This window comes from Prosopis cineraria, unplaced genomic scaffold (genome assembly GCF_029017545.1).
Source record: "Prosopis cineraria cultivar Desert tree isolate PC_DT_omini unplaced genomic scaffold, ASM2901754v1 PC10, whole genome shotgun sequence".
NCBI lineage: Eukaryota > Viridiplantae > Streptophyta > Magnoliopsida > Fabales > Fabaceae > Prosopis > Prosopis cineraria.
The window spans coordinates 12,800,739-12,872,827 of NW_026555341.1; the positions used below are offsets into that span (position 1 = coordinate 12,800,739).

The following is a 72,089-nucleotide window of genomic DNA, read 5'->3' on the forward strand; positions in this document are numbered from 1 at the left end:
TAATTTTTTTACCAATAAACTACTTTTTTTATTCTTATAAATTTAATTAAAATGTCTTATATTTTAAATTGTAAAGAATAAAGTTTATTGTTTTGATCAATTACATTAACGGGAGGTCAATTTAATTTTTGTCAGAACATTTTTAGAATAGGCATATCAATTACTATTACATTAATGGGAGGTCAATTAATTTTTGTCAGGATAATTTTAGAATAGGCATGTTAATTACTCTTAACATTATGAAAAATACTTTAAAACATAAAATTTTAAAAACATGTTTTATAATAATAAACAGATGGAGTATATGTGATTCCAAACTGTGGTTTTGTCTAGAAGTGGCAATTACTAGTTAGCGTGATTTCAGGATATTCTCATCACTGTCAAACCAAATTCGTACTAAAATTGAGACTTTTAAACATTATGTAGTGTGAACTTGGATTTAACAAGGTCAACCAGTCTTTTAAATTGAAAAAAAAAGTAAAAATATGAATTAGATTTAAATAATTAGACATTATATGAATGTATATGTGAAAATGATGTTTGTCAGGAATGAGGAACGTATGGTTAGTTGACTTGAGTCAAATTCCAATTAAAGCCTACGCGTTTTCAACAGATTCGGATGCTGCCAGGTGGTTTGTTTCATCAAATCTTCTTTCCCATAAAAAAGACCTGGTATCTTAAGCCATGCTCACCTTAAGGACGGACAGAAATATTTAGATAGAGAAGATGTATTTTATCATTTATAATTTATTTAATTAAAATATTTTAAGTAATTTAAATATAATTTTATGTGACATTTTTTAACTGATTTTATTCTTATAATAGAATATAAATTTAATTTCTTACTTTCTCTATCTACTATTATTAATATAAAAATCAATTTACATTTAATATAATTTAAATATTATATTTTTATTGGACAGACCATAAATAATGTGGTGCACTCGATTTACTTAAGAATTTTTCAAGGATGAAAGATTTTTAGTGGGGTCCAAATTAATTTGGATATAACCAGATCAGATCTCTTAGTTGAAAGCTTCACCACTAATATATTTTTAGAGTTCAAACTCAAGATTTTAAATTAAAATAGTGCAATGCTATTGCTCATAAGTACTTTTTACAAGCATTTTTTATTGGAGGTACGATTGAACATTTAACGTGGGCACTTTCTCATCAGAATTCAAATTTTAGTTTATTACGTTGTTAAAAGCTAGTCTCTTTTATTAGATTCAATCTTCATTAATCATTTAAGAAAATTTTTTTTATATTTAATATAATATACTTTGAAAAAGTTTTTGTAGCATTAAATATTGTATTCCAAATATGCCCTTCTTCTCAACTTTCAATGAGGAGATAAAATTAGTTTGCTTTTAAAATTTATGGTAGTTATTAAGAATGAAAATAAAAATCAAAACAATTTTTAGATAATTTTAATAATATAACTTTATGAGTTAATTGTAGGAATAATAACAATTATATCCCAAAGATTGAATTAATGATAATTAGATTTTGACAAAATTATCTAAAAAATAAATTAAAAACATCAATTCAAACAATTACAAATAAAAATTTCTGTTACAACTTAAAAGTTATATATGATTTTTAAATTCTTATTTGTAATGAAAATTCTTAAATTTATAAAGTTGAAATATACGTTTAGTCTTTTAACTTTATATAAGATTTTAATTTGAGAATTTGGTGTCTTTTTGGTCAATAATGGAAGCAATCATCCCTAGCATCGTAAATAAGGTTCTTTAATTTTATAAAATTCTTTTTAATCCTTTAACCTTAACATTGTTAGTTTCAAATGATTATTTTTTATATTAATTATTTTTATTTTAAAAAAATTTGTTGAAATAAAATTAGCAGTGTTAAGGTTAAATAATTAAAAAGATACTTTATAAAGTTAAAGGATTAAAATGAAATGTTATATAAAATTAAAGAATTAAATGTATACTTTAATTAATTTATAATTATTAAAATAGATATTTTTAATTTATTTTTAAAAAAATTTATTGAAAACTAAATTATTATTTATTAAATATTATGAGGCTTAACTATTATTTTTTTTTAAGTGACTTACTAGAACACTTGGTGCAGATACAATTTAGTGTGAACGATAAGATATTTCAGCTGAGATTTCCCATCAAGGTCCTCAACCATAAACCATTATGTCCTTTTCACGCTCCCTAACTTTTTAATGCACTCCAACTAATTCTTCCAATCTCATGAAATCGGCTTTGGATTCAATCTACTTGTAAGTTTTTAATGCTATGTGAAAAAGATCTTTATTTTGATTCATCATTCATCATTGTACTACTCAACTTTTTCTTTACAAGAAGAAAAAATTGATGTCTCTCAATTTAATGCATTAGATGTTATCATAAGGTAATTAATAAGAGATATATTAAAATAAGCAGTTAAAATACTTCTAGAAGTCGCTTTTCTTTCATATAATATATGGGACTTGCATTTACTTCAATTAAAAACTCATGCACAATTTTACACTTTCAAAAAGTTTAAAAAGTATCCTTTTTCTTTCTTTATATAAAAAGTTTTTTAAATTTTTTTATCTTTAAATATAAAGAGTTGTTAGTATTTTTTAATGAATGAACTATTATACCCTTATTAAATTAAAAAGAGAAAAAAATAAATACACTCATTAATTTACTTTAAAAAAGGAGATTCATTTTTTATTTATAATAATTAGGAATAAAATTAAAATGTTGTTATGCTTTTAATTAGATAATAAATTGTTATTAATTTATGTGTTGATTAAAAATATCTTATATATAAAGATGGAGGGAATAAAAAAAAAGATTGAAATCATGTAAACTGGTTTTTTGATGTAATGAAAATAAATTCATTGTAAAAGGTAACTCCACTTAAATGCCTTAAAACCTGCCTTAGGCAAACCAGGCTTCATCGAAGACAAAATTTAAGTCTAGGATATTTTTGTTTTTTAATACCATAAAAATTCAATCCCATCATCAATCTAATACATATAGTGTGTAAAATTATTACAATTATTTTATTATTCTTATATATATATATATATATATGTATATATCAAACATATTTTTTTAAGAAGTGGAGCTCCATTCATTTTCCTATTTCTATTTCCATTCATTTTTTTTTCCTTTCATTTCTTAAAACAAAGTATTTCATTGTGTCAAAAGGGACATTAATATGGGATTGTACTGAATCTGTTCAATACAGTATTTTTTGTTCAAGTGTAAATGACATGCCTAACATTTTAAAGTACTAAAAAAAGATCCTTAAGCTCAAAGGACCATATTCTTCAATGAAGTTTCAATGCTTAAGGTCAAAAAATAATTTTACCCTTAAATTATAGGTTTAGAAATATTTAAAATCCTAGCCTCTTTTTTAGATGTATTTTTGTTCAACAATATTTAAAAACATTGCCATCTACCCCCTCATATTAAATACAAGAATGTTGACTAGTCTTATAAAAGAAAATATGGTTTGACTTAATAGTCAGTGTGAGAAGACATATTTCGATGCTTTTAAATGTTGAGAAACAACAATGCACCAAAAAAGAAAAAATTAGGATTTTAAATACTTTTAGGTCTATAATTCAAGAATAAAATTATCCTTTTAGACTTTTACGCTAAAAAAAAAAAAAGAAATCAAAGTCCTAATTCCTGACCTTAGTTCTTTTAACTACTACTTGAGTTTACTTGGTTGGACATGCATTTAATCCAACTTGTCTTTATTATTACCAATAATCACAATCATCAACTTCATACAAAAGAATGTAGAACAGTGTTGACCCAACTTCCTTCTATCATTTCATCAGTTAGAACCAACACAGTACACACAGACACATGCGTTGCCTACTTGGTCCTACTGCGAAACAACTACCCCAAATAAGACACTAAGGAAAAGATAGCCAGCTAGTGAACAACTAAGCAGAGATTAGGATCCTCCCTAATCCTCTTCCAATAAATATCCCTAACATGCCATATTTTTCTCTTCATCACTGCACTAAAACATGGCAGTTTGGCGACAAAAGCAATTTCTCTCTGTTCTTCTGATATTCTTTTGCTTAGCACTTCGTGTTTCTTCTCATGACAGACATTATACAGCTCCGAGTGTCACTCCTTTAACTGATTCTTTTCCACATGTTCAAGTTGATCGTGGGTTTTCTAAATCTTTTGGTGCCTCAAATATTCAGTTTCTGAGCAATGGGTCCATGGCCACTCTGGCTCTGGACAAAACTTCAGGTTACAATGATGCTTACTTAAATCAATGTGTAAAGTTTTGATCTTTGAGAGCTTTTTGTGAAACCTTTTTTAATTCTTTTTGCTCCACAGGCTCTGGTTTGGTCTCGCGAAGCAGATACTACTATGGATTCTTCAGTGCTGCAATCAAGTTACCTACTGGTCTGTCATCTGGAGTTGTTGTAGCCTTCTATGTAAGAATTTTCTCTAATCTCTCTGGCAATTTTATCTCTGAATTTTTCAGTACATTTAAATTTACACCCAGATTAGTAAAGTGTACCTGTTAGTCTCCATTAATTTTCTGCCAACTAATCAGCGATGTAGAGCGGACTAACATGCAACAAGCTTGTTACTCTCAGGGTCAAACTTGCTTACTCATTAAAATTTAGGGCTAAAGCTAGATATAACTAATAATTTTTTTTTTTACCCAATTGTTAATTTATTCCTAGAGTTTTGAACAAGTATGATATGTCCAACACTAACACTCTTTAAACCAAAAACACTCATTTCAGTGAGTTTTCATTGATTCCTTGAATAGATAGTTACAATGTATATCCATAAGAATTTTCTTAATTTAACAAGTACTTCTCCGATCCTGAATATTAATCACCTTTTAGAAATATAATTTGACCCACTTTATAAGTCATTAGTTGATGGAATTGTTTTGTTTTAAATTAAAATTCCCAAACTACCCTTAAAAAGTAAGAGAGAGATAGAAAAAATAATATTATATGATTAGCTTACTTTTTGTTTTTTACTTAAGGGTTATGTTTGAAATTTCACTTACTTTTATTTCTTGTATTTTTATTGTATTGGTATTGATGAGATTGGTAAAAATAACTTATAAATATGATCGGAGAGAGTATACTACAATACAAAATATATATATATATATATTTGCATTGAAACGTCTATGAGGCTATTGCTACTCAAGAAATTAACAAGAGGAAATGTCAGCTGTCTAATGCAGATGCATTCCCTCACAACCACGATGAGATAGATATTGAGCTGCTTGGTCATGATAAGAGAAACGATTGGATCGTTCAGACAAATATATATGCCAATGGAAGTGTCAGCACAGGAAGAGAAGAGAAGTTCTATCTCTGGTTTGACCCAACAGAGCAGCATCACCATTACAGCATCCTTTGGAACAACTATCACACAGTGTAAGGAAAACCATGTTTCAACCTTAAAAAAGACAGGGATAATGTTAAACTACTCTATTAATCCCTAGATTGTCACTTAAGTTTTCTTTAAATTTGGCTATATTGTACTGCTAGATTTTGCTGGCATGAACAACCATGTTCCAGTTAAGCACTAAATAATCAGATACCACTTTATCGACATGCTGGCTTGAATCATCCATATTTAGAGCAATGTAGTAAATGACTAGATCAATAGGCATTGGTCCTAATGGAAAGGGCCATGGCCACTTAAGTAGATGGTTTGAGTTAGTGTGAATGCCAAAAACTCCTTTGAGAGATGTATTTCTAATTAAGCCAGACAATGTTCAAATTTAACCCAGTCAGATAGTTATATCAAAAAAATATAGTAAATGACTAGACAAGTTAACACTTAATAGAATTTAAGAGTGCATAGACATAAGTTTGATAACAATGCCAAGCTGAATTTTCTTGAAAACAACAGAGATTCAAGTACAAGCTTTTAAGCTTCAGAGACAGAACTAACTCTAACAAAATGATGAGATGAGAATGGTTTTTGATATAAGCAGAACTAGGCACATCTCCCTATGTATTTCACTAAGTTTGAAGAATGAGCCATGCTATATTTGGCTTGCAAATAGTACAACTCAGCTGTAGATTTTATGTGCTTGTTATTGTTGTATCTGAATCTTGCAGGTTCTTAGTGGACAACATACCAGTGAGGGAGTTCACACACAGTAATAAATATCCTTCTATTTACCCATCAAAGCCAATGTCCGTACATGCCACAATATGGGATGGTTCAGAATGGGCCACTCACGGAGGAAAGTACCCAGTTAATTATAAGTATGCACCATTTGTTGTTTCATTCACTAACATGGAACTCAGCGGCTGCATATCCAATCCCACAGAATTGGCCACAGTGTCTTCTTGTGTGAAGGCCATTTCTTCAAGCTTATTAGACCCAGTTAATGGACCAGAGTTCATAAAGCTGTCTCAGCAGCAGATAGAAGCCATGGACTGGGCAAGAAGGAAATTGATGTTTTACTCATACTGTAATGACAGACCCAGGTTCAAAGTTCTACCACCAGAATGTCACTAAGGTGTACAAGCTATTTTGATATGTTTGCTTTTTTCTTTTCTGTTATTTTTTCCTCCCTCTACAATGGGGAGGCATAATGATTGTAAGTTCTATTCTTTGGATCAAGCATGAGTATGAAACCAGTACTACAATAAAAAGTTTAAAAGAAAGTATTTTTATTCATGTATCTGCTATAGTTCATCAGTATAATGTGGATGCTAAGTGTTTAGCATTCAATGGCCTACACGTTTATGATGAAAAATGCTGTGTTATGAATGAAAGCGTCCCATTGAAGCATATCATCAGTGATATATGTCTCCTAAGAAATATAAAAGTACTGCTTTTTTCATGCCTTTCACACTCAATTTTCTAAGTTTTCAAGTAGTTAGGAAATTAAAGAGCTTGAGGAGTCAGCAAAGTTGCAAGAACTATTCAATTTATCATCACTTTGGCTTTAAAGAGAAAGTGGTGAATTTTCTGTCAGCCAAGAGAAAAGGGGAACAGAATATAAAGAGGATAGAATTTTGTAATACTTTCATTGAGAATTATGAACAATTGAAAGAATTGATGGTCTTTTTCACAAGTTATTTTGCATAAAAAGACAGACTATGAATTACTTTCTCTCAGTTTTACTTCTCCGCAATTTTCTACGAGTAGATTAAGATGATGCATTTACTAAAGATAAATCGAAAAATTTCTTTCTTTTTTAGACAATATCAATAATTTAAATACCTCTCATTAATTTTGGTAAGGTTGTCAACAATGATTTATATATAAGATTGAAAGAAATATTGATATATTGATGAGATTTACTATTCATGACTAAGAATTCCAAATTGAGAAAAGAATATTCTATTAGACCATAATAAGATTAAATTGTGAAGCTTGTTACAAGTTTTATACCATAGATTGATGATTTTCTATGAAGGATTCCACACACAATTGTCTGTTTATCTTCTCCATTCATTTGGTTTTGTATGAAACTGATTAGAAAATAATGAAAAGGGAAACATGATATTTTATTAAAATTAAAAAAGGATAAATGACAAATTTATCCATAAACTATATGTCTTGGAGTGTTTGAAATTTTAAATTTATTTATTTACAATATTCCTCTTTAACTTTTAAAAATAGTTCAATATTGCCCTTATTGTTAACAAATGTTAACCTTGACTGTTAGTAGATTAAAAAATTATAGAAAATAATTTAAAAATTATAAAAAAGGATCAAGAAAATTTTCATGGTTTTTTTTGCAATTTTTTGTGTCATTATTTGTAACTTTGGGTTCTTTTATGCAATTATTTTAGTCCTTTTATATATTTTTTGTGGTATTTTTTATCATTTTCTTGTCGGTTAATAGTCAAAATTAACTTTAATTAATAGTAGGAGTGATATTGCATTATTTTTAAATGTTAAAAGAGAACATTGCATAAAAAAAGAGTTTAGAATTTTAGACGCTCATAGATTTGTAATTTAAGGGTGAAATTGCTCTTTGATCCCTTAAAGAACAATGCAAGACGTCTTATAGCCTGTTCACATTATACAAAGTTACAATCTTGAAACTGAAGTATTAAATTCACAAAGCTTCAAAGTCCCACTAATCTTTAAAGTCACAAGCTTGAAACTGAAGTGTCAAATTCACACACACACACACAATGGAATATTTTATTGTCATGAAAATAATATGTTTATAAGGTATATAAATTTTAGACTTCGATCTTTTCTTTAAAAAAAAAATGTCATCAATCTTGTCCTCATACTTGACAACCTATGAGAGGATTTCACAAACAAATGATGATGACATGTCAAACAAAGTTGTTCTGAAAAATTAAATATCTTAGTGCCTTATCCAACTCAATTGACTAGCAAGAGCAACAACACCAATGTATATACATCTCAATGATTCAGAAAAGCAATAAGCTCAACTTGCATACAAGATAAATGTAGGTAAATTAAATGAAGTCATTGATTATTGTCCTTTTATAGAAGCTGTACTGTTCAAATTATATTATTTACAAATACTTGGACAGAAGAAAATTCATGAACAATGATGGGAAAAGATTGACATTGCTAATCAAAACACTTTTAATCTCCTGTTAATTATTGGAAAAATGACCATTGTACTTCTTTTGGACGAAATTTGAGCAAGGTTAACTCTTTTAAAGATTGGTAATTGAGGATTGGGAGGCGTTATGAAATTTTAATCAAGTGAAAAGATTAAGATCTTATGATATTTTTAATTTAAATTGTATTAATTTATCTAAACTAGTTTTTTAAAATAGTTTTATAAAAGATAAGTCAAGATATTCCATATTCTATTATCTAGATTTCAAATATTTTGATATGTGATACAAACTTTCAATAACCTTATTTTAAATCATCAATCAACATAAATCAATAAAAAAAGTGATGGGAGTTGTAGACTTATACTGTTAACTTATACTTCTTTCAACTCAAATTATAAGATACTTTTAAAAAAGATTCAACATTCTAAAATATACATTTTAATAAAAATAAAATTTCATTAATAATATTTTTTCAATATTATCCTTCCCATGTATTCTCTCTTTTCAATGTTATTTTATCAATGGAGTATTAAATGAATGATATTTTTAAAAGTTTATATTTTTATCTTGAAAAAATAAGGTTATAAAATGTATTTAATCAATTTTATTGATATGTAAAATTTTATTTAAAAGTATCTCACAATTTAAAACGAAGAGAGGATTATATTAATTTAAATTAGTGATGGCAAAAAAAATTATATTTAAATTTGATTATAATGGAAATAATATTCTCATTCATTTAATTGAGTTAACCTAGGAATCATTGCTCTAGAAAGGGAAAGGATGCCCATTTTCTGTGATTGATCGCTTTGCTAAACCAAAGAAAAATATCACTTTTTTATAACATTGTTTGACTATCGATTCTTAATTTTTTTTTTCTTTATGCTTGGGGGAACAAAAAGGGGCCCCCTTGTAATAAATTTGAAGGAATAATATCAACACTTTCGAAAAATCATGGCTGATCAAAGGGGCATGAACTTCCTAAAGTAGCCTTGGACTAATTAGAAGAAGGAAGAAAGGGGAAAAAGAGGTTGAAATCTGATATCTGAGTCATCACTTTTTCTTTTGACCTTTAATGTGTCATCACTTTAGCATCTTATTCAATTTGTAAAGTCATGTCTTATGCCATAATAGATGCTACCTTCGTTAAAAATTGGAGTTGATATAAAATTTTGGGTTCAAAATATAAAAGTCTAAGTTATCGATTTAGTTATAAAATATTATATAAGTTTCATTATGATTCTTTATTTTTATAAAGTATCTTTTTAATCCTCAATACTATTATTTCAAAGAATTATTTTTATATCAATCATTATTATTTTAAAGAATTAAACTTAAAATGCCAATGTTTAAGGTATCAATATTTAATATTTCAATGTAGGAATTCCTCATTGATGAAACTATCAGTGTTAAAATTAAAGAAATAAAAAAATATTTTATAAAATTAAAAATTAAAGTATACTTTTAGTTTTCTTCTTCTTTTTTATTGGTACCCCACTTAATTAGCCACTTTGCAGCTGAGGGGTTCCCCTAAAGGTGTCCCCACGACTTCAACTCTTTAAACCTAAGATCTCTTTCTTAAAAGTTGTAGTCCACCTCCACTGCGCCAACCCCTCATTGGAGCACTTTTGGTCTTTTAATTTCATATAAGGCTTTAATTTAATCTCTTAATTTTATAAAATATTTTTTTAATTATTTAATTCTAACAACGTTAGTTTTAGATAATTATTTTTTGTGTTAATCATTATTATTTTAAAAAATAAATTTAATATGATAACATTTGAGAATGATTTTTTAATATTTGAAAGTTCAATTGATAAAACTAACAATATTAGGATTATAGGAATGAAAAGGCACTTTATAAAATTAAGAGACCAAAATATAACATTGCCTAAAGTTAAAGGATCTAATATATATTTAAGCCTAAAAATAAGAGACTAAAATGAAACTTTATATTAAGTTAAATGATTAAATATATACTTTAACTAAATATAAAGTTAGAGAAATTTTTGGGATTAAAAATAATGTTTAACGATCAATTTCTTATTTTTGAAATGGAATCTTTCATTTTTTTTATTGTTTGTAAATATCTTTCTATTAAAAGTAATTCAATTTAAAACATGATCAGTTATTAAATATAAGCACCTCTCTTAATAAAAATTTGAACATTATTTCACCTTTGAGGCACTAGAAATAGAATCTTTCTAAAACTAATATTTTTAAAGGTTAGACTTATGTATTTAGTCTTATATTCTTAATATGTTTCTATCCAATCAAGTTATAACATGTGGATTTCAATGTGTTAATAATATTAAAAAAATAATTTCTTATAAATAAATAATTTATTAAATATACATATATCATAATTTAATTGAAAATAAATATCTTAAATAAATAAGGCTAAGTATGTTAGTTTTTATCTATTTTTAATTGACCCCATTGGATTAATGAAACAGGGAGGACTAATATTTTTAAAAAATACTTTAAGTTGAACTTTATAAAAGAAAAATATTAAATTCAAAATATATAGAAATAATTTCATAATTAAAGGCTATAGATATATTATATTGTATTGTATAACGCGCACGTGTGAACTATTATATATATATAGATAGATAGATAGAGAGGGAGGGGAGGGAGTGTGTGTGTTGTTTGTGTGTATGTGTGTGAGATATAGATATATACCGAAAGCTTTTTTTTTTTTTTTTTTTGGTAACAATACCGAAAGCTTTTTGTTGATGAGGAAAAAAACCTTGAGAAAATGACATAAAAATATTTTAAAATATATAAATGACAATAAAGTCTTCAAAATATTATAATTTTTTAAGTCCCTGAAAACTTTTCCAACATTAATAATTTTTTGTAAATTATAAATTTAAAATAAAAAATTTCACATTGAAAACTGTAATTTCTTATTTTTCTTTAATTATTATTAAAATAAAAGTAATTATTATTTAAATTAAAGTAGTTATAGACATTTACAAAACTCGATTTTTAGTGAACAAAGAATTTGCACAGGGAAAGTTATAATTAATTATTTTGTTTTAGTAATTTTGAGAAGAAAAATAGATATTACTTAAACTAAAGTAGTTATGGATGTTTACAGTATTTGAGTTTTAGTGAATCAAAAATTTGCTTAGGAGAAATTGTAATCGCTTGTTTCATTCTAATTATTATTAAAAGAATGATAGTTATTATTTAAATTAAATTAGTTATGGTATTTACAATACTTGAATTTAGTGAATCAAAAATTTGTACAAGGGACATTGTACTTGCTTATTAATTGCTATCACAAGTGTACAAAATTACAGTAATAAATTACTCAAAATATTTCAAGTGTCGAACCTATAGGAAAGTTACGCTTTTACTAATTTAAATAATTAATAGTTCAAGAAAATAGATAAAATGGATAATTTGATGAAACTATAAATAATAAAAATAAATTAAGAAAACAATGATGATGAAAACACAATTATTTAAAGCATTGGAGTTTAGAATTCATCTTATAAATTGTTAGTTTTTACTCTTTGAGTTAATTCTTTAATCAGTTATAGTGACAGGTATTCTTAAAGTGTCATAATATTCTCTCAAATTATTAATCCCTTTTTAATTTGCATTGAATTTGTTTCCATAATACCCAAGCAACTAATTAAACAGTTAAGCTATAGTTTAAGTTATCACAAATTTTTAAAACTATCCCTAGCCTATTTATCTATGTTTATTTTTCTAGATCTAGGTTCTCTCTTTATTTCCCAATCCATCAAAATTACCCATAGATTTGATTAAGTGGTGGCTAGTCATAAAATCAATATGAAGAACAAGAGAAGTAAATATAATTAGAAAAAGCAAAAATATTCTTAAATATAAATGCAAAGTGTTAAAACAAAGAAAATAGAAAACTAGCTCATCATCTTTACCCCAATTGAGAAATTTAGAAACATATAATAAAATCAAATAACACTATTCTAAAATTCTCAATCATGAAAAATGATTACAGAGAAAATTAAGGAGTAAAAAAAAAATAATTATAATATGTAGAACTCTTCAACGATCTTACTCAGCCTCCAAAATGCTTCTATGAATCAAATATCTTAGAGAGAATTCTTAAGATATTTAGATAAATGATTGGATACCTTCCCTCTTGATGGAGGGGAGCATTTATAATTAAAGTGGATGTTCCTCCTTTTTTCCTAGATGTGGCACTCTAATATATACACATACATACATATATATATATATACATGTATACATATACATACATACATACATACATACATATATATATATATATATGTTATTTGCCTCATGATATGATATATGAAAATCTGCTTCTTCAATATATATTCTTTTTTTCTTTTCCTGTATTTTCTTCTTTTGTTTAATCTATTATGTTCCTACAAGATATAAAAAAGAAAGATATGAGTAGATTTTGTATCAAAATTTCTTTTTGTCTTATGATTAAGTAATGAGAGGAAAATATATAAATATTAATTAAATAGATATAAAATATTAATAAATATAATCAAATCTACACCTATTAAATTATAAAACATGGAACTTATCACTTATGCCATTTTAGTCATTGCAACAAAAAAAAAGCTATTGATTAAACTAATATAGTTACTGATATTTACTTTTTTTAGGGTTATATTTGTTGCTATTTTTTTAAAATTTTAAACTAGAGGTATTTTAGTTATTTCACCAAAAATTATTGATGTTATAATGGTCTCTATGAACTTGAGAAGAATTATGATATTTAACATAAAATTCATTGTTATTTAAATATTTTAGGGGGATTTTTCTGTCATTTTTTCAAGAATAATATTTGTAAGAAACTAAGGAGGAATACATACCTATAGCAGTTGAGTTGCACGAATGTATGTGGAAACAAAGCTACAAGGTTGAATTTTGTTTAGATACACAACAAAGGCACACAGTGAGGATGAGAAAAATGAAGGAAGTATGAGAGCACAAGTTATTAGCTTTAGTTTGTTAATTAATAAGTTTTTAAATTGCTCTCATAATTAAACGAGAAATGCGAGAGCGTGCTAATATGGTTGAGAAACTGTTCCCTCTTAAATTTAAAGGTTAAAAATAGAGAAAACTACATTTGAGGTCCTGAGTAAATTGTATATTGAACCCAAGCATTTCTATAATTGTGACAAAAACCCATTCCTCAATTAAGGCTTATATATATAGGCTTGATCCATTAAAGGTGGATAACCCAACATCTCCCACTCATACTTGGCAAAGAAGATAATGTCAGCATGTCTCTTTCTCTTTCCTCTCTTCATACAAGGTGCTTTACCATGATCACATAGACTTGATGTCTTCATTTTGGGTGTTTGTACTAGGAATTCTATTAAGGACTAACACAAATAACCCTAAAGTTGAATTTATTCTTAATTGAATTCCTACTTTAATGTCCTAAATTTTCCAATATACACTTTTCTCATTATGACTAATCTTATTCCTCTTGAGTCAGTTTAAGATTTAGATAGTCTCTCTTATATGCATAGTATCCACATTTATAAATCAATAAATTTTTTCATAAGGGACATATCTTGAATACGAGCATAGACATGTATATTTAAGATAATCTTCCTTTCACCCATATACCACTTTGATAAGAGACAGTCGCTTTCCTAGTATGATACCTTTAAGTTTCATCAATTATAACCATAGGATGTATGTTAAAGTAACAGACACTGTAACATGTCTCTATGATAATGTCAAAGTCAAAGGACATCATTAAAAGGATTTTTTCTCTCCAGGACTCACACAGCAATGAAACAGGGATTTATTCACTTGCTTCCCATTACGATTCTTAAGCACATGTGGTATGAAACACAAGTTATGGTGTTACTCTTCCTTGTAAGAGCGTATGTCATTTTCATTTATTATTAACACCATACAAACTTAAGTTCAGATACTCACTGTACCTAAACCCAAATTCTTGTGTTCATTAGATCTCGTACGAGATCAATTTAGGAGAATTTGTTGTTTGGCTATAGGTATCATGGATATGGGGATCTATGACTTGATCCATGTAAGATCCATGGATCCAAGTATGCTTATGGATCTCATCTCAACTTGCTCTTTGATCAAGGTGACATATGATTTGTGTTTCTTCTTTACCATATCAACATTTCTATTGCCATGTTAGTGAATATAAATGTCTCATCTTTGATTTGAATGTCAAAGGCAGTTGCATGTGTGAGAGAGTCAACCTTATCAACCTGTATGACATACTAGACATTGTATATTCTTGAGTGTACACATATGGAAGTAATGAAAATTTTCATTAATATAACCAAAATATTACATTAAGTCAATCTAGCCATGCCAAGAGTCCTTACATGTTTCTCAATTATCTCCTTGGCTATGGTTTTTGTTAAGGGATCTGCTATCATACATTTCATGAAAATATACTGAATAGTGATAACCTTTTACTCTATATAATCCCTTATAAAATTGTATTTAATGTTTATGTGTTTGGTTTTGCCGTGGTACTTAGGATCTTTGGTATAGGCTATAGTTGCAACACAATAAATTAACACTGGATTTGTACTTTCATTCCAAATCCAAAATGTTCTAAAAATCTCTTCAACTATATAGCCTCTTGCATTATTGCAGTACATGCTACAAACTCAGCTTCCATAAAGTGTAGGGCAATACATGTCTACTTCTTGCTGCTCTAACAAATGGCCCCATTGTTAAGTAAGAAAGTATAGCCTGAAGTCAATCTTCATCTCCATCTAAATCTACGTTGGAGTATCCTATCAACCATAAATCACTCCTTTGATAGCACAGTGCATAGTCAACAGTACTCTTTAAGTATCTTAAGATCCCTTTACAGCCTTTCAATTTCTTTCACCGAGGTTGGATTGATAATGACTCATAAGTCTTATGACATAACAGATGTCTAGTCTTGTACACATCATTGCATATATCAAACTTCCAACTGCACTGGTATATGGAACTCTTTCCATTTTCTTTTTGGCTATCTCATTTTTAGGACTCATATTAGGACTAATCTTCCACCTGAAGCTACTGGGTATCCATGAGTTTACAATCTTTTATGTTAAAACGCTTAAGAATTTTTCATATATAATTCTCTTGTAAAGAGAATGGAGCTTCTTAGAGCAATTTCTTTGAATTTTAACTAAGAATGTATTTTGCTTCACCCATCTCTTTCATTTCCAAATTCAATGAAAGCCATTCTTTAATAGCGATTATTGAATCCAGACTATTTTCAACTAGTAGAATATCATCTACATAAAGAGATAATATTATGAAGTTTCTATTGAACCTCTTGATGTAAACATAGTGATTTTTCTCAATCATTTGAAAGTCATATGAGGTTATTGCTTTGTGAAACCTCAAATACTATTGTCTGGATGATTGTTTTAGTTCATAAATTGATTTATTTAATTTACATACTTTATCTTCTTTTTCCTTTTTCAATGAAACCTAATGGTTGTTGCATATAAATTTCTTCATCCAAATCACCGTTTAGAAAAGTGATTTTTATATCCATCTGGTACAACTTTAAGTCTAAACTATTTACTATTGCCAGAATCAATCTGATAGAATTGAAGCATAAAACGGAGAAAATGTATCCTTATAATCAATTCCCTTTTGTTGTGTATACCCTTTCGCTATTAAGCGAGCCTTGTATTTATCAATTGATCCATCTACTTTTCTTTTAATTTTAAAAACCCACTTATTCCTAATAGTCTTTCAGCCACGTGATAAATCAACTAATTTTCATACTTGATTAGTCCTTATAGAATTCATTTCTTCATCCATTACTTTCTTTCATTTATTCTTAACAAGTCCTGATAAAGCTTCATTTACAAAACATGGCATATCATCATCTAGAGGAATTGCTATTAATGCTTCACCCTTAATTTGGAAGCGTCTTTTCGGAACACTTTTTCTATTACTTTTCCAAAGTGTGGTCTCTTATGAATTTTGATTCTTTTTAGGTCTTATGGCAGACCTTTTAGAGCTCCCACTTAGATTAGTATTTTGTGATGATTCAGGCCTATCTATTTATTCTATATTATGTTGCCCTCATGTCTTGTAAAGAGATATAGTTCGATCAACTTCTCCTTTGCTAGAAAATTTATTTTCTAAAAATGTGATATTCCTAGATTCAATTTCAGTTATAGTTTCATAATCATTTTTACCAATAAAAACATAACCCTTTGATTACTCAAAGTATCTTATAAAGATACATTTCTTCCCCCTTAGACCTAATTTTTGATATTTATAGGAATCATCATGGACATATATAGCTAAACCCCATGGCTTAAGATATTTAAATCCGGTTTGTGTTTTGTCTATAACTCATAAGGTGTAGAAGTAACTAATTTTAAGGGTACACGATTAAGTATGAAGGCTGTAATTAGCAAAGCATCACCCCAATATGAGATTGGAAGATTTGCTTATGCCATCATTAAACTAACCATGTTCAGAAGAGCCCTATTTTTTATTTTAGCAACTTCATTCTATTGTGGGGTATCAGGAATAGTTAGTTGTCTAATTATTTTTTTTCATTGAGTTCTTTAAATTGATTAGACAAGTATTCACATCTTTAGTTAGTTCAGAATGTTTTAATTTTATTGTCCATTTGATTTTCAATCTCATTAATGTATCGTCTAAAGCACTTAAGAGTTTCAAACTTTTGTGATATTAAATAGATATGACCAAAACATGATAAATCGTTGATGAAAGTAATAAAATACTAAGCTCCGTGTTTTGCCCTTATATTCATAGGACCACATATATTAGAATGGATTAATTGTAATAGATTTTTAGCCCTAACACCTTTACCGAAAGGTTTTCTTATTGCTTTACCAGCTAGATAATTTTCACACAAGGACATTTTTATGTTTGTAATTGGACCTAGCATTCCTTCTTTAGCTAGTTTAATCATTTTATTTTGATTAATATGCCCTAGTTTAGCATGCCAGATATTCATATCAACATTATTGGAAGAAGTGGTAAAGCAATCATGAAAGTAAACTTTGTTAATAATATCCATAATAAAGAACCTTTTCGAAAGAAAAGCATAATCATAAAAAGGTTGAATTGTATATAATGTCAGCAACCTTGTCATGAAAGTTAATTACAAACCCAAATTCTAGAAGGCAAGCAATAGAAGTTAAGTTTTACTCGATGTCCAGTGCATGTAAAATATCATGGAGAATTAAGGTTTTTCCACCTCGCAAGATCAACTTGCAAGTTCTTATGCCTTTTACCTCAATCCTTACATTATTGCCAACATAAAGCCACTTGCTTTAATTCGACAACCGATGATACTTTATAAAGGATCCATAATCCTTGCTTACATGGTTTGTGGAGCCTGAGTTTATAATCCAAGAAGAGGAAATAATTTTTGTTAGAAAAACATTACTGGAAACATAAGAAAAATTTGAATTCACATAATTCACAAGTACCTGATCACGTCCATTTTGCTCAGGACAATCCTTTACGAAATGGCCCATCTTTTGACACGCAAAATATTTGTCTTTTTAAAGTTAATTCTCTTTTTGCTGCTCTTCTTTCCCTTCTTCTTGAAAGGTTATTTGTCCTTCTTTATTTTAGAGCCACTCTTATTACCCTTATTGTGTTGCTTCTTGGGCTTAGAATTTGAAGGACCATCTTCCTCAACAAGGTAGGCCTATCCAGATGACTTGTAAGCATCCAAATGTTTAGCCTCTAGCTCCAGATGCTTAGCCACATCATTAAAGTTAATGATGTTTTTATTGTGGGTTAGGAACTTCATATGCTCTTAACTAGTTAGGAGTGATTTGATAACAGCCTATACTTGCTGTTCATCTCCTAAGGTGTTGCCGCATAGGAGTATTTCGCCTTAGTTTATAAGTGTCAAACTTAATTGTAAGTCTTCTCAGTTTGGTGGTTGAGGTACCAATAAACTTTTCTTTTAAGGTAGCCCACATGGCTTAGGCAGTGGAGTACTTCTTAAATTAGCACATCAGATCCTCCACCATAGTACTTAGAACTGTTATTCATGCGATGCTATTTTTTCATTTCCATGCCACAAATGCCTCTTAGTCTCTCCTATACTGAGTCGAGTTTCCTACCTCAAACTTGGCCATGACCACAGTTAGTGGCTCAACAGTATCTTGTTCTTCTAAAATATATGACACCTTATAATGCCAAATATCTCAATTATCCCCATTTAATTTGTCTCCCTTATTCAATTCAGTGATAATGCTTTTTGTTGTCATTCTTAGTTCGAAGATGAAATTATCTCACATTAATAGTTTTCTATATTAAACCAAGAATAAAATATTTATAAGAAACATACAATGTCTTGTATTTATATTATTCTTTATTAGAGTGATAACAACTCTATTAGGTCAATGATTAGGAGGCCACATTTATATCTCCCATCACATTGATTCTAACAAAATTATTATCGTCTATAAAGAATTTTACAAATAATTTTATAACAATTATATATAGCTCTTAAATGACTTATCACTTTAGAGTTCCCACTCAAATAAAGTATATATAAAGCAATAAAAAATAAAACAACATGCTTCACATATATCGTAAATAATCAAGGTCTTAATACAATATAACTTAACTTAGAACAAATTCTTAAAAAACAGAAAAATACTCAAGGTAAAGACCTAAAAAGACAACTCTTAATTATGTCTTTATATTTTTCTTACACTTTCATTCCCTTGATGGCTCTATTTCATAGAGGATTTCCTGAGTATAACTTGTTTCACTTGTTATGTTGCACAAGTTCTTTTCTAAGTTGTTTGAAAATTTCTCCTACAACCACAGTTTGTTTTTCTTTTATTATGAAGCTTGAATATTCTCTTACTATTAGAAAAATTTAATCCAGTTTTTAAATTCTTTGAGCTTCTCTTTTTGTTATATTTATGATCACTGAGGGTGTGAAAGGTTGTTCTATTTCTTCATCTTCATCTTAAAGATTCTCATCACCTTCTGATTCATATTTTGGTCCCGACACAACATGCACCTCTTTAGATCCTTTCGGCACAGATTAATATTGGGATTCTCTTCAGAATCAGAATCAAAATCAAAATTCTCATTTTAAGGTTCATATTCCTCCTCCTCCTTTTGGAAGGATTTCAGGTCGGAGTCCTCATTAAGAGGCTCATAATTTAGTTTATCCAGATACTCAATACTAACAGAATAATTTTACGAGTTATCTAGTGAATTTTATAAGTTTATATAAAAAAATTTCTAAATTTTTTATATTTTTTTAGGCAAATATTGTAGCATCGTTTAAATGTGGGAAGGATATAATAAATATTATAGAATATTTTCTTGAGGTTGAAACTCATGTTTAAGAATTTTTGAGTTAAACTCTAGATTTATATGGTTGAATTTATATTGAATCTGAGATGTAAGGATGAACCTCTGATTATTAAATATTTATTTAAGTATGAATAGGTATTTTTGAGGTTATAAAAAGGTGATTTGAGGCTTTAGGATAATTCTAAAATTTTTAATTTATTTTTGAACGAACTTTTAGAATATAGAAGGATGAAATTGTGATACTAGAAGTGATTTGAGGCTTAAAAATAGTTTATTAGAGTACGGGAATTTTAGAAAAGAATTTGGGAAGTTAAATGAGGCATAAATCTTAAATTAGTGTTAATATGGATTATAGATCTAAAACTTTCTAACTCTTTAAATTAGAGTTATTTATTTTAATGTAAAATTAATATATAGTATTATGAAATAACTATGTAGATTGTGTTGACAAAGATAGTGGTGAAAAAGGAGTTGTGAAGGAGAACTTGTTATTCAAGACACAAGATAACCATTATTAATGTATTGTGATGAGTGTGTTTGTGAATGGATATGTGTTGATTTGTTGTTTGGAAAAATTATGAATTATTGAAAATAAATACTGTTATATACTTGTTTGAAATTATTGCTAAGTGGGTCAAAAATTTATTTTTATTTATCATGATGAGATATTATTGTTCGGATATATTCCTATTTGAATATTTGAATGATGCATGACTTGTCAGGGTATTTTAATGTATGGTGTTAATGAAAATTTCTATTCGGTTAATTATTACCACGTGGTAAGCCCTCATTGGACCCAATGAGTGGCATGTCGCTTGGTCCAACTCACCTTTGGCCGGGTGATTTGGCGTCCGAGCATGGTGAAAGGAGGATATAAGGTGCAGTCATGCAATTACATACTTGTTCGGTTTGTTTGAAAATATTGTTCGGTTAAATGTTTTGTGTGCCCACTTAGCAATCGCATGATTAGTTACATCCGCATGCATCATTACATATTAATTTTTGGTTACTGAGACTTTTAAGTCTCATTCCCCGTGGTTAATATTTTTACAGGAGTGAGTCCGGCCGAGAAAGCACCAGAGGTGTAATCATGGTGTATGAGACACCATCTTTTACGTTGCCTCTTATTTTGGATTATACAATGTATCTTGTGCCAACTTAGGACATATTTTCTTTGTGAAGCATGTAAACTCTAATCATTTTTATTAAATGCATTTATATGTCCAAGAGGATTATGTCTGTCCTTTTTGATTTATGACCTGATTTGAATAACATGCTATGAGGATCATGTCTATCCCTCATGGTTCTAATTGCTTTTTGAGATATTTTAAGACCTGTGGTATATTGTCTTGGATGTATTATGGTAGAAATTTTTCTACCATGATAAGGGTATGATAAGGGTTCAATGAAGAAAAAAATGATTTGTTGAATTAATAATTTGTGAAAAATCGGTTTGTAAATTTGAGGGTATTACAAATATGATCAAGAGGCTTCTAGCAGCACTAATAACTCACAAAATTATTTTGTTAGCATTGAGTATCTGGATGAACCATATTATGAGCCTCTTAATGAGAATTTCGACCCAAAACCCTTTAAAAATGAGGAGAAGGAATATGAATCTCAAAGTGAGGATTCTAATTTTGATCCTGAAGATGATCCCAATGTTGATCTCAAAAATGTGTCGGAAGGACATAAAGAGGTACACATTTGTCGGGACTAAAATATGAATCAGAGGATGATGAGAATCTTCAAGATGAAGATGAAAAAGTAGAATAACCTTTTATACCCTCAGTGATCATAAATATAGCTAGTAAAAAGAGAAGTTTAAAGAATTAAAAAACAAAATATATCACTCTCGAATGAGGTGCGTATGGCCTTCTTGTGCTCCGTTGATGACACACGCCAATCTATGAACGTGCCATCAGCTTTCAAGTGGTGTCAACAACGTGTCGATGGAGTCTCCCGATGGGTCCTACATGCCACATGTCCAAATATATATTTTTTAGTTATCTTTTTTTATTATTAATTTTTTTGATCTGGGTTAGGTTTTCTATACCTGACCTGTGGACCCACACCTAAAACAAACAAAAAAAATTGTTTTCTTAGGTTGGGCTGTGAAGCCCAAAATAGTTTTTTTTTTGTTTCAAGGCTTCTAGGCTCACTAGCCCATAAGTTATTTTTTTTTACTGAGCAACATGTCAAAATGATGTGTCGTTTTGATGATGGCAGAAATGATGTGTTGTTTCTATCGTCATCTTCCTTCAACTAGGTTAACTTGACCCAGTTCCTCTGGCAGCTCGGATCCGTCAGACCTAAAACTTTTGGAGGCCATATCTCCTTTGTTCGGTCTCTATTTTACATGTTCTTAGTGTTGTTTTCTTCATTTTTTTGAGCTCTACACATTTATGTAATCATTTTGTCCAAAAAGCTTAGTTTTCAAGAACCCATTATTTGTTTTGTTTTTGGTTATAACATTTGGTATATCAAATCACATACAGAATGTGTATAGCCTTATATGAAATACTTATATCAACTAAGAAGCATATAAACATGTTCATTTTGGTGTGAATAATCATAAACATGGACAAAGGTAGATTATGCAAATACACAGGAAGAAAACAAAAACTAAACTTTTAGATATGCATGTATATGATTAAGCAAATCATTATAGGTTCTTCAAACACAAAAAATGCAGCCCAAAAAAACTAAAAGCTCTAATACTAATGTAAGAAACTGAGGAGGAATACATACCTGTAGTGGTTGAGTTGCACGAACATATACAAGAACAAAACTTCATTTGAATACACGGCAAAGGCAAGCAAAAAGGATGAGAAAATGAATGAAGTATGAGAGTGTGAGGTACTAGTTTCAATTTGTTAACCAAGAAGTTTTTGAACTACTCCCATAACCAAATGAGAAATACGAGAATGTACTGATGCAATTGAGAAACCATTCCCTCTTAAATTCAAAGGTTAAAAGTGGAGAAAAATACATTTGAGGCCCTGAGTAAATTTCACATTAAACTCAAGCATTTCTCATAATTGTGACAAAAACCCATTCCTCAATTTAGGCTTATATATATGGGCCTAATCTATTAAGGGTGGATAACCTATAAATATTATAAGTTAGTCCAAGTATGATTAAGTGCATGAGGAAGGAAAGATGCTTGCAAATTACTATGATTATGATACAAAGTATCACATCAAAAACTTACTTGCAATATTACAAAGGCTATATAATATGGAAAGAGAATTGCTCATTCAACTTCATGGATCATGGGTAGTGAGAATGGGTTTGTTGAATTTCTGTATACTTGGTTTTCAATTTACATATGGTAAAAATTTATTTGGAGAATCTAAACATTTGTTAGATTTGTTAAAAACACGTCTAAGGTGTAATGTGAATGTGTTTTTAAGGGTTATCCAAACAGATTCTTCAACATAGAGTTGGCCTTTGGGTTCCATTAGGCATAGTTGTGCTCAAATTAACATGGGCTCAAACACCTGCTGAGGTTAATGCATTCAAAGGCCTTATCGAAAGTCATTAAATTGACACTAACACAAAACAATTTAACTTGAAATTGATGAATTGATAATGAATTTGAATATACACAAGAATGAAAGCTTGGGTCAAGGGAAGAAAGAATGAAAGCATACCTAGGAGGCGATTCTAGATTATGTATCTTTGGATACGACGTTAGAGGTTGAGAGTTGGGAGGCGAAGAGGCTTGCATGGTGGTCGGGTATTGGAAGGTGATTCTCAAAGTTGCTGAATTACTTAACTGTAATGTTTATATGTTATCTCATTTATACAAAGATAGGCTTGATAGATCTTCAGTTGCAAGGTGTTATTACACTCTATAATTTGATATGGCAAAAAAGAAATCTTGCATTTTATAAAATTATTATCTACCGGTCTAGTCAAGTATTACTAGAATTTTATAGTCAATGCCATATATTTTTTATGTTTGTCATTGGGATGATACAAGTAACAAAAATAGTTCATCATGTGTGTCTTCAAGCCATCTAGCTGGGTTTGGAATTGTCATCCTATTGCACATCTACTTTGGAATTGGAACACTAGGATGATCAAGTTTAAAAGAGGTAATAGCATTTACTATATTGCTATTTTATATATCAATTTATAACCCATCATGAGATTTATTTGAGAACATTCTCCTTCCATTGAGCCTAACTCTTTCATTATTTTGCTATACATTAGAACCTTGCTGACCTTGGATAAAGAATTTGATAGTTCAAAGAATTTTTGATTGTTGTGATTTTTCTTTGATATGCTACAGAAAGAAACTTTAACTTTACAATTGTCTCTTGTAGAAACATTACTCCATCCAATCTTTAATAACTAACATTAGTCTACTAATAGGGGCGGACCCACGTTGGATGTGGGAGGGACTTTGGCCCCTTAACCTCACCAACTCCTTCATATAGTAGGGAGGAGGGAAAAAAAAATTTATCATTGTGTCTGTCACGAGAAAGGGAGGTTGATATGATGAGAGACAGAGAAGAAAGGGTGACGAGATAGTGAGAAAGAAGAGAGTGTCAAGTATTCAAACTATAAATTTATAATTAACTATATACTCTTTTCATCTTAATTTATAAAATACTTTCAAAAAATAATAAGTTTCAAAATATAAAGATATTTTGATAAAATTAAGATTTTAGTAATTATACTTTTTTAATATTACCTTCCCATTATATTATCTATCTTTAGTATTCTTTCACAATTAGAGTATTAAACAAAGAACATTTTTAAAAATTTTATATTTTTTTTAAAAAGTAAAATTGTAAAGTGTATTTCATGAGTTTTATTAAAATGTGTAATTTCTTCTAACAATGTGTTATAAATTGAAACAAAGGTAGTATAATACTTCCTCCTGTTCTTATTGTAAAACGCTTTTTAGAATGACTTTTTAGGTTTTTAATATAAGAAACTTGATGAGATATTTATATACATTCTTTTGGTATTATTTATATTTAAATTCATTAGTTATTGAAGAGAATGTAATGAAGATTTAAAAATTTTTATTTAAATATAAATAAAATTGGGAGTTTAATCTATTTTCAAATAAAGTTAATAATTCAATTATATTTTCTTAATTTTAGTGAGAAAGATGGGTATTATAATAGGAATATAATAGGAATCAAAGAGACTAATTAAATTTTAGAAAATTGGCCCACTAAACTTTTGATATTGGTTCTGCCACTGTTTACTGATTGAGTCTTCTCGTTCTGTTTTTTTGTTAAACATTTTCCATGATAGATCTTCTTTCTGTTCCCTTGTCGCTTTTTCACTTATGCTTTGTAAGCTGTCTTCATTTTAATTAATTGATCCTTTTATTATAAAAAAAATGAAAGAGTGCATGAGAAAGGATTTAAGTGCTCGCAAGAGGAAGCCAAAGAACAAATGAACAGTCAAGGAGTAGATGAAGAAGATTTTTCTCTGCCTTACACAACACTGACAAGTGTCATTGTTTTTATGTTTGGATGGGCAAGAGAGAAAAACTGCATATTTTACTGTGACAATAATACCCTCATCAAACCATAAAAATCAATTTATAACAAATGAAAAATAAAATAACCAAATTATTTTTTTAATAATTTTGCGTAGTCTCATGCATACTTTTTTATATTTATATATTTAATATCTATTAAAACGTAGAAAGACATTTATTATAAAATAATATCTATTTAATATCAATAAAATTTCAAAGATGTTCAAATATGAAGTCCTTCCTTCATTGAGACTAGATTTTTCAAAAGTATAATCTAAAAAATTTTACCTTTCGTATTTCTGGATTTGAAAAATTAATTATTTTTTGGCCCAAAAATAAAAACAATCTTTTCTAAAGTATCACTCAAAAGTTATAATCAAGTCTTTTATCAGAATTTAATTTTTTTTTATATGAAATGTTTAAGTGAGATGGGTCTCAAGAGTTTAACAGGATCAGAATATACCTCCAAACTCCAAGATCATTTACAAATATATCAATAAGGTCTTCACATTAACAACATTATTTGAACTCATGACATTATGAGTTTATGAATTAAAATCCTTATCAAATGAACTAACTTGTTGATATCAAAATTTAACTTTCTACTCAAGTATATGATTGACATATCAATATAGCTACAATACCCAAAAAAAAAAAAAACCCTCCATGGGTGTTAGTTGTTACAAATTGAAAATCCCTCATTTCCCCCATGATCTATCACCACTTCTATATATATATATATATATAGATCTTTGGAATCAAGTACGTACCTCTGCATATAATTTGCATCCCCTCAGAGACAGTAAAATTAAACAAAAGCTTCAAAGAAAGGGAAAAAAACGCTTCACAGTTCACATAGTAAAAGCAAATGCTTTAATGAGTTTGAACAACACAAATTCCGTGACATGCATGAAAATGATTCCAACATCAGTCATCGATTTAACTAGCATTTGAAGTCACATGTGATATTTCCTCTTCGTTGTAACGGCGAGTCCTAGTCCTTTCAAACATTGTGAGACCCTTTTCAACAAATATATAGCAATAGATTTATTGTCAAGAAACTTAGAATCTCTCTCATGACCTCAACTAAATTCCATAATTCGTGTCATGTCATTTTTCACAGCTTTGCTCAATAATATCAATCATTGTTGCCTTTCACTTGTGTCCTACAAAAGATGCAATCCTTTTGATTGGTTTGAGGTCCCCATGTTTCACTGCACTCCACATTAACGATTGAGTTTGAGGTATCATTGCCTTCATCTACTGCATATTCAAAAGACTCATTTATGTCAATACAATTATGTTCCATCGTTTAATCTTATTCTTAGTGATCTCACAATCTTTTCCTCTTGCTCTATCTTTGCTACATAGTTCATATAACTTGTCCTGATAATAATAATGCAGTATGGGGGTGCTCTTCGTCTTTTTTGCTCTTGTTTTTTCCCCCTGCAAAATAAGAAATCATAAGCAAATTTCTACAAGATTCATAATCTAAATAAGAATACACCTTAATCTGAAGAAGCAACAAAAATATTTGAAATGCTCACTTAATAAATGTGAAAATCAGCATCCATGAATACAAATGCGAGGTGCCACTGCCACATAGAGCTCTCTCTATAGTTCATAACAAAGGACGAGGCAAAGAAGTACACAATCTAGGATTCCAGCAATTCAGTATTATGAAAAATAATCTTCTAAACTCTAACCATAAGCTTAATGATAGTATAAAGACAAAGTCCTGATCTTAATCAAGTCATTCCATATCTGACTTGAAGCTTCAAATAATTTTGTTACAGATCAACTCCAGGAAAATCCACTTAACCCATTAAACAGGTTATACAACTTTGCAAACCTCATTGACAACATCATTTTACTATTCTTCAGTGCTGCTTTGTAATGTGAGACCCAAACAAATTATATATCGGAAGACCTTTCAGTACATTATAGTATGCAAATAATGTTGAAAATATTCCATCTAGACAATTTCCTCTTACCATCTCTTCTAATAAAATATCAATGAAAGCTTCATCCATTTCAAGTGTCCATGGAAAATTCAATCTACATGATAAGAAACAATATGGCATAGTTTCTTTTCTCCAACGTTATCAAAAAAAAAAAAAATGGCATAGAAATAACAAATATATCAACTCTCGGGGGTGCGAGATCAATAAATAAATAGACCGGGCAATAAATACGTGTCAATTATGGACCAGGAGTCATTTTCTTTTCTCAACATAATATATGTTATGTTATTAAGAATGAAATAACATTGTATAAATATACACCCACTATTTTTTGGATCCGTCGCTGCAACAAAAACGGAGGAACACAAACCAAATCCCAAAGGAAAAACCCTAAAATCGAAAGCTCCATCATTGTTATTGTACTTGGCAAAAAGTAACACGTAACATGCATTTGCTAAGGCATTGTTTGGACCAAAAATTTTCTTCCCTTCATGCTCCATCATCAATGTCGGACTAATCAAACGCTTTCTCTACAAAGCAGATTCTGTTACTTTCCATTATGCCCCACACGCTCTTTTTGTGATTCTTTTCTACTCTTCTTGCTTCATATTACAACATATGCCAAGAGTGTTGGGTCGTCACTTGTACTAAAGTCTATCAAAATCTTTGCTTTTGGAGTTCCAAAGGCACAATAATTGAGATTTTTTCTTTCTGGCGCTGCGAGGTGGGGAAGCCATGGCCGAAGAGAGCGTCGTTGAGTCTAGCGATTTGCCGGTCAAGAGGCAGAGGGAAGACGAAGAGAATGGAGCCTCTGCTTCTACCGTTTCCATGGAGACAGACTTGAATGGCGGTGAACATCCTGATTTTATGTCGTCTGTGATTCCTGGCTGGTTCTCCGAAGTTAGCCCAATGTGGCCTGGTTAGTTCTCTCTCCCAACCCTTTTGCGACGATGTTTTAAGAAGCTACCTCCTTTCCTCTGTTTGGTTGTCAACACAGGAATATGTTATCACACTTTCTCATATGAGGATAGAAAGTCAGACCACTTATCATTAATAATAATTTCTGGGTCCAGCTGTTGTTGGTTCGGACGTTGATTGCTTTTCTTGATTACTGTCAAATTGGCATCCTTTTTCTTTTTCTTAACGTGAAATAGAATTCTTTGATCAAGGTTTGATTTTTGTATTTATGATTGTGTTCTTTGAATTGCCATATTCTTTTCTCATCTCTACTCAATGCCCGTTTAATCCAGTTTTACTATCGCCATGTTCTTTGAGATCCCTGACATGTCCTAATTATATCTCCTTTTACTTTTGGATGCTTTGTCCGTAAATCAGTTATAATTGATCATGATTGATTATGTGAATGTGCACACATGTACAGTTGCCGCTGGTTAGTCTTCAATAAATTTCCCCCAATTGCTGCTACAAAGAAATTGTTTATCTGCTTACTACCAGAGTCGTTGAGGACACATGTTTTGTTGTGTTGCTTTGATCTTGAGGTCTGTATATTGGGAGCTTAGTAGTTCAGCTTGGTATTTGCATCAGCAAGAAGTGGAATTTTGGTTCGATGCCACTGTTATCTCTTCTTCCTGTGCCGGCAAAATATATGCATTATTGCATACTATGATAAATGAAAGACTTTTCTTATTCTCTTGTAGCGTTGTCCTATGTGCCAATCCAAGGACTATTTTCTTATTCTCTCATTTTTAATTTAAAGCAAGATCTTATGGATCTACCTTGGTGCTTATATTTATGATTTGGAACTTGGTTATTTGGCAGGAGAGGCACACTCCTTAAAAGTTGAGAAGATCTTATTTCAAGGGAAGTCTGATTACCAGAATGTGATGGTCTTCCAGGTACAGGAGGCTTCAGCATATTATGTTTTTTTCCCCTTTATAACCTTTTCATGGTCCTTTCTCTATTTACAATGCAATACTGTCAATTTTTTTTTTTTCAGTCATCATCGTATGGAAAGGTTCTTGTTTTGGATGGTGTAATTCAGCTCACTGAAAGAGATGAATGTGCCTACCAGGAAATGATCACACATCTTCCTTTGTGCTCGATTCCAAATCCCAAGAAGGTCCTTCAATAATTCCAAAATCTTACTTTATGAGTTGGTTACATTTTTTGTCGCCTAATATTTGGTGGTCAGCAAGTTGTTCAAAGTACTGTGAAGTAGTATATGAATTCTTATCTCTGTATCCAGAGTCTTAGAAGAATTGGTGACAGGGTTATGTTATTAATCTATCCATGGCATACTGTTATTTGCAACACCACTTGTTATGTTTAGTTTTGCAACATTAGTTTCATTTCCTATTGATTTGTGCCTGAGTTTACCACATCCTTTTACAGGAATTTTGCTGAATGGCAATAGTTTGGGTTAAGGCTCACACCCATGGAATTAGGAGAAAACATTTAATACATGACTTTCCAGAACCATTCATGGTTTCTGAAAATAAAATTTAGGGGGAATAATGAACAGAGACATGTTTGAGAAGTCAAATAGGAATAAATTTTGCATTGGGGAATGATTATCTGGTTATATTGTTTTAATTATTATTTTCCTCTCTGTGATTTTCTTTCTTAGGTTTTGGTTATTGGTGGTGGAGATGGTGGGGTCTTGCGGGAAGTTTCACGGCATTCTTCTGTTGAAAAGATAGACATTTGTGAAATTGACAAAATGGTAGTTGATGTGAGTAACGACTCAGGCTTCTACTCTGTCTTTTCTGTTTTCTGAGCATAGCTAAGCCATTTTTTAGGCAGGCTGCTAATGCATTACTTCACTCTTCGTCATATTTTCTAAGCTGAGCGGCATAATTCACTGAAGTAATATTACTTATAACATGCTGATCCTTTTCACTTATCCTTGGTTTGGTTGGGGAGAAAATTAGCGAGGAAAGAATAATGAGGGGAAACTCCCTAAAATAGTAAAAGAAATATACTATTTTTGGAAGTTTGCCCTCAAAATATTCACTCCTCCCTATTTCCTTCCCATTCCCCTCCCCATCCAAACCAATCCTTGGTCTCGAAACAATTATATTTTTGAGCTGAGGCTTCTGGCAGCTGCATTCTTAGTGTTAAATTAAGATCTCATTAGTACAGGTCTCCAAACAATTTTTCCCTGAAGTAGCTGTAGGGTTTGATGATCCACGTGTGACACTTCATATTGGTGATGGTATGATTAACCACATATTACTTTTCATAAATACTTTTTCTTTTTGGAGAATTTATCTCATTGTTTCATGTCTCAATGATCTAGGAGTTGCATTTTTGAAAGATGTTCCAGCAGGAACTTATGATGCAATCATAGTTGACTCATCTGACCCTATAGGTATACATCTTGCAAAATTTTGGTTCTTCAATTGCGATTCGATTTGTTTTCTAAACGCATGTGATATCCTTCAGGTCCTGCTCAAGAGCTTTTTGAAAAACCCTTTTTTGAGTTGGTTGCTAAGGCTCTTCGTCCAGGAGGGGTTGTGAGTACGCAGGCTGAAAGCATATGGCTTCATATGCATATTATTGAGGGCCTTGTTGCCAATTGTCGCCAGATATTTAAAGGCTCTGTTGACTATGCTTGGACTTCAGTTCCAACATACCCTAGGTACTTTTTGTTTGTTTGTTGTTTGTTTGTTTGCTGTCTGCATGACTCCTTGCATATTGATGATATATTGGGATAGTGCAACTTTTAGTCCTTCACATTTAGAGGAGTTATCGATTTGGTTCTTCAAGTGTAATTTATATCCTTTCAGTCCTTAACATTTGCTTCGCTTATCAAGTTAATCTTCTAAGTTTTGCAAGAGAAATTAACCCTAAAAAAAGTTTACGTGTAAATTAGCTTGTTGATGTGGAATATATACATGGATTAATTAATACACAAAAGTCAAATCACATAATCCTAATTGCTGAGATATTATTGATTTTATTATTATATAATTCCTAATTTAATCTGCGTGGGTTTTTTTTATTTTTAATTTATGTGGCTTTTTTTTTTTTCCTTATCCAAGTCAGCATTTTTGCCTCCGACATTATTACATGATTGCCATATCATCATTTCATTACCTATCTTAGCATAATTTAATGGTGTTAATTTTCTCATGAAATCAAGGACTACTTAGATAAGTCTATAAAATGTTAAGGACCGAAATAATAGAAATTAAATGGGAGGGACCAAATCAATAACTCCCTCAAATGTTAGGGACCAAAAATTGCATTATCCTATATGTTATTATTTTATTTAGACAGAAGAATTATTTGAGTCCTCCAGAAATGTATGAGCCTTCAACTTTGCTCTTAAAACTCAAATATCATCATTTAACACCAAAACTGTTTATATACCCATCTATATGATCATGGCTTGAGCTGTTCCCAAACATCAATTCAGTTCATGACAGAATGATACTGATAAGGTTTTAAAACATTTTGAAGTAGAATAAGATGGTGATTTTGTTAGGGACCCAAGTGATAGTTTACTCTTAATTATTCTGCTAGGAAAAGTTCATTCTAAAATTCGACTTGACTTTTTTCTTTTTACTTTGCTTTACCTCTTTATCTTCCCAAGATGAGAATATCCTTGTTGATGTTTTTATTGGTTCTTATCAGTGGGGTGATTGGTTTTATGCTGTGCTCGACCGACGGACCTCCTGTTGATTTCAAGCATCCGGTGAACCCCATAGATGCAAACGATAATCAGAAGTCTGTAAGACCACTGAAGTTTTACAACTCTGAGGTGTGGTTCAGTTTCAACCATTTTCTCATATTCATGTTTGTATTTTATCCCTGTACTGCTGGACAATCCTTATATGCACGCCGTATGGTTCTTATTTTCAGATTCATGCTGCGGCATTTTGCCTTCCATCGTTTGCCAGGAGGGCGATTGATTCTAAAGCAAATTGAGAAGATTTTCCAGATTCTGGAGGACCATATGTGGCCGTTGATGAAAGCTACCTTTCATTTCTAACTAGAGTGGCTTATCTGTCAATGAATCATGAAACAATTTAGGGCCTGAATTTAACGTCAGCGAGTAAGACTTATGCAGAAGATACTTGGAATGGGTTTACCTTTATGTTTCTTCATAAAATGTTCGCATTCTTATTCAAATAAGAATGTAACTTATGATTTTCTATACCTTACTTGTTATTGGCTTGATAACAAGATGGTTAATCAATTTTTGTATTCTGTTTATCATCAGTATGTTTACTCTAGAAAAACATTCTTTTTGCTTGCACTTACCCACACCCACAGAGAGATATAGTTAGACAGACAGACAGACAGAGAAGATTTTCTTGTGTTGGTTTAGTCTATTTAATATTGGGGAGAATGATATTTAAGGACCCTCTAAGAACATTATTTACAGTTAAGTATCATGAAATTTTGAAATTCCAAAAAAAAAAACCATAGTCTTTAACTGGAATTGAAATTTTTCTGGGTTAATTTTTTTCAATAATCATCTTCTATATTTTTAGCACTCCACGTTTTCAATACTTATCTTTGACATTTTCAATACTCAGTTTTTCAACTTTTGGTAGTCATTTTATATATTTTCAACACTCATTTTCTTTCTATGTTTTCATTGTTGGAAAACACGTATCTTTAATTCTTTTCAGTACTGAAATTATAAAAGATGAGTATTGAAAACATTTAAGGTGATTATTGAAAATGCTAAAAATGACTATTGAAATAAAAGATGAGCACTGAACAAAATTCAATCATAACTAAGGACCATGGTCTTTTTCTAAAATTTCATAATTTTAGGGTTCTTAATGGTAACTAGCCTTCTTAGAAGGTCCTTAGATGTCATTTTTTCTTGATATGGTTTAAACTTTGAACTAATTTTATAAACAAAGTTTTGTGAGCCAATGCTATATTCACCTGGGAAGGGAAAATAGATAGAAAGCACAGCTACTAGCAGTCAGTCCTCCTTTAGTGTTAAGGAAAAACGGAGATTATTGATAAAGCTTTTGCAGCTTATTTATAACAATAGAGATAACATGACTGATTACTCATTGCCAAAACAAAAGAGGAAAAAAGAAAAAAGGTATAACTCATTACTCTCATTATACAAGACTAGATGAGAGTAATTGCCAGTAGCCTAATCCTTGTTCTTATCTGAACATGTTGGCCAGCAATGAGCTCTGTCATTCATGAACAACTGCAATATCTTTGCCCAATTCCTCATCAACCACCTTCTTCAAGTTCCTCTCCTTGCAGTCATAGAAGTAGATCATACAGGCCACCCATTTCAGCAGATTTACCACACAGAACAAGCCAGCCTGTACTATGATTCCATTCCCACTTTTGTAGCATCCTATATGGAGGCATGGAATCCTCAGAAGGTGTCCCCAAGCAAAGAAAGGAAGCATCAGAAATAGCCCTCTTCTCTGACAGCCTCTGTTGAAATACCCAGAAAGTACTAATGCATCAATCCCATGCATCCCTTCCAATATTGAGATTACAATGCTCATGTTCCACATAGCACTCCATTCTAAATACTTTCTTAACAGTTTTGCAAAACCCAGACTGCAAACTACTGCAAATAGCCCATAGAATCTGAAATATCTCAACACAACGAAGTAGTTGATGACTATATATAGTAATCCAAGCAGATGACAGTTTGTCAAGAATTGCACAAATATAGAAGTGACAAATGTGCCTCTCAAGTTGGACATGTCAAAGGATTTTTGAAACATGTCCTTGAGAGTCATTTTCTTCTCTCCTGAACGTAGCATTGATGCCAAATCAATAGTAACAATTGCAGAGCAGAGATCTAGGAGATGGAGAGGCACCAAGTAGATCAATCCAAGTTGAACCAACTTGAGCACATAATTTTTGCTGAATCTTCCAATGATAGAGTCTGTAGATGAATACTGATGATAATAACGCAAGTAAGCAGGTGGTCCATTGAGAATTTCTGAGGTTTCAGCCAGAGTTTCTTGGAGGGAAGTTTCAAAGTAGAACGTCAAACAGAAGAGTGGAAGCGAAGTGAGGATGGTGAACATGATGAAGTTGTGGTTCTTGAGAAACATTCTAACAGTTTCCTTTAGGATATCAAAGACCTCGACCTTCTGCTTCTGCATAACTTGTTTGCTTTCACTCTCCATATCTTTCTGAGATTTCAAATTCCAAAACCCAAATTCTGATGATGCTCTAACAAGCGAAGCTTAACGCCCAAGTGCAGATTCATACAAACCGATGACTTGCCTTGATTCTTCTTTTTCGGGGCAAGACTTGAGTTGACTTCACAAATCAGACTTAAGGTAGAGACTCGGACTTTTCTTTGTGGGCACTCGTGAGTGAAGAAATTGGCGACCCAAACGAGCCTCAAGTGCGTTGTTCTGCACCGGGGCCACGATCCTGGTCATTATTTCAAGGTGCGTGCGTTGACTATGTCCATTTCATTTTGACACTATCAAGAATCTTTAGATATTCACAAAGAAATAACTCTTTGAGAGATGAGGGGATTAGCAAAGGAATCTTGATAAATCATAGTTTTTCCTTAGTTTATCTCATATTTATCTAGATTTTTGGATTTAAATGGATTTGTTTTGCATTATTGCATTTGGTCTTTTGGGAAAATTTTCATAAATATAGGAAATTTTGAGGCAAAATATTCCCTATTCTTTGAATTATTTTCCAAATTTTAAAATTGAGTTTTGGACAGTTTAATTTAAAATTTTCAAATTGTTATTCGAGGGAATTTTAAATTTAAATTTAAAATATAATATTTTCCACCCATTCTCTCTCGTCTAAATTAATCCCCATTATATCCTATCTTGCAATTTCTTTCCTACTTTCCTTTATGGCACTACTCCACACAGCTTATTTTTATGAATATTGAACAATTATTTTTGGACTTTGATTATGTTATACCTTTTTAGGTTATATTTAGAGAAAATTTACTCAATGGCCTCAAAAAATACAACTTCCATAAATTATGGAAGAAGTTTTTGAATATTTTAGAATATGGCCCATTCAAAAATAAATTAGATGCGTTTTTACTACATTGTCCTCAACTCTGTTCGGTCTTTTTTATTAAAATAGGATATAACTGATGTTATTTTGATTTGATTTTCCTTGATTTTATTTCTCCATCTATACGGTTAACGTTTCTTATCGTACTGCTTGCCTCTCTCTGTTTATCTTCTCTGTTTTTCCCAGATATTATCATCACATTGAACAGGAAACTGCATTATCGAATAGAAATTGTCTTGTATTCGTTTATCTAGAGGTTGAAGAGAATCATCCATAATCAAATTTCTATCATCTTCATATATTCAGGTAATATATCCATTGAATCAGTAAATCATCTGTTCCTAATCTATTTTTTGTTGTCATTGATCATGCAATTTGCTTAAATTTTGAACACAAAACATATTATTTTCTCACTGTTCATGATTTTTTATTTTTTATTTCGGGTATTTGATTTTCTATGATCAGTTAAGCTGTCTGTAATTTTTTTCGAACCTAGTTTGATCTGAGTTGGGTGAAGGAGTATGGCATTTTCGTGTTTCTGATTAATGTTAGTATATCATTGATATATTATAGTATCTCATTGATAAGTAATATCAGTGTTAACTTACCAACACTATGTCATCTTGTAGATATGGGGATGCTTAATCTGATAATTTCTTATGATGGAAAATGGGATTTGAACAACCGTTACATTGATGATTCATACTTGGAGGTGCTTGTGGAAGATACAACTTTCTATCTTGATGTCATGGAAATTGTGTATAAGAAATTGCAGTTGAATGCAAGTCATGAGATCAAATTGATGGTCTCTTTTGATATTGAAACTTCAACATATAGTATTTTAGAGGTGAAGAATGACAATGATTTGATATGGTATTTTAATTTGCTGAGAAACTCTAATCTCTTTAACTTCTCGTTGATTGTCTCTATTTTCAATGGACCTTTTTCCATGCAAGAAGTGTTTGAACCTTGCCATGAAGGAGAGAGTTCCTTAACTTCATGTTCTTCTACATTTTCCAATAACAAGAATTGTAGCGGACCTGCTGAACTTTTACAAATGGACGATATTAAGGAGGGAGATGCATTCTTTAGCAAATTGGAAGTCCAAAAAGTTCTGCAACTGTTAGCTATGAAGAGGAATTTTGAATACAAAACTCTGAAATCAAATGGTCAAAGGCTTGTTGTTGCTTGTAGTGTTGATGGTTGTAAGTGGTACGTACGGGCCTCAACAATTTCTTCTACTCAAGTTTGGGTCATTAGACAGCATGTAAAAGACCATACTTGTGCTGTTGACGTCGTGCGTAGTGACCATAAGCAAGCAACAAGCCTTATCATTAGTGAATGTGTGAAGCAAAAAGTTATTAATGGAGAATGTAATGACCCAAAATCAATAATTAAGCACATGTGTAAGGAATTTGGAGTTGGTGTTAGTTATTACAAGTCATGGAGAGCAAAGGAACTTGTTTTGGAAGCAATTCAAGGTTGTCCGGAGGACTCTTATGCCCAATTACCTTCCTTGTGCTATGCTTTGAGTCACACAAGTCCTGGTACGTATTTATCATGGATATACATTCGTTTACTAATGATATATTCAGGCAGTAATTGAATTAAATATATTGTGTTATTTAGACAGTAATTATGTTTTGTATCCTACTTTGTTGTCTGATTATTAATAATATGACACAGGTACTGTTACTGATATTGATGATGGTGGTAATGGTCGTTTTAAATATTTCTTTGTATCATTTGCTGCTTCTATTGAGGGATGGAGCCATTGTCGACCAATTATATCCATTGACGGAACTTTTTTAAGGAACAAATATGTGGGGACTCTTCTAATTGCATGTACTATGGATGGAAATAATTCAATCTTTCCATTAGCATTTACAGTTGTTGACTCAGAGACTGATGCTTCTTGGGAATGGTTTCTATATAAGTTGAAGAGTGCATTATGCTATTGTCAAGACCTAGTCTTTGTTTCAGATAGAAAAAGTAGTATCCCAAAGGCTGTGTGTAATGTATTTTCTAATGCTACCCATTGTATTTGTGTATAACATTTGTTGGGTAATATAAGAACAAAGTTCAAACACCCTTTAGTTGCCGGTATCTTCAATCATTGTGTTAGGGTATATAAGTTTTTTGATTTTGAATGTGAGATGAAGAAATTAGATCAAGTGGCACCTGGCATTCGTGATTACCTTCTAGATGTGGGTTATGAAAAGTGGTCACGTTGTTATTCTATCAGGAGACAGTATGATATTATGACTTCTAATATATCAGAAAGCATGAACTCTACTTTAGATGATGCAAGGGACCTACCGATTATACCATTGATTCAGTTTATTAGGAACAAGCTCCAGGACTGGTTTTATACACGAAAGATGCATGCTAATTCTATATCTTCTCATCTAACACCATAGGTTGAAAAACAGTTGTCCGAGCAAATAGAGCTTGGTAGACACATGGAGGTAACAACTAAACCTATCTTAATTGATATACCATTGTATATCATTGATATATTGACGTTGAAACTTATCGTTGTTATATTGTATTGCATTTCTATTGTAGGTTCAACCAAATGATGTAAATGAGTTCACTGTAGTGCATGGCAAATCTAGTTTTATTGTTTACTTGGAGACTAGAAGTTGTAGTTGCAGGAAGTGGGATTTTGAAGAAATTCCTTGCTCTCATACTTGTGCAGTGATTAGCAAGCAACGACTTTGTGCATATACTTTTGTTTCTAGATACTACACAAAGTATTCATATGGTTGCACATATGGGGCAACAATTCATTCGTTAGGCAATCAATGTGATTGGGCAATTCCTAGTGAAGTGCTTGAAAACAATCTAATGCCACCAGAGATAAGAAGAGGTGCCGATAGGCCTAAGAAGACACGAATTCCATCGGTTGGCGAGTTTAAGAGAACTGTTAGGTGCAGTCGTTGTGAGCAATTTGGACATAACAGAGCTACTTGCAAGAACCATATACCTATTGGAATTAACATCCCAAAGAAGCAAAAGACCATAGTTGGATCTACTAGTCAAATTTAAATTTTTTTTTGGACATTTCAGATTTATTTCAGTCTTTCCATAAGTGAAACTTAATGAATTTGAATTTATTTTTGATTATTCATATGTTTTGCGTCATTTGACATTGCTGATGAACAGTGATTTTTTTGTTGTACATATATAGCCATAATATTTTTTCTTTTAATCTTTTGTAAACTGTCTTTGGAGATAGTTTAAAAAATTATAAGAATTAAAGGGAAGCACTTTAATTCCTGTGTATAAGAATAAAAGCAATTTTTAGAATTGTGCATAGAAGCCTTTGAGAGGCACATGGTAGCACATGCGAACGTGGTAGCATGTATGCAACATGCAACTTAAAATACCCAACGGAGGAAACAAAAGAATGATCAATATAGAAGTAATCATAAAAGATTCATATTTTATCACCTGGAAATTAAAAGTCTGTTTTCTTTGGTCAGTTCAACTAGATATATATCAACAATAAACAGAAATATGTCAATGATTAAGAGCACAATTCATATTGATCATCTATTAAAGGGAACAAAAGACTAAAATTAACCGAAATACAAAAGGCTAAAGGTGCATCAACTTCATTAGTCCTTCAACTTTTATATAGTTGGTTGAGTTAGTAACTCATAACTAGGACTGTCATATTGATCATCCTCTTTTTAGTCTTTTTTTTTTAGCTTTACCCTCATCTGTTGATCTGTAATTTACGGTGAAAGGAGACTAAAGTGCAGCAAGTGTCTTTGTTGACCTCTTAGGCCTTTCAACTTTCATCCTATTAGCAATTTTCTTGATTCCTACCCTTTTTTGTTGGTCCTTTGGAGGTTCAACCATTTTGTCGGCCTAAAAAAACAAAGAACAAAGAGTCAATAGCTAATGTATGCTATAAAAGTATACTGAAACTATATAGCACTGGTCCTTTGTTGTAATGTATGTCATTCATATTTAACCCTATGAACTATAACAATCAAAATATGACTAAATATATCATTGATGTCCAACAGTACAGCACTGATATACATTACTATGATGTACTTTTCCTATATAATCTTCAACAATGAATATGAATCACATTATCAACAAATGATATTTTGATTTAGTTTCCCATATGAAGTATAATTTATACCTGCTTCTTTTCCTCCAATTGCTGATTGGTATTTGTTGATTCATTCGGGTGGTAGCCTTCTTGTTCGTTACCTCTCTCAACATTTGAAGGCATCACTGACATTGGTCCCTAATCAAGTCAAAAGCAATATGAAAAAATTAAAACAAGTAACAGTTTAATATAGGTGGAATTATAACATTTCAGCCACATGAACTATAATAATCAAACATATGACTAAATATATCATTGATATCCAATAGCATAGTACTGATATACATTACTATGATGTGCTTTTTCCATATAATCTTCAACAATGAATATGAATCACATCATCAACAAATGATAATTTGATTTAGTTTCCCATATGAAGTATAATTTGTACCTACTTCTTTTCCTACAATTTCTGACTGGTATTTGTTGATTCATTCGGGTGGCAGCCTTCTTGTTCGTTACCCCTCTCAACATTTGAAGGCATCACTGACATTGGTCCCTAATCAAGTCAAAAGAAATATAAAAAAATTAAAACAAGTAATAGTTTAATATAGATGGAATTATAACATCTAATTATAGGAAACAAAGTAAATCTTAACTCACTTGGTTGTTTTCCTCTTTTTCACAAAGATTATCCTCACTCACGACAACCTCAGCATTGATAGAGTGGGAGAGATCATCAACATTGTTAACACTCTTATCTTTGTCCCCACTATTTTCTTGTTGTTTGACAAGGATGTCAAACATTTTTTCTATCCTTGATCGTATCTCTATTTGACTTTTTACGATCTCAATTTGTCTTTCTTCAATCTGTAGCTGCCGTTTCTCAACCATCTCAAGCTTTTTGTATATTCTCTCACTTTTTGATCTAGAAAGTGAGCCTCGCATGCTTGTTTCTAGGTCATCATTGTCAGTATCTTCAATACTTAGAGGTGACACAGTAGATGTTCCTACTGCAGCTTGAGTTGCGCTCTTCTCTCCTACAAAAATGTGCATATAATCCTTTTCCCATTCTTGATTTGTGATGACCAACTCTTGTATTTTCAACTGTAAGATCCAAAATAAAATGATACATGATGAGTTACAGCTGCTAATTAATGTCAGATGCAAGTAATAGCTAGCAATTTTTCAATATATATTAGATATAAAAAAAATCATATATCACTGATATACACGTATATAACACTGATATACCATTATATAGCATTGTTATACAAGACAGTGAACTCCACATTTTTCATTTTCCAAAAATGCATATCAATTGCACCCATTTGTATATGATTGACATATAGTTACAGAAACTAGTAAATATTAAATGATTTACAAAAAGTAAACATGATCACGTTCTTTGCATTCTTTGCATTGGACATACTTAAATACAAGATAAATATAAAATTATGAACATACTTACATTCTTTGCATTGATCACGTTCTTTTCAAGTTGTGACCACTCATAATAATCATTCGTCGTCTAGTTCAATATCCTTGGGAGTGCGTCTCTTACTTTTTCAGCATATTTATGCTTTTTCAATGCCGGTATCATTTCATATGCCTAAGCAATAATGGCATATGAGAATCCTCTAATCTAATAATTGACACTAAATTTATTAATTACATCCTTGAAGGATTCCACAGTCATGTTGTAGCACACCCTTCCCTATGGATATTTTTCAAACAAGTTATCATCTTCAAGCAACTTGTAAAACTTGTGATCAATGACATTATGATCTTGCTTTGACAAGAGCATGTTCTCTAAACAATTAAGTTTTACTAACTTGACAAAATCAGCATCATTGTTTGGGATGTTGCCTCTAAAGACAGAAAAGACATCCTTTCTTTTAGGCAATGTGTTCTTGACTTGAAAGAATTTGTCTATGAAGGTTGTGATAGGTTTTTCACTAAAGTCCATAGCAAGTAAAGGATTACAATTTAGGCCAGTAACGATTGCAAACTCCTTTAATCCAAAGGTTAGCACTTTTCCTCTAATCAAAAAGTATAACTTGTCATCCCTTTCGCCAGGGCATTGGCTTCGAACCAACCAATGCACTAATCGCCCTGGAAAAGCATGCATTTTTATGTCTAGTAGGTGTCCTAGACATCCTTCTTTGAATGTTTCAAGCTGCTCCTCATTTAGTTTTTGGTTTATTATTTCAACAACTTCAATCTTGCTACCATGCAAAATTCTCTGGTGAGGATTCCAGAGTTCCCTATGGACTATATATTCTCTTGTGCTTCTTTGGTCTTGACTTATATTCTCTATTACCTCTTTGTCTTTCCTACGAACGGCCCTTGAAGTTGTTGCCCCTGATATTTTAGAAAAGTGTTAATATATTTAAGTACTAGCATTGATGAATCAAATATAAAAGCAATGAAAAAAATACACTTCACAATGGTATGTCTTTGATATAGGTACATATATCATTGGTGTGTTAATGCTATATCATTGATATATTTATCAAAAAAGGAACAAGAGATGTCAATTATATACTTAAGTATCAGGTAGAGGTTGTGTCACACAAACCGAAAAGAGAAGCTGATAGCAACTTGGACTTTGGACTTCTTGACACAAAAAGGATTGTTGGCCAAATATGCAAAACACAACCATAATAGATCATAGTAGAAAGGGTTCATCCAAACATGATCAGAATTTAACAGTTAAAATACTCATATGTCATGTTAACAGAAAGATATGCCACCGACAAGTGCTGGAATAATTCTTTATGACAGACTAAGTTTGGGAGACAAATATTAGTGCAATTATCATATGAAGCGTTTTATCATATTTATTTGGCGACAGACAACACATACATTTATCTATAGAGGTTAAGCCACAGAAAACAGCCACTCAAGACAAATAGGCAAGTAAATCAGGAAAATAGATGAGCACTAAGGATGAATGCAACAGGAAATAACATGCTGACAACTGTACAAAAAAAGCGTATAGAGAAAATATTGGGGCATAAATCATGGGATTCTTTTGATGAAATTTGTGCACTTGCTGTTACAAGAAGCCATGATCTTAATTGATTGATAAACAATGAGTTATCAGGGGAAAGAGCAAATCATAATATAAATAATAGAACATTGTAATTCAGGCACCTTCTTTTTACATTTGGCCCACACTCGCACCTTCAAACAATGAGTTTATTATGAAAAAACCCCACTAACCGCACCTTCTTTTTCAGGTTGTCATTTTGGCTAGCCAAACCATGAACACAAAAGTATCCCTCAGCCAATAGGAGTTTATTTGACAACCAAACATCTCACTTAAGCAGATCATCAACTTGAAGTCGTGATGAGTAGGCTACAAAATTCCAACCAGAACTACCGGCAGGTGAGTGATTCATAAACTCTTTTTTTCCTTTTTTACCAAGGACCGGGAGGGAAAGGACAGGTGACCTTTTGTATTACAAAATCTTTCTATTTTACCAGGGACCGGTAAGCAGATTTATCAACAGAGACCCAAGAAAGACCTCCCAACAATCGGCTAGTTAACTTCTTAGATTGGTTTGATTTGACAGAATATATCAGTGATATAAAGAAAAAACCTGGTGAAGTAGGACGATTCTTTCTCTTTGGCGGCATTGACGAAACCCTCACTTGAACTCTGCCTTCAGTAACAGAGTATGACCGGCAACCCACCCTCAATCTGAAGCTTTAGCGTGGCTTTGTGTAGAAGATGTAGTTCTGAACTTTCTCACCTCTTCGTAATTTTTGACCTTGAATCTATAGCAACTAGTCTGCCTGCCTCTCGTTCGTCTTTGTTAGTAGATGAATATACAGAGCTTCGGTTTGCCTCTTCTCACGTTCGTGTGGTCTTCTTTTCCAAAACTGTAAGTCAGTTTTTCGTCTGGCGTGAGCTTTTCCGATGGTTGCTGTCAGTTTCTTCGTCTGACCGAGAGCGCAGTGTCGTCTTTCATGTGGGGTAAAGTGAGTGAAAGCGAGTGTGGGCCAAATGTTCAGATCTTCGGTTTGAAAAAGGGAATCAGTGTAGTGGGGTTTTTTTTGACCGAAGGCATTGGGGTAATTTTGTCTTTTGCATAAGAGGAAAATTAGGAAAAGGCCATTCTCTTAATTTAGAAAAAGTTGAGTTATTAGTTTTATTTAGTTATATAAGGTTGGCTAAATTTGCTAAAGCCTCTTATATTTATAGAATAGAGAGAGAAGATTTTTGTTATCATATTTATAAGTCTCATCATTAAATTTTTATCGTAAATTATCTCTTTTACCTTTCATTAAATGCTGAAAAAAAATATGTATATTTAATAAGGATAAAATTAAAATTTTTTTAAGTTTTTAAATAAGAACAACAAATGTCATCGTCATCCTCTTCTCTAAAACCCTGTTTGGTAGTTGGAAAAGAAAGAAATGAAATGGATTAAATAAATAAAGATAAAAATAGAATGATCAAAATGTAAAAAAGAGGTAAGTTGGAGCTCATGGAATGAAAATTGAAGACCTAATAGAGTGCAATTTTATTTTCTATTTCAACTCAAGAAATTTAGGATTCTTATTTTTAAGAAGTTTTTAACATGTTCAAACTAGTTTAGATTGGAATTATAATTTTTCTTAGATTGAATTAATAATGGACTGAGATTTTGAGGTTTTGGATGATGAATTTGGATTGTAATGTGTCGGAATTTCTTATTTATGGACATTTGCATTGTTAATTGAAGTTTTGGTCAAGTTCTCTTCATTTATTATCTAGTTGTGTATTTGGGCTTATTAGATTGGAGCTTTTGTACAAATAGCCCATATTATAAAATCAAGTAAAAAAATAGCCTATGTTTTCTTAAATTTAAAAAATGACCTTTTTAATATCTAGGTTATAATTAATTTACAAAACTATCCTTTTTAATATTTTCTTTTTTCAAATATTAGAAGATTTAAAAAGCAAGAAATCTCTAGTATGAGAGAGATAAATGTTAGAGAGAAGACGAAACTCAACGTAAGAGAGACAAATGAGAGATAGCAGAGCAATGTGAGTCACAGTCATAATAGTGAAAGACAAACATGAGGTGAGATATATAGACAGTTGTTGCACTCGAAAATGTGACATAGACAGCACGTGAGATCAGAGATTCAACCTTCGGAAAGAAGATTGAATTAAAGGGTTAAATGGGAGTCACCATTAAAATTTAAAAAAAATCTTGAAAAACTAATTAAATGAGGTAAGGATGGTATGTGAAATCAGAAAATAGGTTTGAAAGTCGATTAAGTGTGGAGAAGGTATTAGGCACCCCACAACACTCATTCATAAGAATGATTACCTAAAGTTTGTTGTGCTAAATTAATATGATTTTAAATTTATTTTAATTATCCCTTTCTTATTCATGTGTTTGATATAAAAATGATAATAATTAAGTGAGAAATATTTATTTATTTACAAGGGGGGACTTGACTCAGAATCGAACTCTGAAGCCTATGTATCGTGTGATGGGATTAAAGTTCACGTAATTTGAGATTATAAGTTTGTTAGTAAAAATATTTTTTTGAAGAGAAATTAATTAAAAATAATTCACCATTTTACAAATGAAATAATTTTTTAAAATTTTGATATGTGTGTTTTAAATTGTAAAAAGTGATTTAATTTTAATTATTTTCTCTATTTTTGAATCTTGAAATAGGAAAAAGGTAAAGAGTTTAAATTATTTTCTTTTATATTTTATGATTGAAAATTTAACCACTATATCTGCAAAACCTTATTGACTCATATGGTACACGATAAGATGATTATTATAAAGATATATGGAGATTCAAAAATCTCACATGACTAAAAGATTTAATGGTTATTATGCAAATATATTAATTTAATTAATTAATTTTATTAAAAATGTTTATTATTTTATTTAAAAAATTTATTTATTAATCATATAAATTGAGAATCACAATATCTGTAAGGATTTATTATACCACACGATAATGCACTTAATTTAATTATTAACAAAGATTTTTAAAATCTCACGTAAGACTTAAATATTTTATTAATTTATTAAAAAAATAAATTTTAATGATGGGCCTTTAGAACTCATATTATTATATACAAAATTAATCCTCATACCTATAAAATCTTATTAATTTTCATGATATAAGATCATTTTAAATGCCTATAGAAATTCTTAAAATCTCACACAACAAATAGATAATTAAGATATTTTCATTTGCAATCGGTGCATAATATTATGGTTGGCTAAACAATTTATGCAATAAAAGGTGGTGGAAAAAATAAAAAAAAACTATTTTAATAATTCACTATTCTTTTGACTTGAGGATATATTCTTAAAAAAAATATCTAGATTTGGTATAAAATCATGATAGGCATAACTCCAAACCACAACTAATCTCACAAATTATCAACAATATTCTCACAGGCTTTTTTTTGGTCAAACATCTCTCGAGTATGTTTTAAATTCTGCATAAAAATATTTGATCCCTCAATCTTTAATGCCTAAACATACATCCAGATTAGTTTACACCCTCAATATCTATCAATATATATATATATATATATGTTCATCAGTGAATCTAGATTAAGGGAGATTACATAATTTAAATATTACCAAATTTAACTCCCAATAACCACGTCCTCGAGTTGCAGGGGCCACTTTGAACGTAGAATCTTAGCCTTTTCATTTCTTATGTCCTCAACATCCAAACTAATAGGTGTTTCCATAGCAAAGAGTGCTAATATTTGAAGGAGATGGTCCTGCATAATATCTCTAATTATTCCATAATGGTTAAAGTACCTGCCACATCCTTCAGTGCCAAAGTCTTTTGAGAATATCAGTTGTATATTTCTTATATGCTGTCTTGACCATAAGGGTTCAAATATGAGATTTGAGAATCGAAGAATAGATAGATTTTCCACCATTTTCTACCCGCGCTCACAAATCATCATCATCATCATCATTCTCTACATCACAGCCCAGCAATACAAACTTACTCATCACACTCCATCTCTCTAGCCATCGAATCATCTCTCTCGAGGGCAAAGCCACGGCGTTCTTCAAAGGACTCCTCCTTCTTCACTTTGTCTCCTCTATCCTTCTCGGTCTCTCTCTCCTTCAACCTCTTTAAAGTGCTCTCTCGTCCTCTAAACCTAGATTCGTCCTTCTTTTTCAAACTCTCCCTGCTTCAAAATCTTTCATCCTCTCAGACTCCAGATCTTCTCTCCCACACTCAGTCCTCTCTCCCACTTCGCTCTCTCCCCCACTTCACCATCCCCTCTTGCAAGCAGAAGCAGGGAAGAATTTATTAGAGCTTGTGTGTGAGATGGAAAGCTCTTTGTGTGCTTCACTCCTCTTGCTGCGTTTAGAGATGTTCTGCGTGTGTGCGTGCTCTACTCGCTTTCTTCGTTTTCATCCGGAGGATGGCTTTCTCTGTTTTTTTGCTTTTGCTTTCTCTTTTCTTTGTGTTTCAGCTCTGAAATGATGAGCTACTCTACTCTTTGCTTCTTCGTATGCGTGATCGTTCTCTCTCTCTCTCTCTCTCTCTCTCTCTCTCTCTGCCCTGTCTTCGTGACTGGCGTTTTGCTCCCTTTCTCTTCTGCTTGTGTGTCTCTGCTGTGTGGTCGAAAGCCTTGCTCCCTGCGTCTGCATATGTGTTTTTCATTTGCGTATGGCTAGTGTTTGCATCTACCTTCATATCTTCTCCTTCTGCTCTTTGCTTCTGGCCTTTCTTTCCTTTGCTCGTGTGTGGTCTGAGTCTACTCTCTCTCTCTCTACTGTGCGTTTTCAGCTCCTGTGCTTTTTACGCCTTTTCTTCCGGGTTTCTTCATTTGCATGTCTCTATTCTCGTTCAGATGATTGAAGGCTATAGGGGTGAAACGCTGACCATCCTTTATTATATTTTTTTTATTTTTAATTATAATTTTTTTAGGTGTAACTATTTATAAATATATATTTTTAAGAAAACCAACCAGATTTAAAAGATTTTCAAAGAATTTAATTTTCAAAGAATTGATTCTCATAATTTTTTGATTGTTGAGATAATTTAATAAAAAGATTTTAAAAGATTTAATGTATATTTTTTTAAAATTAATTCTAAAGAGAGATTAAATTTACTTATCTTTTTTATTTTATTATTATTATATATTTTTTGAAAACATAATCTTAAAAAGGATTAAATTTTATTTTTAATTTTTATATTTTTTTTAGTTGTTTTAATGAACTAAAAGAAATAAAATCCTAACTAACAAAAGATTATTTAAGTTAAAATAAAATTAAACCTTATTAATTATTTATTTTTTTATTTTATCTATATTATTAAAATTTTATTTTTTAGTTGAATTTATTATTATTTTTATTAAATGTAAGAAATGTCTGAACAAAATACAGTATTCACAATGGTACTCCACAAAATGGAGCATGCTAATAGGAAAACAGAGCTATAGATTCGTAATTTTTTATTTTATTAGTTTAGGTATTTAATTATCTATAATAACCTAAGAGTCTAAAATTTTTTGTGGACTATGTTTGATTTATTTTGGATAAATGATTGTATTTTTTGTATTACTGATCTGTGATATTACATTATTAATATATAAATGTATATCAATTATAAATAAATTTATATTTAATTATATGGCTATGTTGATATATGATAGTATATCGGTGATATACTATTATATATCACTAGTATAAAAGCCATATCAGTAAAAGCTTACTAATTTATTTATTATTGATATATAGTCATTTATCAATTATGTAATATTGCAAATCAATAATGGAGTTTTCTCTTCAATGTTTAATGCTCTCTTCATAATATTTGAGAAAAATAGAGGAGAGAGGAAAAAATTTGTGATAAAAATGGTGGCCCAGACAAATTAGATAAAAAAATTCTAATAAAGAAAAGCACTTCATAAGAGATGGATTTGATAATTCAAAAAAATCAAATCAAAAAATTTAATGAAAAAAAATTAAAGATGATAAATCAAAGAGGGAGCACACACAATACGATTTTTGATGATAAAAATAAAAAAATTTAATTAATTAAAGATTAGTTAAATTAGATATATTCTATTTTAATAGTAAATTTATTCTAAAGATAAAAAAGAAAAAACAAATCTATTTATGGGAGTTGTACTTTTTGGGAGCCATTGAATTAATTTTCTCTATTAAGTTTGTAATGATCCTAAATTTTAAATTAAAATTAAATTAATTTTTTTCTCAATTGATATTTTATTTAAATTAGTTTTATAATAAGTGGAAGATGATAGTTTAGAGAAACTTATACTAATAACTTTCTTGAAAGTCCAGTGTTAGAATTTCACTGAGCAAAAGTTTAATCTTATTTTATTTTAAATTATAGAAAAGCTTTGTGTCTTCGCTTGTAATTGTTTCTTGTGTCATTTCTTGTAGTTTTTTGTATTTTTTTGTTCAGAAATTTTATATCTGTTGTGTGAAACAGAGCATTTATTTCGGTTTATTTTCTTCCTTCTCTTCATCAACACAAGCTCCTTTGATTCTTCACTATCGGTCTACGTTTGTATTCCTCACTATTGACTACCCTTTTCGTTGTTGTGGGTTGTCCGCCACCCTTCTCCCGCCAGCGTCAATCTACCTTGGTGAAGTGGAGTTATTGAATTTTTTGTTCTTGCTCACCTCTGCTTCATTTCTGATCTTCTCTTGCTTCATCGTCAGCGTGTATGGTCTGAGTGTGTGAGCTTCAATTTCTTTTCCTTCCCAGCTGTTGAAAGTTGCATGGGTGTATGTGGTAAGCTTATTCTTTTCCTCACTTGACCAATGGATGCATTATTTTTCTCCTTTGAGCTGCTGTGGCTGTTAAAAGAGGGAGTTGAAATTTTGTTTTAATTGTTTCAGCTGACTGTTAGTGAAAGAAGAAGCTTGTTGAATGAGGCTATAATTATATATTTGAATTTTTACCTGAAGATGCTCATTTTAGTTGCTCTCTAATGTGATTCAAATGTTTGATTGGAATTTAATTTGAGATATTTTATGTTCTTAATTATGCTTGAGTAGTGTTTGGAAGTTTGACTTAGGAATTCGCTGATGATGAGAAGTTGGACTGGATATATGTGAATTAGTTTTGTAGTGAACAAATAAAAATATTGTCAAGGTATTTGTTTAAATGTTTATGAGAAGAGTGATGTGTTAAACGATTAATATAATTTAATTTGAAATTTATTAATGGGAAGGAGAAAATTATATCTTGGGATAAGAGATTTTGTTAATGTTGAGAAAACTTTAAGAAATTGCATTTAAGCTTAAAAGTAAGATTATCTATTTTATATCAAAGTACTTGTTTCTTAACTTCACTTGGAATGTTCATGAAGCGTTTGTTGAAACAATTAAAAAAGGTCTTCTATTATTCTTGTAGGGTTATTGTTAAGTTAATAATGTGACAAGAAAGTTGTTGGTTGAACATGTATAGTTGTGATATTATTTGAAATTAATTTGAATGTCAATAATTGTTTGAAGACTCGTTAGAGTAAAAAGAACTTTGTTAATTTTTGATGATTAGGATATTAAAAAACTTACTTATTTATATTAAGAAAAGAATGAATAAGTAATTTTTGGATTGTAATTGATTTATTAAGAAAAATAAGGGCATCCTTGAAATTAAGTGAGAAATTAAAGTGAAGCAAGCTTTAAAGTTATTGAAAAAAAAATCTCCGCTAAGTGGATACCGTTTCAAATAATTTCTCGCAAAGTATTTATACAATTTTTTAATTAAATTTTTATATTATTCCTTTATAAATTGTGTAAATACTTTGGTTAATCCTATTTTTATTATATATACTATTCTTTTTGCTTACTTCACTTTTATATTAATTAGTTCATTACTGAATCTATTTTATTTTTATTGAGAATTATGCTATTGTTAAAAAATATTTGAATCCGTACATTATTAATCAAATATTTATTCTAAGCATTTCTTTGGTTTGAATTTTATAATTTATATGATAGTAGTTAACATGGTGACTCTTGCAGGAAAAAAAATTGAAAGAAAAATTTGATAATTGAGTATTATATTTTGAAAGAAATGGTTTTAAATGAATATTTCAACTCCATGCACGCTTGATTTAATTAATGGGACTAAATTTAGAACGCTGAATGCTAACGACAGTTCCATTAACCCTTGCCATGTCATGATACATCTAGCTAATAAGGTGCATTGGAGATGCTAGCCCTGTGTGCTAGCTAACACACATGAAATGGAGGATATAGTTTTGTGGATATAATCCACATCTATTATTTGTGAGCTTTATGCTTACGTCTGTACTTACCCTTGTGGACTATACATCCACACTTATTAATCGTTTTGATTAAGTCTCACTAACTAAGGGATTTTAAAATTTAAAGTTCAGAAAGCAAACTGCTATTTCTTTTTACTATATGTGGATTTTATATTGAGTAATACACACACACACACACCGAGATGTTAAAGCATGTGTAGAAATTAAATAATTTAGAATTTAAAATTTTAATAATTTCATTTGTATTTATATTTTTTTGGTTTATATTATTTGTAATTGATTATTTTAGTAAATTTATAATTAGCTCATTGATTGCTTTTCATTGTTTCCTTTAACTATAAATTGGGACACTACTCACCAAAAAAAAATTTTTGGTCTCAAATATTGAAATTGATCCTGCACCTCCTTTTGATCACTAAGTGGCACAATTGGTTTTTGAAACTGTGGAAGTATGTATTAGTTACTTTTGATGTAAATAATTTTTTTTTATTATGAGATGTTAAGTTAGCACTCCATGTATACTGTAATTAGATTTTAGTTTTATTTTTTTATTAGGAAATATCCTGGTATGGAGCGAAACTCTTTTTTAGTTTGGTTGACAAGTTTTATCATTGTAGAAATATTCGGTGGATCTAATTATAAGGAAAATTTTGTCAAAATTTTTGTAAAATGGTTAAAACTTTTTGAATTTTAAATTTAAATGTAAATTCTACCGTTATTTTAAATTAATTTTTTAGTTAATTAAGACTTATAGAATGTGAGTCTATCTCATATTTTGTGGCAATCATATTCTCAATATTGGGGTGTGATAAAGTTCTTAATAGTTCAATTAAATATATTAATTAGATATGTGTTTCAAATAAATTAAATCCAAAAAAACACACAAATAAATAATTCATAGAGCTCAGCTCAAAATAAGCCATATAGATTTATTAGAGAAAATTTATATTTTTAACCCTATATAATTAAGGTATTTATTTTTAATTAAATTAAAATATGTCTATCATTCATAAATTATTTTTTTATAATAAATTTTTATTATTAATATTATCATTATATCAAAATCTACTTGTTTTAGTTTGATTGGATAGAAATATATTAAATATAAAATTAAGTATATAAATTTTGCCTATATTTATACATCACTCTAAATTTTAATAGAGAAAACAAATTTATTTATATTTTGAATTAAAATTTAAAAAATAAGATACAAATTCATTATAATGAAATTGTAAAATGAAGAGTCAAACTTATAAATTTTTAAAATTTGATACTTTTAAACTTAATTTAAATTAATTAATCTTTTTAAAACTTATTTATTATTTTTCCTAATTTTTTCTCATTTTCTTCCTACAAAAATTTTGTTATAATAGATTTTTTTAGGCTTTCATCGATAGGCTTGGTGTAAAATGTGAATGGAAAAAGAAATGAAAATAAGAAAAATTCATTTTCATGAATACAAAAATCCCTCTTCTCAATAAAGCTACTTTACTAAATTATTACTGTATTACTTTTGAATCATAATATAAATTATTTTAAAAAAATTTTCTTAATTCAAAATATATAGTATCGGATAGGTGTTATATATTTTTTTTAATTACACTTTTATTTTATTAAATAAGTTAAATGTTATATTTATTACACTTAAAGATATGTAAAATTTTTTTACAAAATCAAGATTTTAATCAATTTTTTTCAAAAATTATGTATTAATTAACAATAATTTATATTATAACGAGAGGGGGATATCAAAAATATACCAACAAAAAAAATTACTTCCCCCATCTTTTCACTTTCTTTAAAGTAATGAGAACATATGATCTGGTGCATAAACAAAGTATAATGGTTGAACGAGAAAGTCTTGAGTTTTGATTAAATGGAAAAAGAAAATGTCTCAATTAAACAAACTTTAATAATTTTAATTCAATAATATTGATAATAGTACAAAATGTTATTTATCGAAATATTTAATACCTATCTCAAATCAAAATTAATAGTTCGTTTTTACTACCAAAAAAATAATACTCCCTCAATTTGCAAATATTAAAGAAAATAATTAATTCACACAACTTAACAAAGTTGGTTAAGTATAATAATTATATTTGAAATTAGAAAATTTAAATTAAATTATCTCCATAATTAATGAAATAAATTTGTCTTGTGAAAATAAACATTGATTTTATGATGGATAATTTGAGAAAAAATATGGTAAATATTTCTTGAAATTTGTGGGTTTACTTATGAGATTAGTTGTTGAGGGGTACTAAAATAATTTTATATAAAAATTTAATTTTAAAGAAATTTATTAGGAATTCTTTATCATTATCATATTTTATGAGACTAAATTATCATTTTTTCATTTTAAAAAATTTTATTTATTATTCTCCCGTCTATAAATCGTGATTTAAAGACCCTATGTCATACATATCCATCGTCGGACAAGTTGCACAAGATGACAACAAAATGGGTGAAAAAAACTAAACCTAACCATTGGCCCCAACTGATCAGTCACCATCACGCCGAGCACGGCGGTGATCTGAAGGTGACCTGCTGGCTCTGCTGCTTGCTCTGCGTTTTTGTGTTGTGTTTCTTCCGTGCTGTATTGGATATCTTCTCACAGGGGATCTGTTACTGCGCAAAAACAAGAAAGTTCAATGCAGTAATTTTAGGTACCGGCTCTTCCAATTCAGAGCATGAGAACTGAGCAAAGAATCACTACTGTAGTATAAATTCATATCAGATTCATTTGCCAGGAAACTAGATTTCACCGAGTAGAGGGGACATGAAATCATGAGAAAAGAGACGCTTAATCAGGCTCTTGTTGATACTAAAAGCTGGGTTAACACAAGAGAATGCAGTTATAAATTATAAGGTGAAAACTGATATACTTATATTTGTATATTTAATGTGATTATTTTTAATTAAATCAAAACATGTTGATTTTTTACAAATTATATTTATTTTATAATAAATTTTTGTTATTAATTTAATTAACTTATTAAGTTTTACTGTTATCATGATTTGATTGGATATAAATATATCAAATTTATAAGGCTAAATGCATGAATCTTACCAAATTATAATACCACATTTTCAATGAAGCCGTCATTGAATGAGCAAGAAAACAAATTACAGATTAACCAAAGAATCATTGGTACTCCCTCTGTGCAAAATAAAATATTTTTTAAGGAATTAGATGTTTAAAAATACAAGACATTTTTAATTTTTTGAGGTTTATCATTGTCTTTTTTTTTTAAAGTACCCCTATTGATAATGATTTCATATTTATTGCAAAGTGTTTAATAGGGATAAATATAAAAATATAAGGTTAGTTGAAAAGTATATAATTACTTTATTAAGGGATGAGATTTAACTAAAAATACCTTATATTTTTAAATAGAGGGAGTATTTACTTTCAGTTTTTATATGTTTTCTCATCAGAGGAAGTATTTTATATTTACATTTGACAGGAAATTATATTTCACCAAATACTGTATGAAATCAGAAGAAAGAGGACTCCTTAATCAGGCTCTTATTTGATATTAAAAACTGGTTAACGTAAGAGATTGGGCAAGACAACAAATTACAATCTGATCGTACTCCATTGATTACCCCAACCAAAAAAATTAGATGTCATCAGCCTTCTGGTGATTTGAAGAAGAACATCATTAAATTTTAAGACAAACCATCTAGATAAATTCCAAATCATTCATTTCTTTAACAAGGGAAGCTAGCATTGGTGGTCATGGATCTTGCAGCAAACAGTTCATAGACATTATATCAGCCCCTTGTCAAAAAAGCATAAATAGAAGCAAACTCATGCTCTGCAATTAATGAACATAACATCCTAATTATTTTATTTACTCTACTAGGGGTTTAATCATTATCAGAAGGCTTGAGATTCTTGAAATCTTGTTTGAAATGCTTAACCATTTTACTTGCTTATCACGTAGCATACAACAAAGAGAACAAACACACCTGCGGTCATCCCTGTAGTTTGATCTTCTTCTATCATTAATGGGGCTCCGATGCCATCGTCTTCCTCGGACTTCTGGACATTCTCCAGGTTCGTGACCATTTATACCGCAGTTTAAACATTTACTGAAGCCCAAAGTAAGACTTACAATCCAACCATTTCTATCTGTATGACATTGCAGCATCCGTATCAAACAGTCTTAAGACAAATTCTAAACGAGGGGACAGAGTAAAGAGGGAACAGTAAGAATTTACTGACACATGAAACATGCTAGCAGCTATAACGTATATACAGGGATATACTGACCATTCAATTCTCGAGCTGCACCAAGTGCATCCCTCAGATCGTCAAACTTCACAAATGCAAATCCCCATGGGTATTTAGAAAGCCAGATACTGCTTTGAAGGTATTGGTGAGATTCAAGAATTAGCAAAACTTAGTCCTTCATTAGATGAATAACAATAACGAATTCTTGAAACATGATTACCACGAACAGAATGTGAGAAAACTTTAAACATCAGTCGTTAATTAAGACCCAAATTCTAACACCTGTTATAGCAGTATTATCGAATTAAAAGAAAACTATTAAATCTCGCCTTCACAAATTCGCAAATATCACAGAAGCATGCAAAATTTATCCAAGAAACTCAGTTTCTTTGGCAAGAATGAGCAAGGAAAAGTAAAATCTAACTGGATTACCTCCGAAGAGATCGATACTGACGTAATTTATTACGAAGATCCCACTCAGTAATATGAGGGCCCATATTCCCAAAATACACCTCCTTGACTCTCTCTCTCTGATCCTCATTGTCGAGAACCATAATCAGCCTATTGAAGAGATCGTAAAAATAAGCATCAAACGTCCGATCAGATAGCGAAACCTCGCAGAGCTCTTGAACAATGGAAGAGAAGCAAATGGTTTGAGCTAATCTCTGAGTGGTCTGTGTATTTCTGAAATTTCAAGAGAGAAAGGAAGCGATGGATCATATTCATACTACAGTCTTTACTCGTGAGTCTTTTGTTGGCGCGCTTTATTAATTTCTTTGCATGCATTTTTGAATTAATATTAATACTAATAATTACTAAATAAAAATGGATTAAATTAGGAAAAATTGCTAGAAAAGATCTCCTTGAGAGGAAAATTGTACTAAGCCACCAAGTAAAATTTAAGGACCAAATTCATTGTAATATTCATAAAAGCCTCTCATGAATTGACCGAATTGGCCTCTCTTTTGGGAAAAAGAGGTAATAAATGCATAGAAGAGGCGATCGGACGTTCGAGGTGCAACATTGTTCACGTGAATGACCTCTCTAACAATTGTCGTTGACCAAGCACGGTGACTAAACTATTGCCGATAAGTGTCTTGATTATCTGTTGGTTACTAAAGAATGTTTGGTGGGTGATTTAAGTTGCGTGGTTTAACCTCTTGGACTTATCTTCATGCTCTGTTCGTTTGTTAAAGTAATGGAGTGTTTTTGGTCAATACATATGTGTTTTTGCTTGACCTTGGCGCGTCCTTCAATATCCGTTTAGCTCGAGAATTGTGGAAGTATTTTCTCTGGATTTGTAAATAGGACAAAGGTGGAAGTTTGAGAACTTAAAACTATTAGGCATACGTACTTGTGAAACTATATAAGTAAGAGATGAAGAGTTATTTTGGCATGGTCTGATGTTGTTTAGATGAAATTTTCTAGTGGGACTTTCACTGCCAAACCATAGAGATGCCACTAGCACCCAAACTTGAAGGGCAAATGACTTGAAGAATCAATTGGCTCAATACTATCATTAGTTCCTTACTCTCTTGCTTTCAATGTATTTCCCTCATGTGTGAAGCTTCTGCCTGTATTTTTTCATATTCTTGTACAGTACAATGATGAGTGTGCAAAAGAATGAAACATACCACTTCTTCCACAATAATTTTTAGATGTTTTTTAGTTTTGGAAGAAATGATACTTACATGACAATTGATTTTGGTGCAAGTTATAATCCTGCTTGGGAAGATCACACGCACTATCACAATCAATGGGAAGTTTAGAAGGGTGAGTGGGAATAATGGTTGAAAGTTCAATTTCCTTATGGAAGGATAGCTATATAATGTGCAGGTTTGAATCCTTGCAAAGATTTCATGGACTATCAATTGTTGCATCTTCATCAACCATGACACTGCTAAGAGTTCCTATTCTTACCTCAATGTACCCCTATCCATCCCTTAGCTTGGCGCCAAGAAATGGAAGGACTTGATAACTAGTCCAACTTAGAGGTTCAAAGATGTTGTTGAATGCAAAGAGGTACTCTACAAATATAGTATAGCTCACAATTTTGCACTATAAGCTAGACAAGGAAATAAATACATGGGTTGATGAACTATTTAGCATTAAGAGAAAGAGGCTTATGGCTTCTATTGAGACCTTATATGAGATGCTGCTGATATTAGGGAGAAAGGTTTGATGCCATAATAAAGCATGACAACCTTCATCTCCCTAGTAAAGATGCCACTAAAGGTCCACAAGCTATTACAACTACTAAACATAATGGTGAGGTTGAGGAAAGGATTGTGTATAATGTTAAGGCTGAAGTTAGAGACAATGCGGGTGCTGGGGATAATGTTAGGATTGAAGATCAAGATCAGGTTGATACTATAGATAAAGTTGTGTCTAAAGTTAGAGAGAATGTTGGTGTTAATAATGGATGGGTAGGAATAGTGACAATTTTGCATATGCAACTAAAACCCACAATGTGAAGGAGACAAGTAGTGGTGAGGAGGCCAAGGCAATTAAAGGTCATGGCAAAGGAATGAATAACCCTCAGAAGGAGGACATACTTAGGGCAAGTAACATGGCTGCCAGTAATTTGATCAAGGTAATGATGATATTGATGCTCAAATTTTAAAAGCCATCCAAGCTATTTGATTAAAGGATGTTAAGGATCAAGGGTTGCCAATGAAAGTAGTGGTGATTTCGATGCAAAGGATGACATGAATGAATAGGTTTTGTAGTATGTTTGTTATATGTCTGTGTAATGAATAGTATGGTATCTTCTATACTTCTTAATATACATGTTTTGAGGAACTGATATCTTAAAAGTTATCATTTTTAGGATATGCACCGTGTTTCATGAAAAATGAAGGGCATCTAATCCCTTTTTGTTCATAATTTTCATGGTATATAATAGGTTTTTAGGATAAAAAATGGGACAATTTCTTGGAAAAGAGCAAAAAGATAATGTGACTTTCACGTATTCAACCAAAAAGATGACTTTTGCATAAAAAAACATTTATATCCATGAAAACACTATCTATTATTTTGAAAGTCACAGTGTAATGAAAAGTAAAAACATGAATAATGGGTTTCTTCACACCATAAAGGTGCAAATTTCATAAAAATACAACCCTATTATATTGAAAGTGACAATAGAAGCATGTAAATTACATGACATTTTATAAGGCTTATAAAGGGTTAAGGTGCAAGGTAATCAGCTTTGAGTATAAGGTTACAAGCTTGGGATACTAAGTGCAAAGTAATAGGCTTTTGGTGCCAACTTATAGGCTCAATTTACAAAGTAATAAGCTTGGAATCCGTCAAAGCACAAGATTATAAGCTTTAGGTGCAAGATGCAAGATGATAGGCTTGGGGTACAAGGTACAAGGTGATAGGCTTAGCGTATAAGGTTATAGTCTTTAGGTGTAATGTTTTAGGCTCAAGGTGCAAGATTGTAGGCTTGAGGTAAAACGTGCAAGTTGATAAACTTTAGGTGCAATGTCACAGGCTTGAGGTAAAAATGTTATAGGATTTGCATGCAGGGTTATAAGCTTTAGATGCGAGATGGACATTGATAGGCTTTTGGTATAAGGGTATAGGCTCGAGGTGCAAAGTTATAAGCTAGAGGTGTAAGGAGATAGGCTTGGAGTGCAAAGTTATAGACTTCGTGTGCAAGGTTATAGGCTTGAAGTGCGAAGTGAAAGGTGATAGGCTTGGCATACAAGGTTTTAGGCTAAGGATGTGAACTTGGTGATTATTAAGCATACCTTGTGTTATATGAGTTTCATGTAATCAATGCACGTTATCATGGTATACTTGATCGTTATCATGTCATTATCATGAAATCTAAAGGCACTGACATTTACATGCCCTTTGTTTATTTTACATGAAATCATTTACAAATACCATCAGATATTCGCATAGGTACATTCACATATCTCTTGATAGTTAATTTTAAATGGTATGCCTTAATGCTTTCATTAAAGGGTTGGTAATGTGACATACACATATCCTTTTATTTAACTTTCGTGTTATTCTTTAGATTTTTTATGAAAGATTAGACCTAGTTACATTAACATATCATTGTGTTGTTAGTTTTTCATGATATTCTTTATAGCTATCATGAAATCTAGGGACACTGACATTTATCTGCCCTTTGTTTGTTTATTTTACATGATGTTATTTACAGCTACCATGAAAGATTCACACATGCACATTCAATTATCTCTTGAAAGTTAATTTTACATGGTATGCCTTAAAGGCTTGTATAGTTAGAGCGGAGGAGACACCCTTCCCCTCTAAAAACTCCCCCCCATATTGGGGGGGTTACCTCACCTGCCCCTTCCCTCCATTCGTATAATGAAAGGGTTAGCAATGTGACATGCTCATACACTTTGATTGTTAATTTCATTTTATTTTTTAGAGTTTTCATGAAAGGTTGAACAAGAAATACGATAACATGTCCTCTAATTATTAACTTTGATTGTTAGGCTTAAAAGTTAACATGGAAAGTTGGGCACACTACATTATAAACAATAAAGAAATCACAGTTACTAATTAGATATTTGTGGGATTATGTACATTTGATCATGTATACAAAAAAAAAAAACTATAACAACACATGTGATTTTAAAAAGTGACAACTAGGTTTGCTTCCTAGTTTTCGTTCTTTTTTCACTTGCCAATTCCTTCATGACTATAATAGTCCTTACCTCATCCTATTGGGGGTCTTTTAGACTGAGCCAACCCACATCACTATAGCGAAAGCCAGCTTTTCTTAAGGTGGTACTTGGGTTATTTTTCATACCACCAAAGAGGTCCTTTATAACCTTTCCAAACTCAAACCTCTAATATCTGCCACCTTAAAGAAGTTGAGGCCAAGTTTGGTACCATTGAATATGTAACAGTCTTCACCCTACCCTACCGGGGGTCTTTTGAACTGAGCTAACCCACATTACTGTAGCGAAAGCTAGCTTTTTCTAAGATGGTACTTGGATTATTCCTTACCCCACTGAAGAGATTTTTTGAAATCTTCCCACACTCAAACCTCTTACCTCTATCACCTTAAGAAAAGTTGAGGCCAAATTTAGTACCATGATGGGTGTCCTAAATTAGGACTTAGATTATTACACTAATCATGATTAATCAAGGACTAACACAAAATAATTATCCTATAAGGAATTAACCTAAACAAATTCTTAACATGTATTTTTATCAAACTATATAAAACTAAGGGATTCAAGTCTTTAAAATATTTTAAAAACTCATATCATTCAATTAAACATATGCGGAAACATGATTAAGGAAACACATCTCAACATGGGAGAAAAACTTCCCCCTTTATTTTCTCTCTGTGCCTTACTCTACATAATATATATATATATATATATATTTACTAACATAATACTTGGCCACTCAAACCCTTCCATAATTAGCAGCTAGTAGCTAAGGTCTTAATCACATTTATCGCCATGATTATCAACTAGTCATCATAGTCTATATATCATTTGTTAATCAAATAGCTTATGACATGCATGAACTTCCTTTTTCATTCATATATAATTAATATCAACCACTCATCCTTGACATCAAAACACAAGAGGAAATCATAACAATATTTCAATTCTCAAATCATGCATATAATAACTATTTGTACTTACACAAATATTTTGGCCTATTAATATAAACACAATCACCAAACCATATACCCTAGGGCTCAAAATATATTTCCACCCAACATAAAACTTATAATGCAAGTGGATCAAAAATATATTATTCTAGTTGATAATATCATAAACTAAATACACATATCAAAATAAAAAGAGAAAGGCCTATAAAAGTAATTATTTTCACTTGGCCTAATGCTTCTTTCCTCTGTTCCTTCTAGATGGGCTAGCTCTTACAATATGTTAAAAAAGAAGGGTGAGTACAACCACTCAATAATCAATATATATCTAAGTTATACAAATACATAATAATTAATCATAAATGCAAGTGGGTAATAAATTCATCAAAATGACCATATAAATAATTATATCAAGATCCTGCTAATCACATTAATATTTAACTCATGTGAATAATTTCAAGAATAAAGTCAAGTACAAAATTGGCTCAATTGCCTACAAGTATTAAGTATTCGTACAAAATTGACATAAGTGGCCACATATACATTATTTACATATTTATCACATCTTCTCATTTCCATAATTACAATCATATTCTTAAACATAGCCATCAATCACTCAAATGGCATGATGATGATGATGATGATGATGATGATGATGATGATATGTATGATCAATTTCTTCCTTATATCCCCCTTTATTTCCTCTACCATGAAATCTGTGGGCCAACAAATAGAAAAGATTGTCCATGTGGTGAGACTACCCAAGGCCTTAATCATATCATAAGGGGCTATCGAGCCAAAGTTACTTTACTCACTTATAAACACAGTTTCCCCCAAATCACACATTATGGGGTGGGGTGTCATATCGAAGACTAACTCTACCTAAAACTTTAGGTAGGCTAGTAGGGTTAAGTCCCTTAATAGGAACAATGCTATGATACCTTATAAGATAAGTAGCGGCTATAACCTCTAAGATTATCGATTAATAACCAAGTACTTTATGAATTTTGCACAACTGCTAGCTCCTTCACTAAGGCGAACTCCCGCCATATGATCAAGCTTATGAAGAAATGCATTTCAAAAACTCATATATATAATTCACAATTATCCCACATGCTCATCAACTTTTTTGCTCAACAAGCATCAAGAATCATCATATTTCAATCATGCCTCTTGCATTAATTTTTATATTACCACATAAATCACATGAGCATCATATAAAACTCAACATGCTCATATACAATTCATCACTATGTATAATCCACAATTTATAATCAAGAGTATGCACATCATCATCAACTATCAGTCTTATTACTCAAATCATATCACAATTAACTTGGTCACAAATTATAGGATTTTAACAAAGCCACAATATGCATTACAAACAACAATTCAAGATTTGGACACACACCCATTCATTTGTTTTACAAACATAAATAATAAATTAACACACAAATGTATAAATGTATTTCTCTTGATTACCTCAACCTTTGAGCAGTCAAAGGTTACCCCTCAAGTGACAATACTTTCAAAACTTCCCAAAGCTTGATTTGTGCCAAACAATAATTAATCTACATTTAATCATATCATAATGTGTCAATAATATTATTAACATAATTTTCATTCATATTCCAACAGTTTGGTATTTATTTTATTTTATTTCATTTTTTAAGACCTTAGGCTTAGCCTCTTGAGTTCTAAAATTTAATTTTATATATTTGAACCTACCTACTAGTTCAATAGCCTTCTTTACAATAATTTCATTAAAGTTTGGCTAAAATCATTATTCAAATAATTTTCTAATATCAAAATTTCTCTTTTTATTCCAAATATTTGCACCAAAAAATATCTAAAAATTGCAAATTTGGTCTCAAGTCTAGGGTCATTATTCTATAGCCATAATAATTTATTTCTCATCCCAAATAATTATTTAAATATCCAAAAATTAATTTTTTTAGATTTAATAAAAAATCTACCTATAAAAATCTAGAGATAAACTTAAAGGTCTCAAATTACAATTTTATTAACAAAACAATACTCTAGGATATGTATTATACTACCAATAACTTCAATAACAATATTTATTTATCAAAAATTTATCATTCTTTCAAACTCTAAATTTTATATAATTTGAAAATTTGAAACTAAAGAGGAAATATCACTAAGAAAAATTTTTAGGACACAAATTTAGTCTCAAAATATTTAAAATCTCATCTGAAGTATCCTATTATGAGCTTTACCTTCTAAATTAGCTCCTACTGCTAACAACGCTCTCACTTGCACTCTCTGTTCAATGTTCGCGCGCAAAAAATGAAAAAGAAAAGAGAAATGAAAAGGGCAAGAGATGTGTTTTGGTTTTAAAACAAAGTGTAGGTCTAAATGACAATAATGACATCTTAATTTTTTGACAACCCTCCGTCTGATTGTCATCCTCTTATATGTCTTCATTTAAGCTAGTTTTTGCACAATTTTTCTGTGGCCTTGTATTAAAATACACAAAGTGTGGGTCCCACGTCAAAATTCACACCACTTTCTCTCTCTTTTATTTTCTTAAATTTGCGTGCGTGCACACGGATTTTGCAATCGGTTCCTTCCTTTTTTTTTTGCACTGTTTATACATTAACACACATACAAATGGAAATTACTTCCCCTCCTCAATTGTTTTCTTTTATTTATTCCTTTTCCTTCTTCATTTTTCTTTCTTCTTTTTTTATAATATTATCATTATTATTTTTATTTTTTAAAAAAAATCATAACTTAGGATTTTAATTTATTTTAAATTAAATCCAACAATAATCCCCTAACTAAAATTATCTATCTCTAAATACTTTTTTAAAATTATTCATTTGTATCTTGGGTTAAATTTTGGAATGTTACAATGACCTTATCATGCTTTTCATTCCATGCACGGGTTAACAACCATCATATCACTTCAACTCTTTGCACTAACAAATCAACCTACAAAAGAAATGGGTTCAAGGAGCATAAGTCAATAAATTGAGCATTTAAATTGTTTCTCATGAGTCATGAGACCAACCTTAAGCAGTGTCAGAGTATCGCGCTTAAGAATGAGGTTATTATCCTAGCCTTAAAGCCAATATATAATGAACATACCAAAGTTCCACTCGCTTACAAGGGGAAGTACATCATTACCTCACCAATTCATTAATGTATAATGCTATGAGATGAGTATAAATATAAACAACATTTTATGGGTTGTTTTGTTATGGAACCCTGTCAATTTTGAAGTCAATCGCAGGATTGTCTCTAAATTCAACTTGGTAGAGGTATGCAAGTACTTTGGTGAACTTCTCAATCTGTTAACATAAGCTAACAATAAAAATCAAAATAAATGTAAAAGGACGATGCGAACTTCGAAACAACACTTGTTAGGATATAGTTTCTAGAAGTGCAATACCACTTTCATTGCTTGCTCCCTCTTTGATTGAATCAGATGTTGACTTGCTATACTATTAGGTTTAGGTAGCATTAAATTAAGAAGGTGTACTATCATGTCCTTTTTAAAATTGGTAATTTAGGTTAAGCCTGACAAGTCAGCTCAAACCCACTCAAAAAATTTAGGATCAAGCTCAATAAAAAATTAATTTTTTTAATGTTCGGGCCTATTCGGATAGTCCAAATAAGCCTGAGGAAATTCGGGCCAAGTTTGGGCTTGGCCCAAATACCCGAATAATAAAAAAATAAATTTTCAAAAAATATAAAAAATATAATAGGTATTAATTAATTTTTTAAGTTTTATATCATTTTATACCAAAATACTATATATTTGAGTGTATTACTATAGTTATTTTTTAAAAAATTAAAAATAGTTATACTTTTATATTTTTATTATTTTTAATCAATAAAATATCTTAAAATAATATTTAAAATATATTTTAATATTTATTTTTATATTTTAAGATCCAAATTTTTTTAAAAAATTTTTGAATCCTATACATAATTTGTGTATAAAAAATTAATTTTATATTTTTATAAATTAAGATAATTAATTTAAAGTAAAAATAAAATTAAAAATAATTTTAAAAATAAAATTTGCACATGTATAAATTCCCAACTCTACTACTAAATAAATATAATAAATAGTAAAATATTCTTAAATGATTACTTGGTTATTGTTCATGTTAGACTTGGTTAAAAATTAATAATAAATTAGAGTAAAAATTTCTTGTATGTAATGGTTAAACAACATAAAAAGTTAAAGAAAAATGATTCCGAAAAAAATAATTTACTCATAATTAAATAATTTTTTATATAATATAATGATAGCTATTTTTCTTATATTCATACAAATGAAAAGTATAAAATTATTAAAAATTTTGAACTAATTGAGATAGTAATCTAACTGTGATTGAATTAAAATTAACTGAATCATAATTAAAATAATATAATTTAATTAAAATATATAAAATATTTATATATGACTATGATAAGTGCAATATTTAAACAATTAAGATATTAATTTACAAGTAATGAAAACATTCATGAATAAATTACATATAATATGACAAAATAATAATAGGGCTACTTAAGTATAATGTTAATAAGTTATTTTTTATTTTATTTTTTAAAGTTAAAATAATATTTTATGCTTAATAAAATTATTTTAAAATTAAAATTGATTCAAAAAATAAAAAAAAATATTTTTAAAAGGTCTCGAGGATTTGAGGTAGCTTGAATAAGCTTGAAAGTCGAAGGTGTTAAGGTCAGGCTTGACTATATGAGCTTTTTAGAAGAGATATGATATTTCAAGCTCGATCCGAATAATTCTGGCCTAAATTAAGTTTGGCCCATCTGAATTACTGGCTCTAGTCCTTCTTCACACCGCCAATGATTACCTCTACATACAGACACAAATATAATCTCATAAGCTAATAAATCATATTAGGATTGATTAGCCTAAATCAATCTGATGGGTTGTTAAAGCTTCCATTCTTCTACACTTACCAACATGCCTCCCCGCCTTAATCAATCTGATGTGTTCTTAAAGCTTCCATTCTTCTACATTTACCAACATGCCTCCCTGCCTTAATCAATCTGATATGGTCTTCAAGCTTCCACTGATCCAACTTTACAAAGTCTAGTAACAATAAAGACATTCATTCGACATTCATATTCCAAGGAGAGAAGTTGAACAAACAAAAAATCATACTCATCACAATTCTAAAAATGTTGACCATTGTTGAAATTGACCGTCCATCCCATATTTGAATGGAAACAAGACAAATTTACAGGAAAACAAGCCATTGCATAATATAATAAACAATCGAACATTAGAACGCTATTAATAACATTTCTTCGATTAACTAACTTTATTGTTTAGACAAAGTGAAGATGGGAAAATGCAACTCACAAGAAGAGGAAAGAGAACTAGAGTGGCGTGCCTCTGTTACATTGCAACAAATTTTCTGACGAGATCTGTGAAGCTTCATTCCTATTGTGCACTAATTCCTAGTTGTTCTTAACCTCATCTGACCACGTCCGAAGTCACACGACGAATTGCTCCTTTATTAATATTGTTCGTTATAGGTGCTCTCAACTTTCCCTTGTTTGATTGTTGCTTCATCTCTCTGGTGACTCTTCGATTAGGGATGTCATGCGAAGAATTAGTTTTTTTTTTTTTTTTTTACATTTTGTTTGTTTAAAACAGAGGGGCAATTTGGTCAATTCATGAGAGGCTTTTCTGAATATTATAATGTATTTAGTCCTTAAATTTCACTTGGTCACTTAACATTTAATCATCTCTAAAGTTTAGTTAAATTTAGTTGATATATTTTTTTATTTTAAAATTTTCATTCAATTTTTACTTAGGTTCTGTAATTCTGTTATCATTTAGTTTAGAAAAATATTACAAATACAATACTCTTAAATTGAGATCAGTTTTCAAATGATAAAAATTTTGGAACATAATTTTGTCATTTGTTTTGCTACTTTGGTCCTTTAGGAAAAATGACACGAAGAACAATTGATCAGATTCAAGGGTAATAAATTGATGAAATTATATAAAAAGACCACTGTCCTTGACCGGAGAAAATAACGTGTGGGTGAGAACGGAAATTGTTAAATTAATAAGGTAACTCCTACCTTATTTTTGCTGCAATTTTCCCGCAACTTTCCATCATTTAATAATTGTAATTGATTTACACATTGGCGCTTTTGAGAAACCGGCAAGCTACTATAAATTATCCCACACCATGCATGGAGTATTGATCCTCTAAGGGAAATACAATAGAGAGATAGTTTTGATAAGTTTAATTTAAAAAAGATGGACGGTGGAATTATAAAATTTTAAGAAAAAATTAGGAGAAAAGTAATAGTATTTATATGGAGTGAATTATAACTGTATAAATAATCACAAATAGATAACTATAACAATCAAAGTATGAATAATTATAATTTTTTGTATGTCTTGTGTGATACACAAAGATGTTTTTAGTGATTAATAAACCAAGTATTGTATACCGGTTAAAAAAAATAGATTATGTTAACGTATTTGTTTTGTAAAATTTATTACCATATACATAGAAATAACCACTTGTTTTAAAATAGATTATGTTAACGTATTTGTTATGTAAAAGTTATTACCATATACATAGAAATAACCACTTGTTTTATTTTAAGATCTTGCCATTTGTATATATTGAAATTGAAAATATAAATAAAAAAATTAAACAACCATACTCCCTCTATTCAAAAATATAAGACATTTTTTAAAAAATTGAATATTAAAAAATGTAAGACATTTTTAATCTTTTGAGATGTAATCATTGTCTTTTTTTTAAAAAAACCCTTATTAATAGTGACTTTATATTTATCATAGGGTTTTTAATAGGGGTAAATATGAAAAGATATGGTTAGTTTGAAAATAAGTAACTAATTTATTGGGGGTGAGATTTGGTTAAAAATGCTTTATATTTTTTAACGGAAGGAGTATTTATTATCTAAGTTTTTTATTAGGAGCCTCACACTTTTTTTTTTTTGCACTCTGGACCCGCATTTTCGCCTTCTATCAATTGTTAAAAAAAAACATTTAAGAATTTTTTTTAAAGGCAAAAAATTACATCAAAGTGATCCCAGGAAAAACAAAAGCCTCATACAATACACATGTAGAAGGGTACAAGAAAATGCGAGCGCACAGACATGAAAGTAATTGATTTTATTTACTATAGATTAATGGTAAATTTCAATTGGGGAAAAAAAAAAGACAAACCTTTCTTCCTTATCTATATGAATTTGGGGGTCAAAAAACTATTTTCTGATTCTCAACTTTTGAAATGTTTTACCCCAAAACCTTCCCTCCCATTCTCAATAATATAGGAGTTAGTTGAAAGATTTTTTTTTATCATAAATGTAGGGCCTCATTTCAATTTGTCTTCTACCTTTCATTTATTTCTTATTACAAGTCACTTTTAATTACATTATCAAATTAAAAAAGAACAATTAACTTATTAAATATTTTTTAAAATTAAAAATATTTCAACTTTGCCCATATTAAAGAGAGAGATAAACAATTGGGTAGTCATATAAAAACACTAAATTAGAATTAAATTCTTCTTCTAGTAATTTTTTAGGGGTAAAATTGAGAAATGTTAATTAATAATTCTCTATGTAACATATATTATAAATCAATAAATTCTTATAGATGAGAATATTTTTTTTCTCCAACTATCTTTACTAATTACACATATTTAAAAAAAAAAACAAGAAGAAGAAGTTCCCATTAATAGAGTACTTCCATATTTTTAATATAAGAAAAATTGTCATATTTCTCATTTTTTATAAGAAAAACAACAATCTTTGGAATTACATATAAGTCTCATAAGATTATTTATAAGTTTCATTTACTTATAAATACTGAAATTTAACTTGTAAATAACTTGAAAAAATGATTAATCTTCCTATTTAGAACTTGATTGCAATTTTTCTTTTAGGTAAAGGTGTAAATTTAGTTATGAACTGTGACATCCCAATTTAAATTTTTAATAATTAATTTGGGTTAATAGAAATTTTAAAAAATATTTAGAGATAAGTAAATTAGTTGGAGATGATTATTAGATCTAACTTAGGATATTATTCTAAGTTAAGATTTTAAAAATTATTATTATTATTATTTGGAAAGAAGAAAGAGAAATATAATAGAAAGAGAGATTAAGAAATGATATATATATATATATATATATATATAGGCATTAAAAAATAAAAAAAATGTGGAGGTAGAACGTTTGTTGTACAAATATATATATATATATATATATATTAATAAATTAAAAAAAAGGAGGAGCGATTTCGTGTGCTGTGATGTACATATATATATATATATATATATTAAAAAAACAAAGGAAAGGGAAAAAAAAAGGAGTGGGACCCACAGTATTTTTTTTCTTTAAACTCACACCCTTTTTCTTTCGTCTATTCAATCCTTTCCCTATGCGCGAGTAGAGACAGAGAAAACGTGAGTCGTCATTGTAGGAGATCTGAGTTTTAATGGTAAGAGTTTTTAATAGAATATTTAGGGTGTGATTTCAAGCTTTTCAAAGCTAAGTAAGTGTTTTAAAAATTTTTCTTAGCCATCCTTCTTCTTTGATTTCTGATTTTATGGTGGGAAAAAATTTAGGGTTTAGAAGAAGGATGAATTTATGTTAAATAAATGTGATTGTTGAGGTTGTTAGTGATATAATAAATGTTCTAGAGTATAAATTTGTTGATGAGCTTGGAATTTGAGGCTTATGAATCAAACTCTAGACTATATTTTTATTAAATCCAAAAATATTTATTGATTTATTGAGGTTTAGATGATTATTTAGGATAAAAAATGAATTATTATAGCTATAGGATGATGATTCTAAACTTGAGACTCAATTTTTAATTTTTGGATATTTTAGATGTGAATTTATGAAATAAAAAGGAAAATTTTGATAATGAAAATTAGTTTAGAGGTTGATTTTAGCTTATTAATGTTTATTGATGATTAAAAGAGGAGTTAAAAATTTTATTTAATAGTACTAACTCTAGATTTGTATTAAGATTGAGATTAAAAATTATATTATATTTCCTAATCTTATTATTAGAGTTATTTTATTAGTTTCAATAATATTTATAAATAATATGTTATTTGCAGATTGTATTGTTAGTGAAGATTGTGGTGGAAGAGAAATTGTAAGGAATAATTTATTAAAAAAGTCACAAAGTAACCATGCTTTTAATTTGTGCTTAGTGTTGCTTCATATTAATTGGGTGATTATTAAGAAAATTATAAATTGTTGTTAAGAAATTACCTTGTTATGTTTATGGAAAACTTGTAAAATTATGGATTTGCATTTTGAAGTATTTTTGTCAAGTGGGATGTCATATTGTAATATTGTTAAAAATGAAAAAATTGTGAAGATTGTAATATTATATAATTGTACAATATTATTATGATTTTGTTTGATTAGTGTGGGAGGTGTTGGGAGACTTGTTGTTGTTGTTGTATTTATCTGCCACGTGGTACGCCCTTATTGAAACTCAATAGGTGGCTTGTAAAGGTTCGGGCTAATCTACCTTTACCCGAGTAATTTAGCACTAAGCGAGGGTTATGGCTCGAGGTTAATGGAGGGAGATAAGGATGGTTGTTTATTATGCATTGTAATATTTATTGTATTTTTGTTGGAATTATATGACTGTTGTTTTCCCACTTAGCAAGCACACATTTAACTGTTTCTATACACTATCATAAATTGGCATTAGTTACTAAGATTTTTGAGTCTCATTATGTGGTTAACAATTTTCAGGAGAAGAAACACGAGTGGCGTGTGGAGGAGTCCCTGAGGCTTAGTGGTATAGATCCACTTCTCTTTTGGGTATTTGATTTATGATTTTTAATATGTTATATTGCCAATACTAAGGCTTTTTGTTTATTGACAATTATATGAATGTAATAATGTAATCATGCCCTTTAAACTATTTCTACCTTTGGTATATTTTGGATAACTGTAACTTTGATCTTTGATATATTTTGGATGGTTTGAAATGGCATAATTATGAGGCCAAATAATTGGCTTGTTTTGAGAATTGATTAAGTTGTTTACTTTAGTTATTGGTTTATGGTTTGCACTTGTTGGGAGTATAAGGATGAAAAATGTGATTTTAGCCTAATGGTATGTGGGAAGTAAAAATTTATTTGAGATTTTGTATTGTGCAAGCTTAAGCCAGTTATAAAATGTTTTTATATTGAATTTATTAATATAAGATGTGTTGGGTGGTTGTAACCCAATTATGGTTATAAATGTATATTAGTTATATGAAATTGTTTTGTATTATTTGAAAAGCGGTTTAATCTTTTCTACCATGGTAGTTAATTTGAAAGGTGAAATATTTTATAATGAGGTTATGTTTTATCATTTCTTATTATGATAGTGTTTTAAATTATAGAATTGTTTTAAAAAAAATATAGGATAAGTTAACTTCTGTTTACCATGGTAGACACTTTTCTACCATGGTTGAGTTAAGTTGTTTTCTTTAAAAAAAAAATTTGGGGTGTTACATGAACTATTTTTCGAAGAACATTTAATAGTCTATATTATAGAGTTGTGCAAAATAAATCAACAATTGTTAAAAATGGAGCACCCAACACCTCCCATCAATTTATACTAACATCCATTTATTAAAACACAGGGCCCACTTTAATTAAACATTCTCCCATTCTTTCTCTTCTTCTTTTTCTTCAACCTCATTCTCTCTCTTCAAGCACCATTGACAAAACTTTGTCTCTGCCATGGTTGAAGGCTCTATGTTCTCCATGATCTTCATTCTCTTCTTTTATGACTGCATCACCTACAGTTGCAACGCCTCCATCCTTATCAGCTCTGATAGGTACATGAAGGCCAAGTCTTATGCAAGTCTCAACCTCTCCCTCTCTGTCGAAGCCTTCAACCTTATCAAGAAGTTCATGTCAAAGAACTTCACAGTCTAAGAAAGGTTAATGAAGCCATAGCCTGAGACTTTGTTTTTATAAAAACTTAATAGAGATCGATGTTGAGGGAGTCTGGTCCTAACCAAGGCAAGGCCAAGCATGGCAACTTCATAGACGTATGTACTTCTTTCCATCACCCATGATAGTTGTCTTCTTTACCTACAAGTGAGAAGACATTTACACATAAGAGCTGCTCCAAGTGACTTTGATGATGAGATTCAACAAACACCAAACATAAAGATAATAATTGAACCCCCTTGTGGCTTTTCTTCACCAATTGAATTGCTTCTTCTTCTTTTGGCATGGTTCAGCCATGGTTTTAGCCACCTTATGAGTTGAGCTTGGGAAGAGGGTGAGAGGGAATAAGAAGATTAAAAGAAAAGGCATTAGTAAATGAATGTGGAGGGATGATGATGATGATGCAGTTCACTATAATGCTGTTAGTGATGATAAGCAACCTTAATTTTATGGTGCAATTATGACAAATTGTTTATGAAAATGAGAGAGTAAGAGAGAGAGAGAGATGATGAGTTGTAGAAGGAGAGCCCATGTATGAATACGAGAGAGAGAGAGAGAGAGAA

General features: G+C 30.3%; 6 protein-coding genes across 8 annotated transcripts; 4 read left to right on the forward strand and 2 right to left on the reverse strand.

Annotated features, from left to right (window-relative positions):
* Positions 1 to 3,923: 3,923 nt before the first annotated feature.
* Positions 3,924 to 6,787, forward strand: LOC129323056 (probable xyloglucan endotransglucosylase/hydrolase protein 33). Its single transcript, XM_054969598.1, has 4 exons — positions 3,924 to 4,247; positions 4,338 to 4,438; positions 5,202 to 5,410; positions 6,104 to 6,787. The coding sequence occupies exons 1-4, from the start codon at positions 4,016 to 4,018 to the stop codon at positions 6,507 to 6,509; spliced, it is 948 nt and encodes a 315-aa protein (XP_054825573.1). The 5' UTR covers positions 3,924 to 4,015; the 3' UTR covers positions 6,510 to 6,787.
* Positions 6,788 to 27,762: 20,975 nt separating this feature from the next.
* LOC129322307 (spermidine synthase) lies at positions 27,763 to 32,545 on the forward strand. The gene is made up of 9 exons (XM_054968564.1): positions 27,763 to 28,280; positions 29,141 to 29,217; positions 29,319 to 29,441; positions 29,949 to 30,053; positions 30,464 to 30,536; positions 30,621 to 30,692; positions 30,767 to 30,962; positions 31,961 to 32,087; positions 32,189 to 32,545. The coding sequence occupies exons 1-9, from the start codon at positions 28,097 to 28,099 to the stop codon at positions 32,252 to 32,254; spliced, it is 1,023 nt and encodes a 340-aa protein (XP_054824539.1). The 5' UTR covers positions 27,763 to 28,096; the 3' UTR covers positions 32,255 to 32,545.
* A 729-nt stretch (positions 32,546 to 33,274) lies between these two features.
* Positions 33,275 to 34,464, reverse strand: LOC129322309 (uncharacterized). Its single transcript, XM_054968565.1, has one exon. The coding sequence runs from the start codon at positions 34,456 to 34,458 to the stop codon at positions 33,496 to 33,498; it is 963 nt and encodes a 320-aa protein (XP_054824540.1). The 5' UTR covers positions 34,459 to 34,464; the 3' UTR covers positions 33,275 to 33,495.
* A 23-nt stretch (positions 34,465 to 34,487) lies between these two features.
* Positions 34,488 to 37,418, forward strand: LOC129322306 (uncharacterized). 2 transcript variants are annotated; one of them, XM_054968563.1, is made up of 4 exons: positions 34,488 to 34,614; positions 35,516 to 35,635; positions 35,959 to 36,876; positions 37,016 to 37,418. In XM_054968563.1, the coding sequence occupies exons 3-4, from the start codon at positions 35,961 to 35,963 to the stop codon at positions 37,381 to 37,383; spliced, it is 1,284 nt and encodes a 427-aa protein (XP_054824538.1). In that variant the 5' UTR covers positions 34,488 to 34,614; positions 35,516 to 35,635; positions 35,959 to 35,960; the 3' UTR covers positions 37,384 to 37,418. The 2 variants fall into 2 exon arrangements, with proteins under 2 accessions (XP_054824538.1, XP_054824537.1); XM_054968562.1 differs by having other exon boundaries at positions 34,598 to 34,728.
* Positions 37,419 to 37,791: 373 nt separating this feature from the next.
* On the forward strand, positions 37,792 to 38,380 carry LOC129322417 (uncharacterized). The gene is made up of 2 exons (XM_054968744.1): positions 37,792 to 37,797; positions 37,898 to 38,380. Exons 1-2 carry the CDS (start codon positions 37,792 to 37,794, stop codon positions 38,378 to 38,380), a joined length of 489 nt encoding a protein of 162 aa, XP_054824719.1.
* Positions 38,381 to 53,068: 14,688 nt separating this feature from the next.
* On the reverse strand, positions 53,069 to 55,638 carry LOC129321730 (serine/arginine-rich splicing factor RSZ21-like). Of its 2 annotated transcripts, none has more exons than XM_054967621.1 (4): positions 55,355 to 55,638; positions 54,962 to 55,050; positions 54,658 to 54,820; positions 53,069 to 53,304 (listed from the first exon to the last, which is right to left on the reverse strand). In XM_054967621.1, exons 1-4 carry the CDS (start codon positions 55,474 to 55,476, stop codon positions 53,184 to 53,186), a joined length of 495 nt encoding a protein of 164 aa, XP_054823596.1. In that variant the 5' UTR covers positions 55,477 to 55,638; the 3' UTR covers positions 53,069 to 53,183. The 2 variants fall into 2 exon arrangements, with proteins under 2 accessions (XP_054823596.1, XP_054823595.1); XM_054967620.1 differs by having other exon boundaries at positions 53,069 to 53,310.
* Between the last annotated feature and the right edge of the window lie 16,451 nt (positions 55,639 to 72,089).

Bases quoted from the DNA above. Each gene is read 5' to 3' on its own strand.
- LOC129322306 (XM_054968563.1), top strand. From the start codon at position 35,961: ATGGGGATGCTTAATCTGATAATTTCTTATGATGGAAAATGGGATTTG. The intron at 36,877-37,015 runs GTACGTATTTAT...AATATGACACAG, and splicing joins TTTGAGTCACACAAGTCCTG to GTACTGTTACTGATATTGAT.
- LOC129321730 (XM_054967620.1), bottom strand. From the start codon at position 55,476: ATGGTTCTCGACAATGAGGATCAGAGAGAGAGAGTCAAGGAGGTGTAT. The intron at 55,051-55,354 runs GTAATCCAGTTA...CCTTCAAAGCAG, and splicing joins CAGTATCGATCTCTTCGGAG to TATCTGGCTTTCTAAATACC. The intron at 53,311-54,657 runs GTGTGTTTGTTC...GTTTTTGCGCAG, and splicing joins AACTACAGGGATGACCGCAG to TAACAGATCCCCTGTGAGAA.
- LOC129323056 (XM_054969598.1), top strand. From the start codon at position 4,016: ATGGCAGTTTGGCGACAAAAGCAATTTCTCTCTGTTCTTCTGATATTC. The intron at 4,248-4,337 runs GTTACAATGATG...TTTGCTCCACAG, and splicing joins GGCTCTGGACAAAACTTCAG to GCTCTGGTTTGGTCTCGCGA. The intron at 4,439-5,201 runs GTAAGAATTTTC...AGGAAATGTCAG, and splicing joins GAGTTGTTGTAGCCTTCTAT to CTGTCTAATGCAGATGCATT.
- LOC129322309 (XM_054968565.1), bottom strand. From the start codon at position 34,458: ATGGAGAGTGAAAGCAAACAAGTTATGCAGAAGCAGAAGGTCGAGGTC.
- LOC129322307 (XM_054968564.1), top strand. From the start codon at position 28,097: ATGGCCGAAGAGAGCGTCGTTGAGTCTAGCGATTTGCCGGTCAAGAGG. The intron at 29,218-29,318 runs GTACAGGAGGCT...TTTTTTTTTCAG, and splicing joins AGAATGTGATGGTCTTCCAG to TCATCATCGTATGGAAAGGT. The intron at 32,088-32,188 runs GTGTGGTTCAGT...TCTTATTTTCAG, and splicing joins TGAAGTTTTACAACTCTGAG to ATTCATGCTGCGGCATTTTG.